Here is a 65,565-nt window from a genome sequence, read left to right as displayed (position 1 = left end):
GGCGTATGTCTAAAAATTGACATTCTGTTGTGTTACCACAAACGGGCGTATGATCAAATATGATCACACCATTTTTTTTACCACATCGTTCACTAATTTCTAGAAATCAAATGCAAACAACGTCTATATCACCATATAACACAACTATTCAGCTATATAATGTGTGAGTTTCATTGACTTACCATTGTGCATTTCGATACTTTCTCCGTTTTTGTGGGACAAAGTAGGAGCGTAAATCAGCATTTTCTCATTCCTGAAGCACGTTGAAGTTTGAAACGCCCCAGACAACTTCCGATTGGTCAGATGCCATTGTGTCGCTATCCGTGACGTAGACTAACATCCGTTGATTGGCTGGGACAAATCCATGTGCTTACACGATCTCATACAAGGGAGGCAGACGCTATTGAAAATGTTCGATTAAGTGATCAAATATGGTGCCTCGCCCTATAAAGGGTTAATGTATTTGTTTCTCTTTCTAATTAAATGAACTGAGCAGTATAGTTTCATACGATTTTTTATACCTATCAGTGAGAGTGTATATATGTATATAAATCATATAATTTTTCCTTTAAAGATTAAAAAAAGATTTTATGCTCTTTAAGCATTTATACAAAATAATTATGTAAAAATACACTGACAGTACAGTACATATCAACTGATTCTATGCATTATTATCATTCTTATACACTGAGAATGAGCTAATAGCATTAAATAGGTCAAACGATTCCTTATCTTATGAGCACTTCTAGTGTTCATCCCTGGTATTAGAGCCTTAATCTGACAAACATATATGACACTTTTAATGTTTTTGGGGCCTCTGAGCATGATAACATTTTTGAAACTACACGTATTTCCTAAGAATTTCTTGTTCTTTATATGTAAAAAGTTTTGATGAGTTAGAATAATGCAATTTAAAGATATATGGAAATAACTCTTCATCTTTTTTACTGTTACTTTCATAAATCACCACATCAACACCATTCAAGATATCCCAAAGCCGTTCACAATTCAGCATCTTCAGTATCTTGGCATCATGTTGACAAAGTTTGGCGTGAACTGTCTGATTCTGCTATGAGTGATATGAATCAGTCATTCTTGAGAGGTGGGACAAAACAGGGTGCAAAATTGAAAAAATTAAAACTTTGTACTCAGACAAAGGAAACTACATTTATGTATCTTATATGTACTAAGCTACTGAGCTATGCTTTGATACAACCTCCCAACTTTTCTCTTTTTTTTTAAAAAATTTGTTTTTTAACTTGGAATGTGTAATATAATTTCAACTTTATCTTTAACAGCTTTCTAGATGTTTTTAACATTTCAAAACACATTCTCATGTTAGTAGACAGATTACACTTTCACATGTGACCAACAATTCCACAACAAATATAAAATATCATAATGAAATATCATCAAAATATTCATCTGACGGAGGTGACAGAACTGACGGAGTTGACACATCTGACGGTGTTGACCAAAACCTGAATTTGTAGTCATTTTAACTATCAAATACATTGAATCAATTAATTACTGTATTAAAACAACCACAACAAACAGTGAGTATGTTATTGTTTATAAAGCTTCTATTCAAGAGTCACATTTAAGTATTTTGATATACTATTGGAACACAAAATCTTACGGTGGTGACATCTGACGGTGTTGACAAATTTGCCATTTCTTTCACAAAACAAATGGAGTTCATGTAGTAGACATTTAGTTTTTTTTTCTGTTGATGCTAGAGGCTAATGGAACCTGCTTCAGGAGAATAAAATGGTTTAAAGATTTCAAATAATTTTCTCAGAAATTGGATGTTTGGTGTTGACATATCATAGTTGTGACACACGAAATATTAACATTAGAATTAAAATATTCTAAAACTATAAAACTTATCAGAGCCTGTGTGACATTGATGTACTCTGCAGAAGAGGACTGTGGCAAGGGGGTCCTTTTAGAGTGATAGCCCCTGATATTCCCTGATTTTATTACATTTTAAGTAATGTCTGACGGTGTTGACAAAAAGTGAGGACACACCTTCGAAACCTTATTAAACACACATGTCTGACTGAAAAACAACCTTGCTTTAATATGAGATATTATTAAGTGTTGCCTTTGATAAAACAAGGTCTTTTTCATCATTAATTTTTTTTTTAATCCATTTTATAGCATATGAATGAATAAACCCTTCTCTGTGGACACACAGTTTTAGATGTAGTGAGAAGACAATAAGTGTCATAGATTTCACATAATAATGAGCAAATGAAATTGAAGGGGATAATTGTGTTAAATACATTCTATTATTAATCCCCATAGCATTTACAATTGAAAATATGTTTTATTTTTAAAACTAATAGCAGTTATAATTGGTGGACATGTTTTGTCCCATGTCTCAAGAATGACTGGAATTTATTCACAGCTATATTTTTTCAAAAATCCACATTCAAATTAAAATAGCCAACTTCCTGTTGGTCGTAGTTAATGGGTGTAAATTAGAAAGTTGTCCAGCTTGATGAGACCAATATACCGACCAAGTTTGATGTCTGTAGCTACAACTAACCCTCCAACTTTTGTCAAAAGGTGGCGCTATAGAGTGCCACCTCCACGCCCATTTATTAGCATTTTCCAGTGTCTAACTATCATTAATATTGATTGAGTTTCATGAAATTCTAAGCATGTTATCTGCCTCAAAAACACAGGAAACAAATGTTAAAGTGTGACACATTGCCACGGCAACAGCATTTGATCTATCAAGGACCCCTTTACAGATTCTTATTGGCTGTGTTTTGATATTATTCTGATGAAGTTTGAAGCAAATTGAGTAAAATTAAGAGGCTGATTTAAAAGCGTTTTGCAAACAACACACTTCCTGCTGCCAGTTGGTGGCGCTATAACTTTGACTCTGTGATCGGCATCAGACGACAAACAAACTGCTCAAGTTTGGTCAAAATCAGGCAAAGTGTGTCAAAGTTATTAGACACTTCCTGTTTCTCATTTCTCGCCATAATTTGTCGCCCCACCACAGCTAAACCGTTCGAGATATCGAAAATCCCCTGGCATTTTTGCATCCCCAATGTCTTGAGATCATGCTGACTAAGTTTGGTGACAATCCCATGGAAATCCTGGGAGGAGTATATCAAATTCCAGAGCATGCACTTTTTAAACAGCCCTAAATATCTCACTTCCTGTTGGGTGGAGCCTATGACATAGAGTACAAAAGTTGTTTGGCTCAGTGAGATCTATATTTGTACCGAGTTTCATATGAATACGTGCAAGTATGTGTGTGCAGTACATCAAGTTTTCTGACTGAGTTCCAGGGGGCGCTGTAGAGGCCCTGAACCACACCCGGGTCCCAGCCTCTGTGGCATCCTAATGGCTGCAGATTCCAACGTGTGTGCACATTTTCAAGAGTTTTTGAGCATGTTAAGGCCCCCAAAAGTGCCCGGAAGTTTAAAAAAAAAAAAAAAGAATCCTTAGAAGAACAATAGGGCCTTCACCCTTTTGGGCTCAGTCCCTAATTAACATACATTGTTAGGAAATGTGTATGTGTAGACTTATGTATGCATATCTGATGTTATATTGTTGGTTTACCTCGATATTTATGCATATTCTGAGAGTTCGTTTCATAGATCTGTAATACACGGTTAAAGGCTACATTTACTGCAAATAAATCAGTGATGCTAGTATGAATCTCTAGGACATTTGTATCATCATATTAGTATTTATAGTCGGGGCATGTTGTTTACGGGATGTATAATGAGTAATCCTTTATGATTGCGTTACGCATGATATCACATTGTATCGTCTGTTCTATTACTACTATTAGTGAAATTACACTTTGTAATTGTCAATTACAATTTTAGTGCTGCTTTATTTATTGTAATATGTTTACAATCATTGTAGCCTATGTTGTTTGGAAAGTTTATTTTATTAATTGCTATTCCTTTATTTCAGAAACCATTCACACACACACACACACACACACACACACACACACACACACACACACACACACACACACACACACACACACACACACACACACACACACACACACACACACACACACGTTGGGTTTACATTCCATAGGCGTAATGGTTTTTATACTGTACAAACCGTACTTTCTATCGCCCTACACCTACCCTACACCTAAACCTAGCCCTCACAGGAGATTGTGCACACTTTTACTTCATCAAAAAAACTCATTGTGCATGATTTATAAGCCTGTTTCCTCATGGGGACCTGAGAAATGTCCCCACAAGGTCAAAATCTACTGGTATTCCTATCCTTGTGGGGACATTTGGTCCCCATAACGTGATGAATACCAGGTACACACACACACACACACACACACACACACACACCCTTTAATGATTGATGTTGTCATAAGTGTCTCTCTTCTTGTGTTCAGATTTCTGTGATCCTACAATGGATCCAAACACAGCAAACCCTAATCTCATTCTCTCTGAGGAGAACAGAAAGGTGAAATATGTGGATAAGGGTCAGCCATATCCAGATCATCCGGAAAGATTTGATACACACTGTCTCTGTGTCAGAGTGAGAATCCTGCAAACAATGCCACAGATGTCACACATGAATTAAATTAATGCTTTCACTTTATATATCTTCAACATATATGCAAATGCACTCATTTAAATGTGTAGGCTCATTTATTTTTGGACAAAATCTGATTTATCTTTTGAACAATGTTTGTTGAACATTTAAACAAGAAATCAGTAGGACAGCAAAATATTTTCTTTTGTATTTATGCTGAATGATGTCCTGCTCCTCATGTCTTTTACAGGTGTGTTTGCCTCTAATCTGAAATCTAAAATTGTATGGTTGGGTATCAACAAAGTAGATTATTTAATCACGACCTCCTTTCTTACAAAATGATTGTTCTTTTAGTTGTTACAATTGAGAAAAAAGAAAAACAATGAAAAAACTTGTTCTGGAGTACTTCTCGAGTTGATTTTAATTGTTGTAATCACTGTGGTACATCCGTTTAGAATGCAATAAAGATTTATTCTCCACTTAGGCTGTGTGTGTATGTGGTTCTTAATGGAAAATATTAAATGTACCATTTAGAACAATACTAAGTTTAAATTTACAAAGGAAATCTAGAAAAACATCTAGTATCAACTATATTCAACACAAATATTTAAATCCATCATATAATGAGTCTTGTTTCAAGCCAGGCTCAAACTCACTCTGGTGAATTGATTAGCCTGCTTTCAGGAATAACCTCAACTTTCTGTTCCAAACCTGCTCTAGAGAAAGTTTTTGTTTCAGGGTTACTTCAGGTACATGTTTCTTCAGAGGTATTTGGTGCTTGTTTTGTTTAACTGTTACTACACTCACTCTAACAGAGAACGTTGTCCAGATTTTTTTTTTTTTTTTACATCAACATGAAGGATGGAAATCGAACGACAAGACAAATACTGTTGGTGTAAACAAATACAAAAAGTACTTTCGAAGAGAAAAACAAGAGCATCTCTCCCTGAAACTTTTCCTCTAATAGGCAACCTGTGTATTGACAATGGCCTTTAATTAAAAAAAGGGAAGTACCGATGGACCAAGTTCATTTCAAATCTTTTCTCTTTCAGTTCCAAAAAGATATTATATCATATGTGAAGTACATATTACGAATTTGTGTTGAGAAATTACCATTTTTGTTCACTGATTTGAAGTTAATAAATTATTAAAAATGCAAACTATTATTGGACTTTTACTACAGCATTTTAAGGCATATCTGTTTAGTAAAATGTCTAATGTTAAAGGACAAGTTCACTTCCAGAACAAAACTGTTCAATATTTTAACTGTACAGATAATTTACTCACCCCCTTGTCATCCAAGATGTTCATGTATTTCTTTCTTCAGTTGTAAAGAAATTGTTTTTTGAGAAAAACACTTCAGGATTTCTCTCCATATAGTGGACTTCTATGGTGCCCCCGAGTCTGACCTTCCAAAATGCAGTTTAAATGCAGCTTCAAAAGGCTCTAAATGATCCCAGCCAAGGAACATGGGTCTTATCTAGAAATGATCAGTTATTTTCTAAAAACACAATTTATATACTTTTTAACCTCAAATGCTCATCTTATCTAGCTCTGCGTAAAATCTGTGTCCGGTTCAAGACAGTAGGTCGAAAAACTGCCGTCTCATTTTCTTCTCCAACTTCAAAATCGCCCTACGTTGCTGCAGAACTATAAATTGTATATAAATCAAACATTTTTTTTTTTTTTAGAAAATAACCAATCGTTTTGCTAGATAAGACCCTTCTTCTCTTTAGATCCCTGAAGCTGCATTTAAACTGCATTTTGGAAGTTTAAATTTGGGGGCACCATAAAAGTCCACTATATGAAAAGAAATCCTGAAAAATGTTCAGTGAATGGGTACTTTGAAGTCATACACCCACAGAGCCACACCTATTCCTTTTGTTTGGAGTGTTTGGTAAGTTCCGTCACAAAATATACGTCATTCAACCCAACCAATCAGGTTGTGACCGTATCACTATGCCTTTAGGTTTTGTATCTTTAGGTTCGCTTTCAAAAATGCCAGTGTGAACACTAAGCGGACCAGGACCAAATGTATCATTTTACTTTTTGGTCCAGACCAAATAAACAAAATGAACCCAACTACAAGTGTGAACACACCCAGAAGGATCCCAGCTTAAGGAACAAGTGGATAGTTTATTTTTAATGGCATCCCAGATTATGTCAGAGGATTGTTCGGAGCATGTTGTTTTGTAAATAAAGTACAGTGTTCACAAAGAAACATTTGAAGCAGTACTAGATCGGACTGCAGCTAAATCGCAAAAGTAAATGAAATTATTTTTTTTATCATGTTGTCAAAACACTCATATGCAGTAGCGAGGGGGGTTGATACTGTTTCCTATCCAATAACGTTAGCCAATCACAACAGTGGCTGATTACTGAAAATGAAGGAATGAGGGTTGAAAATAATTTTTCCACGTGTTTTTTTTTTTGTGCAAAAAACTTTGTAAGATAAGATAATAAATCCTTGTCATGACCACGTTAACTGATGCCCTTGTTAAGACTTCTATACCAGATGTGAACGATTAGCCACAGATTTTTTTAATTGCGAAAGTCTGCGCAATGTGTCTACTACAAGTAAACTGGCATAATACATAATGGTAATACTGTAAAGATAAAAAAATAAAGGATTGCATTTCCTGTAATGACAGAAATATGTTTAACAAAAAAAAAAAAAAAAACGCAGTTAAAGTTATACTGTAAATTCAAGTGTTCCACATCTGCATGACTGTATCGGTAATTGATGACAAAGCCTGTGTGATATTTTTTATCACACTGATTGAAATTAAACGGTCTTCCTCCAGAGTGCAAGTGATTTCTGAAACTTCTGCATTTTGTAAAACTCTTGCACACTGATGAACACTACAGTTGCTTTCCAGAATGAGTTTGCAAATGACATTTGAGGTCTCTTTGATATGTAAAACACTTTTCACACTTGAGACATGTGAAAGGCTTCTCTCCAGTGTGAAGCCTCATATGGATGTTTAGGTTTCCTTTATGTGTGAAACCTTTTCCACACTGCGGACAGGTGAAAGGCCTCTCTCCAGTGTGAGTTCTAATGTGAATCTCAAGGATTGATTTGCTTATGCAAGTCTTTCCACAATGATGGCACATGAAACGCCTCTCTCCGATGTGAATTAGTACATGATTCTTAAGGTCATTCCCATCTGTGAAACTCTTTCCACACTCATTACATTTAAAACCGCTCTCTCTCGAGTGAGTCCTCATGTGCTGATTAAGGTTTACTTTACATCTGAAACTCTTTCCACACTGACCACATACGAATGGCTTCTCTCCAATATGTATTCGGATGTGAGTCTTAAGACATTCTTTTCGTGTGTAGCTCCTCCCACACAGTTTGCAGGTAAAAGGTTTCTCTCCTGTGTGAATTCTCATGTGGGCATTAAGGTTTCCTTTATGTGCAAAACTCTGTCCACAGTGTTGGCATGAATAAGGCTTTTCTCCAGTGTGAACTCTCATGTGGGCATTAAGGTTTTCTTTACGTGTAAAACACTGTCCACAATGTTGGCAGGTGAACGGCTTTTCTCCAGTGTGAATTCTCATGTGGACTTTAATGTTCTGTTTTTGAGTGAAACACTTACCACATTGATGGCAAGTAAAAGAACTGTTAGATATGGTTTTATGCGCTCTTTTTTGTGAGGAAGTCTTTTCATTCTGAGTGGACTTCACTTCAGTCTTGCAATCATGGTGTTTCTTATATTGACCTTTCTCTTCAGTTTCATTCAGCTCTTGATTTTCCAATTTCAGCACCATCAGGTCTAAAAGTGAAAAAAAAAGACAAATACAAGTTAGCACAGGTTTAATGACACAAAGCAACATACATCAAAACCAACCTGAAAGCATTATAGGGATAGTTCCCCCAAAAATAAAAAGGGTCAAAACAAAATAAAACCATTTTAAATGTCTTTTAACACAAAATAAAATAGGTAGCTAATGACTTTTTCCCCACTGACTTAGTGGAGTATGACACAAATTTTATTTTTGGGTAAACTCTCATTTTAAAGCATTAAAGCCAGCATCATGTATGCTAGATCCTATACCCACTAAACTACTGTAATAAGAATGACTTATTATCTCATAATCTCAAAACAATATTCGATATAGCTATTCACTTTCTTTAGGACACATCCAAAAAAACCTTCATTCCAAGAAAGGTGTCAGTTATCAAGAAACCTTATCACTTTAATCAAGATAATTTGTTTATTATAGACCAATTCCAAATGTGCTATTCTTGTCTAAAATATTTGAAAAACAGTTTGCAGAACTGTGTCCAGTTTGCAGAGAAACAGTGCTTCAGGATTTCAGCCCTATCATAGCACAGAAACCTTCCTTATTACGATATTAGCTTTTTAAATATTTATTTTTTCGGCATTTTTGCCTTTATTGTGATAGGACAGATCAGTAATGACAGGAATTAAAGTGGGAGATAGATAGGGGGCGGGTTTGGGAAAGGTTCTCAAGTCGGGATTCGGACACGGGCGCCCGGAGCGCAACGGCGCTGTATGTCGGCACACTGCTCACAAGGCTATCGGCGCCCACGATATTAGCTTTTTGACAGCATTACTACATTTTCTTGGATAGTTTGAGAATTATGTTTGCATTATTGGACAAGCATTAGCATGGTTTAGGTCCAGTGGCGGCTACTGGTCTGTCAAATAGGGGAAGCTCATTTTCAGCCCACATCATAAAATTGTCTATTTATTTAAAAGTAAATTCTGCCCTACGTTCCTTTTCAAGAAAATGGTCTGTGACCCTGTCATACCAACTAGGCGTCTTTTCCAGTGACTTGACCAGTGTCCTTTCAATGGCCAGCAGAGCTAGGCTGCTTAAACGGCCTTGGCCCATTGTGTTTCGGGTGTAGGACTTGAGCCGCTTTAAACAGGAGAAGCTCCTTTCTACACCTGCAGATGTAGCTCCAATTGTTGCCACTAATGAGAACAGTTTGTAAAGCTGAGGCATTGCACTGTCCAACTCCATGTCTTTAAGGAACACCAAGTAATCACACAGCTTTCCCCTGTTACCCTGCAAGTCCTGATCTGAATACAGGACTTGAAGTTCTGACCTCAGTCTCCCTGAATCAAAGTGATGGCCATAACTTTTCAGGACACTTTGGAAGGCCTCCTCTGGAAATACTTGTCTCATGTCATCAAATTTCTCTGGATTGGCTAATTCTAAGAAGAGCATGCTTTCCAAATTTGAAAAACGTCGAGGAATCTGCTCCAAGATGTTATCAAGGATGGCCATGTACAGATTTCTGTATCGCTCTTGGGGATCCTGTAATTGGGTCAGACGGCGCTTTCTCATGGGCTCATCTCGTGGGTCTGATGTGAGATCTGCTGTTTTGGCATAAACGGCTTGGAAAGCCCCCTCTGACCTCTTCTCTTTGACAAATGCAAGAAGAGATTCAATTCTTTTCTTGCAGTAAAGAACATCCATCGCCCTCTGCTGGACAATATCAAAGACCACATCAGTCTCAGAGAAGATTTGTTCATATGTGTACAACATGAACACAAACTCAAAATCCTCCAGTTTCCTCACAAAGCCTTTGGCACAATCCAGTGTATCATCATCCATTGTTGTATCTGCAATGATGTTCTCAAATGTCTGCAGGAGGCCATCATAATTGTTTGCCACAGTGCTCACTATCCGTGATGTGAAATTCCATCGAGTAGGAGCGTTTCTGGGCAACCTTGAACAGCCTGCAGACTCCAGAAAAGATGTCCTCTTTGTGGATTTTGAAAAAAATGTGGCAAATCCAGAGAGTGATGCAAAAAAGATTCTGCACTCAGGCAAGCATTTAGCCCCCTGTGACAGCACCAGATTCAGTCTGTGTGCATAGCAATGCACAAACATTGCACTGGGGGCTATTGCTTTCACTTTGGCCTGCAGACCATTGAGATCTGAAGCCATGACAGCAGCCCCATCATAGGTCTGTGCCACAAGCTTATCCTTAAAATTGTAGCCCTGCATGTTCTCATTTAATATTTCAAAAACGGACTGGGCATCTCGCCCCCCAGAAACATCAAAAAATCCAATAAAGCGCTCCTGAATTTTACCTGCACTATCCACACAGCGAACAATGACAGAGAGTTGGGCACGGCAGGATATATTAGTTGTTTCATCCACCTGCCATCCAAAAAAGGGAGCATCCTGAATTTCATCTGATCTGATCAGAAATGGTGGCTGCAAGAGCAGAGATCAAGTCATTTTGAATAGTATGGGACATACCAGAAAACACAGTTGAGGACTCGAATTGTGTGGACAGGACAGAGTCATATTTAGCTAATGTTTCTGTGAACTCCCTGTAATTCCCCTTGTTGGATGATTCACTACTCTCATCATGTCCCCTAAATGACAGCTCCTGCCGGCCTAGCAAGGATGTCACATCAATAAGGCGGTTTAGGAAGGCCCTGTTTTGTTTGACTGTTTCATTATGTTTAGCCACTTGAATGCGAGCACCTTCATTTATTGCATGCTCAACCCTGATCCTTCCCATGCAACTTAATCTTGCACATGCACTCACATGTTCATTGCTCTTTTCATGTCTTTTATATGCCCTGTCAAAGTTAGACAGATCTCCAAACCCCACCTTTGACCAAACAACACATCCGTGAGATGGTTTCATCAAGAGGCATGGCGAGCAGTACATTTTATTTGTCACAGCACTTCCAGTCAGCCAGCTAACTTTGTCATACCAGGAGAGCTGAAAAGACCTGTTATTTTTCCCTATCTTTTGCACTAAATCAATCTTAGGTGTTGATCTGCCCTGCTGTTTAATTCTAAGTTTTTCCTCGTAAGGAACACTTTCAAATGGCTTCGCCAAAATCAGGTCGACAATATTAGCACTGTCTGCCATCGTGTGCAGTTTCACCCACGACACTAGCCTAGCCTACTATATGAATGAATGAACGATCTAAAAAAAATATTAAACTCTGTAAAAGTGAAAGAAGGAATGTGGTGTATAATTGCGTGAAATGTATGATGAAAATCAAGCAATTTCGCCAAGCAAATATAAAGAAATAGGTTGCAGCAGTTTTTATTTCGACTGAACTTGAGAAATCCACGATGGGACTGAGTGCGAATAGCTTCAGCGATTCCTTATAGTACAAAATCGCTGTCAGTCAAAAGGAGATGCAATCTTTTGACAGACCCTCCAATCATCACGCAGAAGCTCGGAGTCCAGGCCAGCCCACTCCCCATTCACTCCCAGAGACGCTGAGCGTCCGTGGGCGGGACATAATCGCAGCGTTCATCCAATGACCGTCTAGTTTCAAAGCACTGAAAAAAAACGTTCAAAGCAGCCCCATTGAAGTCAATAGACGCTGAACTTCAACGGGGAAATGCACTGTGACGCTACGGGAATGTATGAGAAGAAAATCAAGTCAGCCGACCTGCTATATCTAACTGATTCTGAACGAACTCATCTTTGAGATGAACGTTTTCTAACGCATTTTTAGTCAATAAAATGTTAATACAATAGTACATAATTTGACCATTAAATTTGTGACATTATAGGGGAAGCTGAGCTTCCTTTGCAGTCTTAAAGAAATCGCCACTGTTTAGGTCTCATCTTTCCAACTGCAACTTTGTTTGTGTGAATGAGGACGTTTCATCAAATACGAGTATGGTGTGCCACAAGGCTCAGTATTAGGTCCTCTGCTTTTCTCCTTCTTTACATTTTCCTTAAGGGACATTTTCATTCGTTTTTACGGTTCTGACAATAATACTTTTATATTTCCACACAGCCTAAACAAAAACTACACAGCACTACAAGTTAAGTGTGATATAAAAGATGGGAGGACTAGTGATCTTCTTCTATTGAATTCTTTTCAAAACATTAATTATTTGACCAAATGTCATTGAACATATGATACTGGCTCTCAAAAAAGTATTGTGTTGACACAAATTTGTCATTTGATAATCACATTTTCAATGTTTAAATAACAGCCATCTTTCATCTTAGAAACATTGCAGTGTCCATAGATAAGCTCTAGTTAACTCAAAATGCTGTTGCTAGAGTGCTTACTACATCAGCATGGAATTGTTTCAGCACTAAACTAACTGCTTGTTTTTTTAGGTTTTGTGTCAGGTTTAATACTAATTACACACAGCTATGAATTACAGTTTTATTCTACAAAAATCATTAAAGAAGAAGTACACCTTCAGAGCAAAAATTTACAGATACTTTACTCAGCCCCTTGTTATCCAAGATGTTCATGTCTTTCTTTCTTTAGACAATAAAAAATTATGTTTCTTAAGGAAAACATTTCAGAAATGTTCTCCATATAGTGGACTTCTATGGTGCCCGCGAGTTTGAATTTCCAAAATGCAGTTTAAATGCAGCTTCAAAGGGCTATAAATATTCCCAGCCGAGGAAGAAGGGTCTCATCTAGTGAAAGAAAAGAAGTTTTGAAAACTGCCATCTCATTTTCTCCTTTGACTTCAAAATCGCCTACATCACAGCAGAAGTACCAACCCAGTGTTTACAAAGTACACGTGCAAAGAAGGTCAAACAACCTATATATATATATATATATATATATATATATATATATATATATATATATATATATATATAAAGGTAACACAGATGCATTTGGAAGTTTAATCTCTTGGGCACCATAGAAGTCCACTATATAGAGAACATTCCTCAAATGTTTTCCTCAAAAAACAATTTTTTTTTTCTGTTCAGGTTTTCTGCCTGCAGACAGTTTACCCTTTGGACCAGATGAGCTCCTAGACAGGGGGAAAAAAAAGGGTCCTTATTCTATCTTGTGTGGTGAACTTCATCAGGACTGGTTTCCCATCCCCAGAATATCATGGCTTTGAATATTTACCTGTTGAGATCTAATTCCAGCATGTACAGCTGAATATAAATGAAAGTTTTTAAATCAAAAGATTTGTTTTTAAAATTATTTATTTTTCTTGATTAAAATATAATCTTTAAAGTCTAATGGAAACCTGGAAGTGAGTGGCTTGTGTATGACTCCACAAATAATGTAATGTACTGTAAGGATTGCAGGAAAATGTGCCTTGGAAAAGCACAAATCCAATAGTTGTGTTGTGACTGTTTTTTTTTTAATTACTTTTTTTTTTTTACATAAACTGACAGCTTTAAAGTGGAGACTGTTAAAGGCCATGAAAACAGTCACCTCCAGAGTTTAAAGGAATAGTTCACTTTTAGAACAAAAATTTACAGATAATGTACTCACCCCCTTGTCTTTCGAGATGTTCGTGTCTTTCTTTCTTCAGTCGTAAGAAAATATATTTTTTGAGGAAAACATTTCAGAAGTTCTCTCCATATAGTGGACTTCTATGGTGCCCCCGAATGCAATTTAAATGCAGTTTCAGATGGCTTTAAATGATCCCAGCCAAGGAAAAGGGTCTTATTTAGCAAAATGATCAGTTATTTTAAAAAACAAATTACAATTTATAAACTTTTTAACCTCAATCATCCTACATCGCTGCAGAAGTACCGAACCAGTGTTTACAAAGTGAACATGCAAAGAAGGTCAAACGCCCTTTACAAAAAAAACGTAAAACAGCGATGTAGGACAATTTTGAAGTTGGAGGAGAAAATTAGATGGGAGTTTTTTGACATACCTGTCATGAACCGGAATACACATAGTTCATGCAAAGCTAGACAAGACAAGCATTTGAGATTAAAAAGTATATCAATTTTATTTTTTTTAGAAGATATCTGATTGTTTCACTAGACAAGACCCTTTTTCCTTGGCTGGGATCGTTTAGAGCAGGGGTCTCAAACTCAATTTATCTGGGGGCCGCTGGAGGCAGAGTCTGGGTGAGGCTGGGCCGCATCAGGTTTTCCACAAGAAAAGCTTTGTTAAAAAATTGTCAATCTTCTCAAATCTCTGTATTTTAATTTTTTAACAACATAAGATGGAAAAAATAAATAAATTAAGAATTAATAAGAAAATAAATAAATCAAGTACTTAATAATATTAATAATAATGAAATTAATAATAACAATAATAATAATAATAATTAGATTGCGCTAGTCAGCGACTATATATGGTTTCTTCAATGTTCTATATCTGCTGTATTCAGATTCAAAAGTCTGTATTAACAATTCTTTAACCTTTAACCTTCTGAACATGAATTTTCCTGAACACGAATGAAACATTGAAGAACTGTTCAGAAGAAGACTGTTGTTCTGAACATGGCTTCTCTTGCCTGCTCCTTGCTGCTAGAGACCTGGCAGCTCTTCCTCTTCGAATTATTTATTAATAAACTTGTATTTTCTGAGTCAGTGTCGCAAATATGAATAGGAATCTGCTCACTGGACATGCTTAAATGTATCTTTATGGATTAGGCCTATAGCTAATGAAAGAGTTTTGTTTTCGATTTGAATGATTTCGTTTTAGTAGTGAAGTAATAATTTAAAATCAATGTATTACTCTTACCTTTATGAACAAAAATTAAAAAAAAAAAAGTTTAACATAGCGCTTTTATATTTATGGATTTTAATTTAAATCGTGAAGGCTAGATGGATCTGTCTGCCGTTGCCGCTTGTTCGTTACTTTAAAAAATAAAAACTTGAATTTCACAAACAAAACGTGTTCCAAATATATTTCTAAATTAACTTTATAAACTAAAGAAACGAAAATAAATGCAATTACTTTGCTATTAAAAACAGCAGCTGTGCGATGGGGAAGAGAAAGAGAACTCGGCCAGTAATTCTGATGCGCTGTCGAGGTTGTTAGGAATTATTGCAACGAATGTTTGTTTAATAGCCTATTTAACACTTAGTCCTATTTTTACACTGATTTATTTTAGCGTTTTGTGCTTGTTCACTGACGGAATTTCTAAAATAAACACGCACGTTCCTTAATACTGTTTGAACCTCATTTATTTTGAGTTTCAATATAAAAACACCGTTTTTACATTTTGCTGAGTATTTAGGCTACTGTCTCCTTGTCTGTGTTCCAGTCTGACACGCTCATTTAGTAAAGATTTAAACTTAACACAGACTGTCAGAATGGACTTTTATGCATAAATGGAAATGCTTGTTTGAATTTGTGACATTTACAGATAAGGATATGACCGTAAACTGAAAGTTTTAATGCTACGGATCTGTAAAAGCGCCTCACAGGGCAAGCCATAACGCTATTAGCTTCAAGTTTAAAACAAGGAATTCTCATGTTTTAGGCAGCTTGGATCACGTAACTCTCCTGCAGCATCGTCTGTTTCCTCCACTATTTTTAGATGCATTTTGTCTTTAGAAATGCGTCATTCGGTGCTTTAATTTGACGTGATCCTCTGAAGTTGTACGTGCACTGTGGGCGGACCTGATTAATCGATAATGAGAATTGTTATCGTAGTTGTTGCAGCACTGAGATATTTATATACAATTATATACGTAACGTATATAGGCCTACGTCGTATAATGTCCCGCTGGGCAGCAACTTAAACTTTTTAAAGTGTTGTGAATGCAGCGCGCTGGGACAAATATCTGCGTGTGCCCAATAGAAACGAGGCAGCCAGCCAGGCATTGAAGAAAACACTCCATGGCAACGCTGCTGTAAATTTCACTCATTGAGAAATGTTTCTCTGCTTGCATCAAGCCCTACCGATGTCCCGCCCCTAAAAGCCATATACCCCACCGTGATTGGTAGGTTCGCTCAGCTCCGCACACAACACTGTAAAGTCCCATACACATCAAACTCGCGGGCCGCAGTAACATTAAACTTTCATATTAAGGCGGGGGCCACAAACTATCGTCCTGCGGGCCGCAATTGGCCCGCGGGCCGGGAGTTTGAGACCCCTGGTTTAGAGCCCTTTGAAGCTGCACTTAAACTGCATTTTGGAAGGGGCCATTATAGAAATACATTATATGGAGAAAAATCCTGAAATGTTTTCCTTAAAAAACTAATTATTTTTGACTGAAGAAAGAAAGACATGAACATCTTGGATGACAAGGGGGTGAGTACATCTGTATATTTTTGTTCTGGAAGTGAACTACTCCTCCAACAAAACAAAGACAAGTTTTGGAAAACAGCATTGCTGTCAACAGCTTGGTGTCTATTTAACCATATAAAGCTTCTCTTCAGAAACATTTCTTTCTATGGTGAAAAAAGGAGACGCCTTTTTGATAACCCATGGATATGCAAGTAGGTAATACAGTTGTAATTTGTTGTCTTGTGCTTCTTTACAGATAAATACTAGCTATTTAGATACATCATAATACAAGGTGCATAATACAGTCTGTCTAAAAACAACTAAATGGCACTTTAGGTTCAGCTTCTGTGCCACCTTTGCCATGTAAAGGTTTTGTTGATACTGATTTATTTGCAAAAGGTCATTACTGAGTTTTATTTGACATGAAAGATGATGCATATATTAAAATTTAAAAGGGTGCTTTTAAAAATCCACACACTCCCCTGGAACATAATTTAACTGTTTTGACAATTATTTTAATAATAGCAACTTTACGTATAATTGATATTATCGTACATTTTTAGTACACATCTGTAACATCTGCATTGATTAAGAGGTACTTTACTGATGTGACATGAGGATGAAAAAATGAAAACTAACCTGTTTGCTCCACTTCTTGTTTCACTCTGAATGCTTCTTCAATCCTCATATCTTCACACTCCTCCTTAATAAACGTCATCTTTATAATAGGTTGTCACATGGATCTCAGCTGCTTCGCCAGGAGTTTTTCTGTGTTTGGACAGTTACGTTCAATAGTTAACAATAAGAAAATAAATCTAAACTAAATCTCTGGGTGCATCTCAAACAGCTCACTTCACAATCACTAGTTCATATACTAATGCTAATTAGACAAATCGTATTTAAACATGTCTGTTTTACATTTGGTATTTATTGATTTGTAGATTTGTAGATTGCATTTTTGTGAAAATATCTGCAGTTCATAAAAGTTGTCTTTACACATGTCTGATGTTCTCTGACAAGCAGGTATCGGCATAGCGGCGATTCGAGAGTTTTGAAACTGAATCATTTCACTAAACAAAATGATTCAATTGACTCGAATTGAATCATTGGTTTCGAACAGCTCCGTTTCTCCATCACTACCTTTTCTGTTAATCTTACTCACGTCACGTGTGGATGCGTTTTACTCATAAAAAACAATGTACATTAACGACAGACAACGTATTACAATGTTATATTCAATAATAATTAAACCATTTAACATCACTTGTAAAAAAGTAAAATCAACACTTTAAATATGTAAACACACAAACCTTTCTTCAGCCGAATCACAACTGATGCAGGAGCGTGGCGCGGACATATGACGTCACAACCCCAGACGAAAATAAAAGTCTGTACAGTCTAAAATCACAAAATTGCATATAAATGTATATATTTAATATAATCTATATTTGTTATATATGCTGTCTACTGATGTGCTGCAAATATTTACTTCTAATGAAAGCAGTGAGTGATCCCTGGTGAAAAAAACAGCTAAAACCAGCCTAGGCTGGTTGGCTGGTTTTAGCTGGTCAACCAGCCTGGTTTTAGCTGGTCATAGCTGGTCGCCAGGCTGGTTTTAGAGAGGTTTTGGCCATTTTTCCAGCCTGGCCAGGCTGGGAGACCAGCTAAAACCAGCTACTTCCAGCTAAGACCAGCCAACCAGCCTAGGCTGGTTTTAGCTGTTTTTTTCAGCAGGGATGTAATGTTTGGGAGTTCAGAAACTATTTATGCCGGATATAAATTAGAATAAAACGCAAAAAGTAACAATGTGCTTTACAATAAAACAATGTGTCTAACATTACTGTGTTTTTGTAATATTTACTTGACATATAAACTTCTTTTGTGTCTAAAATTGTTGTAAATTACCCCGGTGGCCAACTACAAGAAACATCTAAACTCTCTGTGATTGCCAACAAGGGTTTTACCACCAAGTACGAAGTCATGTTTTGCTAAGGTGTCAAATACTTATTTCACTTATTAAAATGCAAATCAATTCATAACTTTTTTAAATGCATTTTTCTTGTTATTCTGACTCTCACTGTTCAAATAAACCTACCATTAACATTGGCTGATCATTTCTTTGTCAGTGGGCAAACACAATATCAGCAGTTGATCAAATATTTTTTTTTTCCCTCACTGTAACTGATCATGTGACCATGAAAGACGACAACAATGTTAAATAGAACTAAAAGCAGTGAAGACATAAACATTTTTTTGAAAACTCCTGTTTTATAGGTTCCATAAACTCTTAAAACTGAAGGGTTTACTTAAAACTGAAGGGTTTACTTAAGGGTTATTTTACCCAAAAATAAAAATTCAGTAATTAATTACACACCATCATGTCAAACTGATGAGACCTCTGCTCATCTTCGTAACACAAATTAAGATATTTTTGATGAAATCCAAGAGCTTTCTGGCCCTCCATAGACAGCAAAGAGACTACCACATTTAGGTCCAGAAAGGTAGTAAGGACATCGTTAAAATAGTCCATGCAACATCAGTGGTTCAATAATAATTTTATGACGCTACAAGTTAACTTTTTGTGCACAAAACACAAAAATAACAACTTTATTCAACAATTCTTCTCCTCTGCATCACCCTAGTGCCATACTGGAGTGTCATTACGCACGCACAAGCTTTCCTCCAAACGTAAACAAAGTGAGGCGCACACAAGTTCTACATCAACAACAGAATTGTTGAATGAAGTTGTTTTTTGTAAAAAGTAGCTTAATTAAATTACAATTGAACCAGTGTCACATATTACACTTAAAGTGCATATACACTTAAAATATTACACTTAAAGTACTTTATGTAACCAGTCTCTGGCACTCATCAGTGAATTGGGGTAGTATTCGAAGCTTTTAAATGGGACATATAATGTATGAATTGTCAGAAATGAAAAAGTCAGATTCAGTGTCATATTAAGTGCTTTATTTTTGTAATGAAAATTTCCACAATGACTTTCAGCTGTATCTGTCGGTGTGATGGCAATAGAACTTCATTACAATGATCCAAAATAAATGGTTTTCCATTGTGTAAATATTCAGGTAATTTGTGGAACTGCTCTGTTTCATAAACCTTATACCTCAATGAGGAAAACTACAATTTTATTTCCAAACCAGTCAGCAAAATACATTTCAAGTCTGTTTGATATGCAAAACCTTTTCACACTGAAGGCAGGTGTAAGGCCTCCCTACAGTGTGAGGTATTGAGTGAATGATAATGAAAATGGTCATGTTTGCTTTAAGTGTGAAGCTTATTCCACACTTAGGCCAGAGGAAAGTCCTTGGGACCCACTGCTCTGCACATTTTGTATGTTTCTAAATCCGACAACTTAGTTCAGTTTGTGGATATTTCTCCTATAAGACCTGATGATCTGAATCAGATGCATTAAATGAGGGAGATATTCTAGTGTTAACTTTCAAGTAAACCTCAAGGATTGATTTGTTTATGCAAGTCTTTCCACAGTGATGGCACATGAAAAGCCTCTATCTAATGTGAATTTTCACATGATTCTTCAGCTGATTCCTGTCTCTGAAACCCCTTCCACACTTATGACATTTAACACAATTCTCTTTTGAGTGAATTCTCATGTGGTTATTAAGGGTAAACTTATATCTGAAACTCCTTCCACACTGATCACATTTGAATGGCTTCTCTCCGGTGTGAATTTTTATGTGGGAAATAAGGTTTTTCTTATGTGGAAAACTCTTTCCACACTGAGTGCACATAAAAGGCTGCTCTCCAGTGTGAACTCTCAAATGGACTTTAAGGCTTCCTTTTCGCGTGAAACTTTTTCCACACTGTTGGCAGGTGAAAGGGCTCTCTCCACTGTGAACTCTCATGTGAACTTTCAGATTTCCTTTTAGGTTGAAACTCTTTCCACACTGATCACACGTGAATGGCTTCTCTCCAGTGTGAATTCTCATATGGACTTTAAGGTTTCCTTGTTGATCAAAAGTTTTTCCACAATGTTGGCAGGTGAAAGGGATCTCTTCAGTGTGAATTCTCATGTGAATTTTAAAGTTACCAGATTGATTGAAACTTTTTCCACACTCTTGGCAAGTGTAAGGCTTCATTCCAGAGTGAATTCTCATGTGATCTTTAAGGTTTCCTTTTTTCCTAAATCTTTTCCCACACTCCAGGCATGTGTAAGGCTTCTCACCAGTGTGAATTCTCATGTGGTCTTTAAGGTTTCCTTTTTTGCTAAATCTTTTTCCACACTCCAGGCATATCAAAGAGCTCTCCTCGCTATGAGCTTTCATGTGGAGTATAAAGTTTGGTTTTCTGTTAAAAGATCTTCCACACTGTTGGCAGGTGAAAGGGCTCTCTTCAGTGTGAACTTTCATGTGGACTTTAAGGTGTGCTTTCTGAGTAAAAGTCTTATCACACTGTTGGCAGCCAAAAGGCTTCTCTCCAGTATGAGTTCTCAGATGGACTGTAAGGTTTCCATGTTGATTGAAACGCTTTCCACAATAAGAGCAGATTATTGGAGGCAGAGCTTTTATTCGGTAGGGTCCCCTTTTTTTCTGTGAGCCAGGTATAAAATCATGATGCTTTTCAAACTGATGCTTCTCTTCCATTTCATTCAGTTCCTCTTTCAGTGGCATTAGATCTAAGGTGAAAAGAGACAAATACAAGTAAACCCCAGGTAAAAGGCACAGAGGCAACAGACATCAAAAGCTCCTGAAAGAGTTTTTTTCTGTAATCCCCAAATTTCTTCGCAACATTGTTTCTCAAAAACTATGCTTTCCTTAGGACATCGTTTTCCAATCATGGTCCTAGAGAACACCCAACACTGCACATTTTAGATGTCTCCTAAATCAAATACACCTGATTCAACTCATCAGCTCATTAGTAAAGACTCTGGTGCGTTCACACCGGACGCAAACGAAGCGGCAAGCGCAAGTGATTTACATGTTAAGTCAATGCAAAGACGCGAATAGCCATCCTGCGGCACAAAACGCGCAAATGAGGCGGCGCGAAACGCGTGAATGAAGCGGCGCGCATTGAGCGTTTCAAGCGATTGCCGCGCCATTCGCGCGAAACGCGTGAGTTCAAAAATCTGAACTTTGGCGAAAATCCGCGCCGCGTTAACCAATCAGGAGCTTGCTCTAGTAGTGACGGATGCAGAAATCCAAAACAACAATGGAGGACAAAATCACTGTTGCTGTCTGTGGTTACTCAGAGCTGTACGATACATCTTTGGACTTTTGTAGAAACAGGAATAAAAAGGATCTTGCTAGGAAGAAAGTGAGTAAATAGGTCGGACAATCTGGTTAGTTTTAAAAAACGCTCTTTACTCAATTTGACCTACATATACATACATATTGAGACTACAAGCAAGCTAAAGCTGGCAAATTGAGCTCATTCACCTATTTTACAACTACTTTCCCGCTGACGAGTGGCAGAAGCCCCTCCCATGACGCGAATTCGCGTCTGTTGTGATGAAAATGTCACGCGCAAATGGCGCGAGTAAACTCAAATGTTCAAGCGTTCAACTACGCGCGAATAGCGTTTTTTTTCCCGTGCAAGTCACGTCCGGTGTGAACGCACCTTAAGACCTCAAATGTGTGTCAGACAAGAGATGCATTAAGGAATTGCAGTGTTTGGGGTTCTCCAGGACCAGGATTTGAAAACACCACTACATAAAATTATGGAAGCCCATTTCTGACACATAAGAAAAAAAATTTCCATGCATTAAAAAGCCATAAAGTCATAATAAGGAGAAGTCAATGACTTTAAAATTCATAATAATGTTAAACAAATTTTGACGTAGAATATGCATGTGCTAAGCCTTGTTTATGTGTGGAGGAAAGCAATGCGCATGCATCATGGTACTCTCGATAATCGCGGTATACATGATTTGGAGGAGAAGAATTGTTGAAAAAAGTTATTTTTGTTTTCTTTGTGCACAAAAAGTATTCGCGGAACTTCATAAAATTATGGAACATTCCAGTTGCATTGCTGCCCATGCAGGGTCCAAGTGCACTCATATTTCATCAAAAATATATTTAATTTCTGTAACATATAATTAAGTAATATCACAAGAGCAAGAAAACTGGTTTCACGAATATGAGAACCTGACTGCAAACATGATATCGGCTTTTCAAAGCCTTAAAGGCATCAGGGCTAAAGTGGAAAGAACAAAGACATGGATCTTTAGGAAGTTCTATTCATCCACAGGCATCTTCCTATTCTTATTGCTAGGAAAGGAGTGACTTACATCGATTCTCTTGTTGCCCATCGACTGAAAATTACAACCAAAAGCCGCACAATGTGGCATCGCATCAGTATTTCATTTTACAGAGTTGTGGTGAGTTAAAACTATGAGAAAAAAAAAATGATCCTGCCCCCCTCCCATAGCCCAAAATATGTATAAAGCGAAGTGGATTTTTTAAAATATCGTAAATCTTTAATATGTTTTCTACTACATATTTCACTAAGAGACATCATTTATGTTATATTAAGCCATACAAGTCTTAATACCCCCCTTAATATTCCCTTTAAAATAATACTGATATCAACATCCATCATCGCCATCCATACATCAAAGTAATTGAGATGAATCTCATAATTGTGCAAATCTTTTTCATCCACAGTCTCAATTGTTTTGAGTGTATTTTGTAATAATGGTCACTTTATGTATAATTTTAATGCTATTACTAAGTTGATCACCCACCTCCCGACGGTGTGGTTTATTAAAAAAAAAACAAGTTATTTGTTAGACACTATACATAATTAAGTGTTATGAATGAATGGTTTTCAGTTCAGAAGTAGATAAAGGACCTAATGTTACACAAAACAATTGTTTTGGAAAGGCTACTTCCATACTATTTAAAATGTATACGTAACATGTAAAAATAAACGTCCAGTTTGGAAGTAGAATCTTCTCGGGTGCACTTAAAGGCAACAGTATTTAGAATTATATATATATATATATATATATATATATATATATATTTTTTTTTTTTTTTTTGTATTAATATTTGTCTAGTCATGTGATTTCTAAATGTCTGTCCAGTGTCCACAGGAGACGACCCTCCATGTCAAATAAAACTGCTTTAATTACGTCATTCTTCGAAAACACTATTAATTTCAGTATATGTTGACATTTTAATAAAGAACAAATCACTCGAAAATAAAATTAGAATAAAAACCAACCTGTTTGTTCCTCTGTATATTCTTTTTTCACCCCAAATGCTTCTTCAATCTTAATGTCTTCACACTCTTCTTTAATAAACGCCATCATGGAAATCTTTTGGTTCACCGGGAGTTTTTCGGTGTGTTTGGACACTCTGTTTAAGATAAAAACAATTAATAGAAAGAAATTTAAACTAATTCTGTCTCTCTGTGTGTCTCAATCAGCTCCCTAGTTTATTAGTCAGCGCATTGGTAAGAAATCAGCTTGTCTTAATTGGCCCCATTAGCCAAAAAACCCTCAAAACTAGTATTAATTAAAATCAAAACACTACAGAAAGTTCCTACTGAGTCATTTATAATGTATGTATGCTATTTAATGACTCATAGATTATACTTAATAGATTAAATAATCATCAAAACATAGCTGTTGGTTTATAAAAGCTGTCATGTTTGTTGTTTTCGTTTCATTTACAATGTTTTGAGCAGCAGGTCTTGTCAGCTTGTGGTGATTCGAGCGCTTTGAATCAATTAATCATTTCACGAAACAATTGATTCAAATGACTTGACAAAATAACGTCCATTAACTTTAAATAATGCATTACAATGTCACATTCTACAATAATACATCACGTTCAAACGATAAATTAAAACGATAAGGTTAGAATCAATTTAAATACTTTAAATGCGTATAAACAAACCTCTCTTCAGCCGAATCACAACAGATGCACGAACGCGTCGCAGCATTATGACGTTGGATCATAATAAGAGTCTTATTCCCATGCTGTGTCTGAAATGGCAAAAGTGCATAGAAATGTACTGACAAATAGTGGGATTCAGAGTTGAATTCTTGGTGAAATACGTTTAAATACGTTTTGTCCAATGACATACTGAAAGTAACGTCTAATAAGTGAGATTATGTTTAAAAATTACCCGCTGTCACATTTTCTTCATTACTCTTTGTTTTATTTTTTATTTTTTCCATAAAAAGCCATAGCAAAACTAACATTTTACTATTACTTATTATTGCTTTAAAAACACCAAAGGTAATGTGTTGCAGTGTGATAGTAAATGTGCAGTATTAAATATGAATGTGTGTGTTTTTGATTGTGGTCACTATGAGTTTCCACCTGAGCAGCATCAAATGTCTTTTTTTAAGTCTGTGTAAAGGCAATAATAATAATAAAAAAACTTACTTTGAAAGAAAGATTGTGAACTATGTAGTACTGAATTGTCAGGCCGTTAAACGGTTTTTCAGAATTTTTGTGTTCAGGATTTTTGGGATGGTCCTGAAATCATGTCTCCATGCATGTTTCAATCATTCAAATTTGTCTGGATGTAAACAACACATTTTCTATGGTTTTCTTATGGTATTTACACAGACTTTAAAGGGCTACTCCTCCCCTAAATGAAAATATTGTCATTAATCACTTACCCCCATGTAGTGTTGTTTTTGGCTGCTGGTTTTAATTTGAGTTTTAGTCTAGTCTTTGTGTGAAGCTGTCATTTTAGTTTTTATTAGTTTTAGTCATGTTCATACTCTTTTTAGTCTAGTCAAGTTTTAGTCAACTAGCCTATAAGTCTGAGCACTTTGCCCCGGTTTCACAGACAAGGCTTAAGCCTAGTCCTAGACTAAAACGCAAGTCTGAGCTGTTTCAACTGAAATAAAATTGCACTGACTGATCTTAAAATATATCAGTGCCTTTGTTTTGTCTCAAGATGCACACCAGTAATGTTTTTTTTTTTTTCTAAGCATGTTTATAAAAATGACTTAAATGTCTTAATTGAACTATGGCCTAATCCTGGTTTAGTCTAAGCCCTGTCTGTGAAACTGGGCCTATAGTCTTATTTTAATCAGAATTATCCCTGACTATTTTCATCTAGTTTTAGTCGACAAAAACTGATGACATTTAGTCTAGTTTTAGTCAATGAAAATTGTATTTTATTCTCTCTTTTATTATTATTTCGTTATTAGTTGATTTATTTCATGAAACTGTCCAAAAATCGCTTGGACATCGGAGACGCAAAAGCAACTTTTTTCACCTTTGACCACAAGATGTCATTAGTGTGCAATGTGTTGAAAAGCTTTGAGTAATGTACCTTTTAATGACTTTGAAATAACTATTTAGTACTGAGTTGTGGAGTTAAGACTGTTCAGCATTTTTTGGGTGGGACTGATTTCTTTTTTCTTTTGTATTATCAAATTTGTCTAGGTGGTTACCAACACATTTTTCTGTGGTTTGACAAACTTGGAACACATCTTGAATTGATTTACCCAGACTTTAAGATAGATTAGCAATGGCAAAAAATAAATAACTGTCAAAAAAAACAAGTCAAAATTAGAACAAGCAAAATAATCTGCCAATGGGGTAAGCAAAATAATCTTATTTCAAACAGAAAACAAAATTGTTTTGCTTTGGAGTATGCATGTGTTTTGCAGAGATAGACAAGACAACATTTGTGGTTAAAAAGTGTATAAACTGTACTTTTCTTTCTTTCTTTTTTTTTTTTTTTTTTTTTTTGAAAATAACCGTTCCACCAGATAAGTCCCCTTTTCCTCGGCTGGGGTTGTTTAATTATCTGTAAATTATTGTTCTGGAAGTGAACTTCTCCTTTAAATCTGTACTCCAAGCTTTAATTTTTTGACAGATGTTTTTGTCTTCTGAGAGCTTGAGAACCTCAGAGTTATTTTTTTTTAATTGACGCACAAGGATTAGATGGCAGCATCACTTTATTTTTACACCTAGATGGGTAGATGTCAAATCAGGTTCTTACTTCAGCAATGCTCAAATAGTCACAGCACAAACAATGGCAAAAAAAAAACATATTTAAGTGTTTTTTCCCCCAAGTTTGCTTGTTAGAAGTAATAAAAGATATCTTAATATCCTTTTAAATTTTGTTTTTTTAACATTTTCTTTTGGATTTCTTATTTTTTGGTATTTTTTATTTTTGTGTAAATTTCTAATTTCACATTAAAACCCCTCAACCAACTGCAACTCATACAGAAAACAAATCTGTGTCACTTTGCATACAGATGGTATTCTTTTTTTCCTTTTTCTTTTCACAAGGAATGTATGAAGAACAATGCTGAAATCTTTTTTTGTTTCTCTCTGTCATATGGCTAATATAAGCAAAACTTTTTTCTTTTTTTGCTTAGAAAACTGAAGTACATGTAGGTGATCTGATGGCCAAGTCAAAGCTAGGAGCAGGGATGCCTGAGGTGGAGCCTGGAAGTTGGATAACCAAGGATCTGGGCAAAATCAACAGATCTCGAAAGCCAGGTGGAATCAAAAGAGGGAGCTGGGCCAGGTAGAAAGTCTTTCCACACTGATGTAAGGCGTTACCTGTATCTGAAACTATTTCCACACTGATGACATTTAAAACAGTCTTCATGAGTGAATCTTCATATGGCAATTAAGGTTTACTTTACTTCCGTAACTCTTTCCACATTGAACACATGCAAATGGCTTTTCTCCTGTGTGAGATCTCAAATGAGCCGTAAGGTTTCCTTTTTGTGAAAAGCACTTTCCACACAGTTTGCAGGAATAAGGCTTCTCTCCAGTGTGGCCTCTCATGTGGGTACAAAGAGATTGTTTTTGTGTGAAACTTTTTCCACACTGGTAACATACGAACGGCTTCTCTCCAGTGTGAATGTTCATGTGTTTCTTTAGACTTTCTTTTCGTGAGAAGCTCTTCTCACACAGTTTGCACATGTAAGAGCTCTCTCCAGTGTGCATTTTTAGATGGGAATTGAGAGTTTTTTTATGTGTAAAACACTTTCCACATAGTTTGCAGTTGTAAGGCTTCTCTCCAGTGTGCACTCTCATGTGGCTTTTAAGGCCTCCTTTTCGAATGAAACATTTTCCACACTGTTGGCAGGTGAAAGAGCTCTCTCCAGTGTGAATTCTCATGTGGACTTTAAGGCTTCCTTTCTGAGTGAAACTATTTCCACACTGTTTGCATGTGAAAGGGGATGTTCCAGTGTGAATTCCCATATGGACTGTAAGGCTTACTTTTTGACTGAAACTTTTTCCACACTGTTGGCAGGTGAAAGGCTTCTCGCCAGTGTGAAGTCTCATGTGGACTTTAAGGCTTTCTTTTCTGTTGAAACGTTTTTCACATTGTTGGCAGGTGAAAGGCTTCTCGCCAGTGTGAAGTCTCATGTGGACTTTAAGGCTTTCTTTTCTGTTGAAACTTTTTCCACACTGTTGGCAGGTGAAACGCTTCTTGCCAGCGTGAATTCTCATGTGAACTTTAAGGCTTTCTTTTCTGTTGAAACTTCTTCCACAGTGTTCGCAGTTGATATAACTTCTTCCTGTCTTTTGGGATCTTTTTTGGGAAGAAAACTTATTTTTTAACCTTTGAGTCTGTGAGCAAGTAAAAGAATTTTCTCCAGTTATGAAATCAAGATGTTTCTCATACTGAGTTTTCTCTTCCATTCCATTCAGTACTTCACTGTCTTCTTTCAGCAGCATCAGGTGGGACGTGAAAGAAAAAACACAAATAAAGGTTACTTAAGTTTAAAGGCACAAAGCAACAGACATCACAAATATATCCAGAAAACAGTCTGACTTAGGAGAACTGGTTAATCATAGACTAGGGCTCTTCAACTCTGTTCCTGGAGGGGCACTGTCCTGCAGAGTTTAGTTCAAACACTAATTAACTCTTTCCTCACCAGTGTTTTTTTTTTAAGTCTTCCAGCATTTTTTAAGCGCATTCATAGCACATTGCAACATGACTGTGACATTACTGCGGATCGCATTTAATTTACCACCACCCCAAACAACTCTATCATATGTGACCTTGGACCACAAAGCCAGTCTTAAGTAGCACGGATGTATTTGTAACAATAGAATAATGTCTTAGGGGGTGAGCCCTAAGACATTATTCATTCACATTGTGTTTCAGGACTTCTGTGCTACTCTTCTGTAAAGGTTGACATTTTAATAAGGATCAAATGGCTAAAGGTCAGCTTTGGGAATGAAACCAACCTATTTGTGTCTCAGTATCTTCTTGCTTCATTCTGAATTCTTCTTCAGTCTTCATGTCTTCACTCTCCTCTTTAATAAATGCCATCAGTGTGTTTGGATTCTTTGCCCTGTTTAAGATGAGAATCATTAACAGAAAGTGTGTGGTAATGAACGCACTAGTGAGAGAATCAGTCAGAGTGAAAGTTAACAGCATTAATAATAACAATAATAAACAGGTTAAATTGACTTCTGTTTTTGCATCATTACTTGCCAGTGACCAAATTTGTGTTTACTATAGATTGACTTAAGATATAGGGAGTGAAATAAGAAGCAGCCTTTTTTTTTTGCTCATTTGTGTATGCACAATCACAAAAAACACATTAAAGACATTAAAGACTATTAAACACAAACCTTTCTGCAGTAGAATGACAACAGACCTAGGAGCAGGGTGCAGCATTATGACATCACATCACCAGACCAAAATAAAAGTCCCGTTCTTCTACTTGAATTTCGCTTCTTTCCTCTTCATACCCAATATAATGCATTTTTTCAGAGGTGTAAAGAGTACCTGAAAACCATACTTGAGTAAATGTACAGGTACCTTACAGTGAAAACTACTCCACTACAGGTCACAAGTAGCCAATTCCAAAACAACTTGAGTAAAAGTCTTCTGAGTATCTAAATTTGAAAAGTACTTACATATTTTACTTACACTAAATATAGGTTCAAAAATTAACTAGACAAAGAGACATGCCAGTGTAGCATTGTGGAGAAGGTGGGAAACAGGCAGGGGCAAGGATCTATGTGCAGTGTTTAATGGAAAAACTAGAACAAACAAACAAACAAACCAAAAACACCAGGGTAAACAAGAATAAACAGGCTGGGTTTGGCTGTTTTTTGTCACCAGGGAAACATAACAAGATAACAAACAGGTTACAAATGGGATGTCTTATTGGTGGAGAGTGGCCTGAGACAGCTGTTTGAAGGACATCATGTTCCAACAAATTGCCACTTGTTAGGAAACAGCGGGTATCCCTGTAAACAATGGCTCCTCACACCTTACCTCCGTCCTGAACAGGGTCCACAACTTAATTACAACAGGTAACAGGAATAATGTACAATGTGTGTGGAATAAAAATTCAGAGAAAAACAAATGTGTTGCAATATCATAGTATGCTAATGTACTTCCCATAATAACCTACCACTTGGCATTAAAAATATCGACAGAATTCTATTCGCTTTTATTAATTCACAGAGCTCACAAAATAACATGGGCCGTAGTTGAGCGAGGTTTTGGTCAGCTAAAGAGACGCTTTCACATTTTGCATGGAGAGGTGCGACTGGCATCGGTAAAGGTCTGCAAAGTGATAACAGCCTGTGCAGTGCTTCATAACATCTGTGAAGCCAGACAAATTGCAGACCCTCCTGCGTACAATCAGGCTGATGAAGAACACCCTCCAAAAGGGAGGGATTTGTCCCAAAGTGGGATTCCTTACAGAGCCCAATTTACTAATTTGCATTCCAGGTAAGTTACAGTGAATGCAATTAAAATCATGACCAAACTGAACAGACTGTAAATACAGTAGGGGTGAGCGGGGCACAACCTAACGCGGGGTTAATTGTAACACGTGTGGTTTAAATATTTCCACACATGCTAGCATAACCAAATTTACGGTGTTTACTAGTTGCCATAGCAACACTATGCAGGGAAAAAAAGAGCGCCAGAATTCAAAAGCCTTTTGAAGATATCGCTGAATATTTATTTTACCATAGTAAAAGTACATTTCTGGCTGAAGTAAACTTTTCATTTCAGTTTTTAATATTCATTTAAAATTAGACAAATCTGCTATTATTTTAATCTCCAATTTGTTATTTATCAGTTTAGATAGTTTATTAATGCTTCGCAAACCAGCAGAAGACACTAACCTGTTTTAAACTCCAGTGGCGCAGACGGGGAAAGATGTAACACTGTGGTACAATATGCCCCGCTGTTATTAAACTATGCTATTCTGTGACATTAGCGGTGCAGTTTACACGATTTACTTCTAAGGATTTTGATAAGAAACCACAAGAAACAGGTGAATAAAGGCTGACAATCAATGTTTAATGTTCAGAAGATATTATTTCAAGTAATGTAAAGCATTTTGGCTGGTTTATGTGTGTGGTGTTCTATGAGAGCTGTGTGTGGAGGAGTGGAGTGTTCTTCTGAATGTCTAAATGTGTTTCATCTATCTGTCCACATTGTTTTGAACTACTGTACAGCTGTGTGTTGCGATCAAAGCCGTTCAAAGCATTGTTGCGATGTGTTCATTTTCAAACTCCAAAATTCGATTATTATTTTTTTTTTAAACGTCATTACTTCATTTGAAAAAGTTAACACATGTATTTTACTGACAAAATATTTTAGTTTGTTGTGTATATTTATTTCATTCGATCAGATAACATTTTAAGCTGTCATATGGTCGTGTTACAACGTGCCCCTCAGATGTTACAATGTACCCCACCTACGGGGCATGTTGTCACGTTTCACTTCCTTTCTTTTGAGGTAAATAACGAAAAACGTATACACTGTAAATGTGAAACAAAGCGATATATTTGTACTAGACAAATGTGAAAATAATGTGGATAAATGTTGTACTCTGAACCCCAAGTGGATTTACATAAACCGCGAAATTCAAAAAGTGTTAGGTTGTGCCCCACTCTCCCCTACTACTTTGTGCTGCTTTAGGACATCCATCTCCATTTCAAGTTTTTTGTCCATTAGGGATTGTGTTGGAGCAACATAAGGCGGGAATGAGGTGCTTCAGGCATTTGTTCCCACGTCTGCTTCTTTTCCTGTGCTGTGACACCCAGCCCAAATTTTCCTTTAAGGATGCCCTTGTGTTCTTCCACTAACTGGACTAACAGTAAACACTGCTCCTCTGTCCAGTTGGGCTTTCTCATCCTTTTTTTATTTGACTCCATGTTTGCTACGATCAAATCAACATTCAAACCCCACTTAAATAGACGTAGATGTATTAAATAGATGTGTGTATTAAATGTAATTCTAAAATAAAGGCTTATAATAGACCTTGTTTAAAAGCACTTTTTTACTTATTTTGCTTGCACAACCAATCACAGTCTTCAAAAGGCTGTGTCATAGCTAGCAATGCATAGCTAGTCTCCTCTCTAAGATAAAAGTTTTCCTCGCTCCAGATTGGTCCTGAATCACTCTTAAGCTAAGACTCCTACGTAGGAATTTTTTGTGATGTTTAATTAACAAATTTTGGGAGGAGCTTGCACAGACAATTAACATTAACCCTGCCACTGCTAGCGGCAAAACCACATCCACAGCATTTGCCTCATCACACTCCCCTTTTCTTACCCATGGCCGGCAGCGCCGTCATCTAACCCCAGCGCGAGTATGCCACCACTAACGGCGCAAGCCCCAGCACCCGCCATTCCCTCCCTCCTCACTCCTCGAAGCTTCCCTCAATTCGATTCTTCAAGCCGTTTCTCCCAGGACCCTCCAGTCTTAACTAAGAGCATGGAAATGTTTTGAAAAATTTTACATAGCTTACAATCTCCCATTTCCCGACTTCTCCCTGCTAGCTATTACCTCCTTCATCTCCTATCCTAACACCACCAAAAACCTCCAAGTCGGCTACTTTAAAGGATACTTAAGCGGGATCCAATTTTTTCATAAACTTTTATACGGCTCACCATCGCTCCAAATGACCAATTCTCAGACTGCCCTACTCATTAAAGGCATACAATAAACCCATTCCATCTGCCCAGACACCCGCCAACCTATAATGCTAAAAATATTAACCACATGCATCTCCAATCTCCATAAAGGCTACCAATCCATCCGCACCACCCATATACTAGACGCCAATTTTATCCTTTCTTTGGTTTCCTTAAATGATCTGAGCTAATGGTCTAAGCCATCTCCTATTTCATTACACAAAGCAAAACAGATCAATCAAAGAGAGGCCACTTTGTTTACATCTTCAACCTCCAATTGCCCATTCAGCCTTTTCAAACCCTCCTAGCTTTTCTCCAGCTCAGGAAATCACAATTAAAAAAAAAAACATCCAACCCCCTTTTTACAGATGACTCCAACCATCCCGTCACCTGTTTCTGGTTTCAGAAGCACCTTAAGTCTGTCTTGCTCCTATCTGGTACCCCAGCTGATACCTTAGCCATTCATTTCGAATTGGCGCAGCAACAACAGCAGCCCAAAAAGGCCTCTCCCAGCAGCAAATCCAAGCACTTGTTCGCTGGTCGTCAGAAGCCTTCAAGAACTATATTCGATCAGACCGCTCCCACATCAAAGAAGCCCACCAGACCCTAATCAGCTAACCCATTTATTGCAGTCGATCCCCATCCACCCATACTCTAGACCCTCCACACAGGCCCTCTCCAGCCATCCCACCAGCACTCCTTTTCAGTACGAGCCTCTACCCTTTTCCCTCGTATCCTGCCGCAGCAATAGGTAGTGACATAATTTGAGCCTTACAGCAACCAAGAACAAAAGCAGGGAAATACTGAATTTTTTTTACATTGTTTATTTGATGTTTTTTTCATGTTAGACAGGGTCCGTCAAGCTTAACCCTACCACCCCGTCACGCAAATTATATAGGGAAAACTGTTTTTTATTAATTCTTTTACATTATTAATGTAAAGAAAATCAAATTTCAGATTGAATGCATGCATGCTAGGTGAGAAACTTGACCACATGGGAGATAATTTTGTAAAAAGTGTTTATAAATAAAATGAAATGTTACTTGATTTAATGTTTTATATGATATTCTTATTGTGTGGACTTATTAAATAAATGCCACTTTATTTGTATTTTTTGAGTGAATTTGTTATTTCACTACAAACAGTGAGGCAATTGAAATGTCAAATTCATTTTTCAAGATTAAAAATCTAACAATTAAAATTTTTATTAAATTACAGACTCTCTATTGATGGTTTGCAAAAAAGAGACAATTCATTATTAGGAAAACATAAAATTTTAAAAATATATTTCATGTTTTACTATAATGGCATACATATCGTCCATAATGGGGTGGTACAAAAAAGGTGCCCTTAAATTCGTGCCTGCACACCATCAAGCACTTCATCTGGAGTCTATAAAGGTTACTCACAGTTCAGCTTGCCAGATTGAAAAGGCCACAAGACTACAGTCAAAATGTACTGCTTGGGGACAAATCCGGCAATCAAGGGTTACTGCAAGCAGGTTTCCGGGAGGTTTTTCATGTGGTTGGTGATTCAGGAAGTCAGTCATTGGCAGCAAGAATCATTAAGGACACAAGTCAGACTAGTGCTATGAAACGTGGCCTTGAACTTGAGCCAGATATTTTGAGAAAATATTCTGAGACAGCCAGTGTTAGTGTCCTACCATGTTGCTTTTATTATCAACCCAGAAGCTAGTCCAGATTAATGAGTGCACGATCCATCTGAAACATTCCAATTTGGACTGGTAGAGGTAAAAAGCACATTTCTGACAACATTGCTCAGGTTCCATTTATAAAAATTCAAAAAGGACAAGCCAAATCAAAGAGACCCACAAGTACTACTGGCAAGTCCAAGGTCAGCTTGCAGTTACTGTTATACATTGGTGTGACTTTGTGACTGACACAAAATCAGATTTCGAAATGATGTCTTCATAGCATCAATCAAGCTAGACATGTACTATTATAATGTTTACATGGATGTCTATCTTTCAGTGGTATAAACGGACAGTTATATTATTGCTTTGACTTTTAATGAACAATTAAGATATGCATGTAAACAATATATGAATGTTTAATCGACGCTCCTATACTTTTAAAGAATGATGGTAAAATACAATTCTTCTGGCCCAAGACAAAAAATGACCTGCAGCGCATAATCTTTTGTTTATTGACACATGGAATAATATATCAAAGTAACTAAATTAAAATAAAATTTGAAAATGAAATATCTGGCCAAATATCTTCCGTGTGCTCTGCACCTGTCAGAAAGTTCAGAAAGACGTGTGAGAGTTTGTTGTCAAGTAAGATTTACTTTATTGCTTCACAAATTATTGAACAAAGTTATGTTTGCTTTAAAAGACATTCAAGTGGGATGTTTAAGTATGTCTTCCACGTGATGAAAACTGGCAAAAATGCCAGAGGAATTGCTGAAAATATGTAAACAGTTTTTGTTTTCCTTCTTGATTCAAGTGAAGTCCGTCATGTTTGTAGAGGTTTTGGACTATTTTTCTGTTTTTGAGAAATGGTTTCGAAGTGTTCAGACATAGAATGTTTCTCGTTTGTGAAGTCCAGTGTTTAATCATGCTGTTGCATTGTTTGATTGTGGTTTTGGATGTAGATTCGTCCTTCACTCGTGGTAAAATTGTGCTAATTGCAAAATACAGGATGTGTGAATTAACTTGTGAGATTCTTGAAATGAGAGTTTTCATTCGTTGGACGACAGTGTGTGCAGATGCTCCACTTGTGATGTCGTTGGTTCCTATGTGGAGAATCACTATTGTGTAGTTGTGGAGTCTCTCAAAGAGTTTTATGTGTTGTTGAACGGATCCCACAAGAGTCGTGTCTGGATGAACCCAGCATTGTGCGTTAGGAAAGTAGTGCTCAATATCCAAACAAATTGAATCTGTGAGGAAGCACACCTGTAGACCTGGAAGAGAGAGAGGAAAATGTTTTTAGTTTGTTCAGAATAAATAACTATATTGTATGTTTATTGGTATTGAATTATTAGTTGCTTACCTTTTGGTATGATGAAGGTTCTTTTGCTGATCGTAGTTCTTATTGAGCCTTTATCTGAAGAGACATGGAGAAGGCATGTTAACATGAGAGTATGATAATATTTTGTTTATAAACTTCCTTATGCTCAGACTATTATTCAGTATTGTTATTGTAGCTTTCATATGCACTAACCATCTGCTTGTTCCTCAGGATCTTCTTGTTTTACTCTGATTGTTTCTTCAATTTTTATGTCTTCAGTCTCCTCTTTAATAAATGGCATGTTTACTGTTAAACAGTTTGTCGTGTGGATCTCAGTTGCTTCTCCAGGAGTATTTCTGTTTAGGATGAAAATAATTATTAGAAAGGAAAACTACATAAAACTGGGGTACAGTATCTGCATATATAGTTCTGGTTTATAGCTAATATGTTACATAGATTAGAAGCAACAAACAAAATACCTGAAATATCCAGTTGTTGAAAATCAGAAGCAAAGATCAGGAGACTCTTAACTCAGCTGGTGCTGTTTAGGGCTGCAGTCATAAATTGTGACTAAACCAGTGAAACACTTTACTTTTATACAGATTTGAGTGGGCGGATCTTACAGGTGCAGACAAAGCAAACAAAGCATGTATTGGAACCATCAGACTCTGAAGTTTCAGCAACTCAAAACCAATTAGCATAACTATAGCACTCATTATTAGAGACATCAGAAAATGAGCATTCACACGTTCAGATGCATTCACACTTAACTCAAGTGTTGATTAGCAACAATGGCCATCAATTAGAGTAACGAGGCAGAAGCATCAAGAGCCAATAAAGACAAAAGGTGACAGACTCAATAACCATGATTTTACATTTTTATTCCCTAAAGCAAGATGTTTGAAAATTAAAACAGCATTTGCATTGTGTTGACTTCATAAGCATACAATCTAACTTTTACCTAAATATTTGGTATAAATATTTGCTTTTAATGTCCGACAAAGACATGTTTACAGATGTGTTAATCTATTCAGAAGGCAATTTGAACAGAACATAAGAATGCATTTGTTAAAGAAGAAACATGTTTTACTTGGAAGTATGATGGAGACCCTGTTGAAAAAAAAATTGTGTAGGCTGGTTGGCAGGTTTTAGCTGGTCATAGCTGGTCAGCGGACTGGTTTAAGAATGGTTTTGGCCACTTTCCCAGGCTGATTTTAGCTGGTGGCCTCCCAGCCTGACAGCTAATAAAACCAGCTACTTCCAGCTTAGACCTGCCAACCATCCTAGGCTTTTCTAGCTTTTTTTTTTTTTTTTTTTTTTTTAGCAAAATAGAGAGTTAACTATTTGAGAAATTCCTCATACATAAAGCAAAGTGTCAAGAATTATCAAGACATAACAATACATTAATATTAGTTCCTTAAGATTTATGAAAAATAAGACTCTATTTAGACTACTTAAAAATTAATAAAAATGTAATGTACTTAAAATTGTACACTGTAAACAATGTTGTTTTATTAACTGGTTTGTTTTTAACTTTGATCAGCATTTTGACAAGCCTATAAATCAAATTAATGACATAAAAGGACTATTTTTTTAATTAAGACTAAGCAAGATACTGTAAACAGTACAATATCACAGAAAATATAGCCATCAACAAAACAGCAAATCATTAATTTATTTTCATACATTTTTAGAAATAAATATTTAACCCCAGTTCACTTAAATATTAAAACATTTGCTTGGGTTTTTATAACTTTTATGTATGAAGGATCTTTATTAATATAGAGTTTTCTGCAGGAGTTCTCAACTCTGCCCATCAAGGTCAGCTCCAACTCCAAATCAAACACACCTGAACAAGCTGTATTCAGAATTGCTAGAAAGTTACAGGTAGGTGAGTTTGATCAAGGTCGGAGCTAAACTCTGCAGGAAGTAGAACTCGAGGGCCAGAGTTAAGAACCTCTGAGTTACTGTATAATCACTATTTGTATTCTCCAAAACACTTCCAAATAATAGTTTATTTTCTAATTATGGCCCATCAATACAATTTGTAATTCAAACAAAAAGTTCATTGACAAATATATTAACAATAACACATAAAGAAATGATCTATCTTTTCAACATTATTACTGAAAAAGCAAATTATTTTGGTGAAAGTTAAACTGTAGCCTTATAAAGGTGTTTACATTTTAAAATTAATTTATTTTGCTTTAGGTATGTGGGAATACAAATGTAAAATCATGATTAGTGAGTCTGTCACCTTTTGTCTTTATTGGCTTTAGATGCTTTTGTCCCATTACTTTAATTAGTGTCATTATTCATGCTAATCAACACCTGAGTTAAGTGTGGATGCATTTGGACTTTTCCTGATGTCTCTTATAATGAGTGCTATAGTTATGCTGATTATTTTAGAGCTGCTGAAACGGCAGAGTCTGAATGGGTCCTACAACTTTTTACATGCTTGCTTTGTCTTCACCTGTAAAGACAGCCAAATAAAATCTGTATAAAGTTACAGTGTTTCATTGCTTTAGTCACACTTGATGATTGCAGCACCATCTCAATTTAAGAGTCTCATGGTCTTTTCTTCTGAGTTTCCATTTTGTATGTAGTTTATCCTCAAAACGTTTCTATATGGATACTTACAAAAACTGTGATGGATTATAGAGTTTGTTTCTTATAGAGAAGTTACTGCATTTTTATCTAACATTAACACAATTGATTGCAAGTGTAGTAGCCTAATATAATAATTTTAAAAAAGTCATGTCTTAAATTTGTTAGAAATCCTTTGTCTAATATACCAAATATTACATATTTTAAGGAGAAACAGCATTCACTCTTAATAATGGTAAATTAGTAACAGTCATATTTTCTTTGTATTGAAAGAAACTGAACAAGTACATCTTTAATCAGGGGTTTATATTACTTTCTACTGCAAATATATATATATAAATCTAAAAGCTTATCTAAAATTTTATATATAATAGAACATGTCCACTGAAATCAAGATCTAAGATAGACTATAACGTTGCTTTTTATCTACTCCTTACAGAAGACATACAGTATTTCACAAAAGTGAGTACACCCCTCATATTTCAACAACCATTTTAGTAGATCTTCACAAGGGACAATCGTATAGAAATGAAACTTGGATATATTTTAGAGTAGTCATTGTGCAGCTTGTACAGTATAGCAGTATATATTTACTGTCCGCTGAAAATTACTCAACATACAGCCATTATTGTCAAAATAGCTGGCAATAAAAGTGAGTACACCCAAAGTGAACTTGTCCAAAGTGTCAATATTTTGTGTTAGCACCATTGTTATCTGGCACTGCCTTAATCATCCTGGGCATGAAATTGACTAGAGCTGCACAGGTTGTTGCTGGGTTCCTCTTCCACTCCTTTATAATGACATCACAGAGCTGCTGGACATTAGACACATGATGATTCTCCACCTTACACTTGAGGATACCCCACAGGCTCTTAATAGGGTTCAGTCTGTGTAAAGTCTGTTTTCTTTAAGAGAAATTCTTCAGATTTCTCTTTCTGGTCTGGGTATAAAAGCGAAGTGGCATTATAGCCATTTGGGATTCTGTAACCAGAAAACCCCCACACTGCTGTCAGGATTTAGTTGTGTTTCTGTCATGTTTCCTATTCAAATGGTTTAGTCCTTGTCTCCCCCTTTTTGGTTCAGTCATGCCTATATTTGTATTTCCCCCTCGTCATCCTGTTATCTCGTTTGTAACCACACCCTGTTTGTTGTGTATATAAGTCTGTGTCAGTTCACACCCCAGTGTCCGTCGATACACGTTACTTCTGTTTGTTTTGACTCCATGTTTATCGTTGTTTTCTTTAATAAATATCAGTGTTATTTTATTCCGGTTCCTGCCTCATCATCTCACTCCTCAACCTGCTAAAACTGTGACAACTGCGTGTGTAAATCTCTGGAGCTCTGCACTCACATACTGCGGACTCTGCGGTCAGGTATGCATTACTTTTTTATTTTTAATAAATGTGTAATTGTAATTGTACATGTGCACATACACTTGCTAAGTTTATTCTTTAAAACACATGATTGCTTTGCTATAAGTGTTCTTCAAATACTAGGTAAAAGGTTGTAGATGCTATGCATTCTAGACCATGTGTCTTGTGTAAAATCAGAACAACTAACATTGGAATTACTTAGCAATTTCAAGTTGCATGTGTGACTATGTTGAATTTGTTTGTGTCTTGCATGGAACACTCTGCTATTTTTACTGTATAGCTGAAAAATACACTTTCTGTTATGTGCTACCAGGTGCGGCCTACTTAAAGGTCTTATAATCACCCTGCATCTAAGGAAGATCAGAACTGGCGAGTTTGTGTCTGTGAGTTCACCGCTGGTCAAGTGAATTTCTATGTGATACCGGGTCCTTAATCAACAAATAGTTGAAAGTATGGGTTATTCAAAATTATTAAATATCTAAATTAATACAGAATCAATATTTGTGATCTGTTTTTAATTAGAAATACCTGCTAAATGTAAAATTCACTTGAAATTGGAGTCAGATTAAACATGGCGCTAGACTAAAATTAAAAACTAAATCCTGATAGATTAAGTGGATTTACATGCATTATACCTTCGCCCACCAATTGTATTCTGTCGTTGGGCCAATTTGGGTGGTTCCTTACATGATTCAGTTGTTGTTTAAATATACTACACTTCGTTTCAAGATGCACTGTTCTTTTTGTTGCAGCAAATGATTTTGCAGCTCTCTAAGACAAAAGTGCCAATAACCATGCAAACTACATTCATGCTGTGTGTAAAAAAAAAAAAACTGTTAAAAATAACCCAACACAGCCACTAACATACTTTTTTGGAAAATCAATTCACTTTGATTCTAGTCTCAGGTAATTTTCTTACATCTTCTTGAATTGGCCATATACACTCTCGTCAAGTGGTTGGAGTTTATGACTACAGTGAGGGGGCAATGTTAGCATCACAATTCCATTGTTCTTGCAGAAGTCGATTGCTGTAATAGACAAGTGTGAGCAATGGTTATCAAGTAGAAGTAGCAACTTCTCAGGGCTAACCTTGGTGTAGTTTGCAAAGTGCTTTAGAGCAGTGGTTCTCAATCCTGGTCCTGGGGGACCCCTGCTCTGCACATTTTGCATGTCTCCCTTATTTAACACACCTGATTGAGATCATCAGCTCATTAGGAGAGAGATCCATGAACTGAACTAACAAGCTGAAGATCTCAATCAGGTGTGTTAAATAAAAGACAAGCAAAACGTGCAGAGCAGGGGTCCTACAGGACTAGGATTGAATACCACTGCTTTAGAAAGATAACAAAATCCTCCTCCTGCATTCAACCTGACTTATTTCAATGCTTCCTACTGGCCCATCTTGTACAAAGTGGTCTACATAATGAAGACGTGGGAACACAAACATTGGAGGAATTGTGTTGCCAATGGCATTAACAGCAAATGTGAGAGTGACCAGTTTGACCCCTTTCTCTTGATGTAATTTCTCCAACCTATTTGGAGCCATGATTTGCAATCACACTGACCAGAGTTTGCACAATTGTAATGCCTGTTTCATCAACATTCCAAATGTCATTGGCAAATAAGTTGTGTTGCTTCATTATTTCATCAAATTTTCTGATAAACATTGCCACTTTGTGTTTATTAAAACCAGTGACCCATGGTATGCTTGTGGCCACAGGGGTCCTAACTGGAAGAGTTGGATTTCATTTCATGTAAGCTGAAAATCTGCTACTGCCCTTTTAGATTCATCCCATGCCTTTGCCCCCATATTTCACAGCAAGCTAATACTTAATATAAGTTCTCTCACCTGTAATTTAAATCACATAAAAAATAGTTCCTTTATTTACCTATCTGTATGTTTCTCTTTGGCACCGCTATAAATTAATAATTGTCTCCTAACTTTCTCAAATCTTATCCCTAATTCTACTCTTTATCCTACTTACGTGGATACAGTCCATAAAATGCATCAGCTGCCCTCATTAGATTTCCATGTTTGAAGGATGGGACAGTGACATCTCTTTTATTTCACTTCTGGCTTTCCTTATGTCACCTACAGCAGGTGGTAGAAACAAATGCCCAAGATGAGGATTGGGGAGGCAATGTACTCTATGTCATGACTCTGGACTGCGGGTTTTCCCTCCTCCACCGGAGGTCGCTGTCCTATTCCCTCCACACTCCATGCCTCATCTCACACACCTGTCACTCTGATCACACAGCTGTTCCCCATCACACACAGACTATATTAGTCTTCACTCACCCACCACTCGTTGAGTTTGCATTGTTTGGATTGTTTTCAGTTTGGTCTGTGTTTGAGTCTGTCTTGCTTTTGTCTTGAGTACCAGTCGTGTTGTGCCGTGTTGGCCCTTTGGTTTTGTTTGTTTTGTTATTGTTTATAATAAATTCACTCTTCCCTGCATTTTGGACCCTGACCTCCTCCTTCCCACGTGACAGAATGCAAACTCCTACAGTGGGTCCAGCGGGGGAGATTTCTTTCGAGGCAGCGTCGGCCGCTCGTTTCAGGACCATCTATGCTTGCCTGGCGGCGATGGACGCCCATAGCGCCGAGGCTGCGCGGAAGCGCCCCTACTTTGCGGCGAGGGTAGAGACGCTCTTCCGCGGGAAGGCGGCGGCGACCGCTATCTCCATTCCTGACGCGGCGGCGACCGCTATCTCTGTTCCTGAAGCGGCATTGAACGCTATCTCTGTTCCCGAAGCGGTGGCGTCCGCTATCTCCGTTCCTGACGCGACAGTGACCGCTGTCTCTGTTCCCGAAGCGGTGGCGACCGCTATCTCTATTCCTGACGCGGCATTGTACGCTATCTCTGTTCCCGAAGCGGCGGCGTCCGCTATCTCCGTTCCTGACGCACAAGTGACCGATGTCTCTGTTCCTGACGCAGCGATGACCGCGCTCCCTGTTCCTGACGAGGCGGTGACCGCGCTCTTTGTTCCGGACGCGGCCGTGACCGCCCTCTCTGTTCCTGACGCGGAGCTGACCGCGCTCTCTGTTCCTGACGCGGCCGTGACCGCCCTCTCTGTTCCTGACGCGGCGGTGACCGCGCTCTCTGTTCCTGACGCGGAGCTGACCGCGCTCTCTGTTCCGGACGCGGCCGTGACCGCCCTCTCTGTTCCTGACGCGGAGCTGACCGCGCTCTCTGTTCCTGACGCGGCCGTGACCGCCCTCTCTGTTCTGGACGCGGCCGTGACCGCGCTCTCTGTTCCGGACGCGGCCGTGACCGCGCTCTCTGTTCCGGACGCGGAGCTGACCGCGCTCTCTGTTCCGGACGCAGCCGTGACCGCCCTCTCTGTTCCTGACGAGGCGGTGACCGCGCTCTCTGTTCCGGACGCGGCCATGACCGCCCTCTCTGTTCCTGACGAGGCGGTGACCGCGCTCTCTGTTCCGGACGCGGCCGTGACCGCCCTCTCTGTTCCTGACGAGGCGGTGACCGCGCTCTCTGTTCCTAACGCGGAGCTGACCGCGCTCTCTGTTCCTGACGAGGCGGTGACCGCGCTCTCTATTCCTGACGCGGCGGTGACCGCCCTCTCGGTTCCTGACACAGAGCTGACCGCGCTCTCTGTTCCTGACGAGGCGGTGACCGCCCTCTCGGTTCCTGACGCGGCGGTGACCGCCCTCTCGGTTCCTGACACAGAGCTGACCGCGCTCTCTGTTCCTGACGAGGCGGTGACCGCGTTCTCTGTTCCTGACGCGGCAGTGACCGCGCTCTCTGTTCATGACGCGGCCGTGACCGCCCTCTCTGTTCCTGACACGGAGGTGACCGCGTTCTCTGTTCCGGACGCGGCCATGACCACGCTCTCTGTTCCGGACGCGGCGGTGACCGCGCTCTCTGTTCCGGACGCGGCGGTGACCGCGGACGTTCCACTGGCGGCGAGGCCAGCTCGCGTTCCTCTGGCTGCGGTGCCCGCGGACGTTCCACTGGCGGCGAGGCCAGCTCGCGTGACTCCGCTGCACGGGCCTGGCCCGCCATCCCTCCCCCTGATTCGCCTTCCCCCGTTCCTCCTCCCTCCAGACTTGTGGAACGTCTGGGAGCCGTTCCGTGGGGAGGGGGTACTGTCATGACTCTGGACTGCGGGTTTTCCCTCCTCCACCGGAGGTCGCTGTCCTATTCCCTCCACACTCCATGCCTCATCTCACACACCTGTCACTCTGATCACACAGCTGTTCCCCATCACACACAGACCATATTAGTCTCCACTCACCCACCACTCGTTGAGTTTGCATTGTTTGGATTGTTTTCAGTTTGGTGTGTGTTTGAGTCTGTCTTGCTTTTGTCTTGAGTTCCAGTCGTGTTGTGCCGTGTTGGCCCTTTGGTTTTGTTTGTTTTGTTATTGTTTATAATAAATTCACTCTTCCCTGCATTTTGGACCCTGACCTCCTCCTTCCCACGTGACACTCTACTGTGCAGTTTCACAATTTTTGCATAAAAATGTTATTGAGCTGTTATGGGTCATGTATTAGGTTTCATGTTTCTAGTGTTTTTACCTCGTTTTAGTCTTGTCACAGTCTAACTCAGGGCAACCTTAGGCACGTGTGCCACTATTAGCACGCTGAGGGGAAATCAATGGCACGCCAATTACATTCAGATGAATGTTATATTTGGTGCAAAATTAATATTTGTTTTTCCAGAAATGCTGTGATCGGATTAGCATAGAAAATAACCTAATAATCTTTAATTAAGTTTACGTATTGAATTAGTTATAGCTTTCACTGTGGTGTAGACGGCATGTGTCATTGAGTGTGAAGTTTGCGCTTACTGTGGTGCTGAACTCAAGCTCCACTTTACAATGGCGCGCAAAAGAAGGCAAAAATTGACGTTTGTTCATTTCAGCCATCTTGGAAAGAAGGATATGGTTTTGTTTTTCAAAAAGATCATGCAGTTTCCAATTTATGTTTAAAAAATGTTGTGTGCCGCACCAGTGTTAAGCGCCACTTTGAAACTAAACACAAGAAATTCTTTAAAGATCAGGCATGATGTTTATGAAAAGCAAGCCAGCACTCTCCATCTTTTTGTTAGACCTAAAAATAATCCTACTGAAGGAAGTTACTGAATTGCTCATTGCATTGTGAAACACGGAAAGCCGTTTACTGACAGAGGTTTTATTTGATGGCTGGCCAAACAAAGACTCTATCAAATCTAGAATTAAAGATATCCCCGTGTCAGCTAGAACTGTTCAGTGACGAGTAGAAGAAACACAGGAAAACGTCAATGAGCGTCAAACAGCTGGACTGAAAAATGCAAGGGTATTTAGCGTTGTGCTTGATCAGAGTGTGGAGATAAAAGACATACCACATTTAGCAGTCCACAATACTGTGATTCGAATGTTAGAGAGGAACTCTGTTGCCTAAAACCAATGACTGACACAACAAAACGTGAAGACATTGGCAAAGCCTTCATTGAGCATTTTGGGGGGGTTGATGTTGGGAAAATCTTTGCAGTGACGACAGATGGAGGTCCCACTATGGTCGGCCAGCAGAAAAGAGCTGTCAAATAATGAAATGACACTGCATAATACACCAAGAAAACCAATGTCAAATTCAATGTCAAATTCAGATCTTAATAAAGTTATGGCTACAGTTGTGAAGACTGTCAATTTCATAGTTAAGCGATCGTCCCTCACACACAAATCTTCAACGAATTTGATGAATGTCTAATAGAGTGGATCGATACACAAGGAATGAACATACAGCTAACTGACTTCAATAGTTCAGCGCTGTGGACGACCAAATTCACAGTACTGTGCAAAGAGTTGAAAACCAAAGCATCGACAATCAGGGATCTTGCATTTTCACATGCTGGACATCATTGTCAGAGAAATTCTGCTGTCTCAAAAGAGTTTCTTTGGCAACTCAATTAATCTCCTGAACAATTGTACAATTGAACAATTGTAATATAATTATATTTTGATATAATTAAACCTAATTTTAAATGTTAATGTTGATATGGCACAGAAACTGCCAAGAAAAAATAAAATGGCACATCATGTCAAAAAGTTGCCGACCCCTGGTCTAACCGAACATGTTGAGAAAAAACTGAAGGCCTCAACCACAGCTCCTCACAGTTGGCTCAGTGAAGAACACCATTCATGGTTTCTGCATTGTGCTGGATAGACAACTCATTCCATGTCAGGCAAAGTCCTCCCTTGTGAACTTTAAAACATTTTGTCATTAGCCTGTCATATCCCCACTGCTTAAAAGGCAGTGTGTACTTTGTACCGTTTTTGAAAGTCTTAAGACTGGCTGAGTCTTAACTTTTATAAAGAATATCTCTTGGGTTTGAGACTTGAATCTTTGCAACTTTATGGATATTATGTATGCACGGACAGCTTGTAACACTCATATACAGTATGACCCCTATAAAGAAAGTGATCTGTGAAAGTATCTGTGTTGTTAACAATTAAATACTTCCTGACATGTACATGGCTTCTTAAAATGTGATCACTAGAAAGCTAACAATTGCACACATTTCTTATATTTTATCCTGTTTTTAAAAATATTTTTTACTGTCTTTTTTAGTTACTGAACCACAAATCTGTCCTGGAAATATTCAGCAGAGGAAGCAACAATGACAGATGCAGACGCAAGTATGGTGTGGACCGGAACACTATCGTGTGGACAAATATGCAGACGTTCTTGAAAAACAGGAGAAGGGACAGAAATTGCAATTATTAAAAAAAAACAATTATGGCCAATGAGAACATTGCAAACAAAATACAAACCCTGTAAACTGATAGGAAGTTGCTTCCAATTAAAAAATAGTTAATTTCCATGAAAAAAGAAAGGAATTTGAAACCTTAACTAAGAAAAATATTAAGATATGGTTTACTTCCATTAACCTCTTTTTACTTGTTTAGGTCTTAATTGGTAGTGTTGCGCATGGTTTGTTTTTGCATTAAAAAAAAGTTTTCATTCATAAATGTGAGTATGTTTTGTGCTGGCAAAGATTGCCAGTATTGACCAATTATGTGACAATGAAGATTCTGGAAATGTAAACAATGTGTGAATGGCTTTCACTCATTTAAGGACCAGTAAAATCAATGATTGTTTAGTAAAGAGTCTACAAATGTTAGTAACACAGTTAATGTTGAAGTAGTGTTGTAGCCTGTGTATGACCACATCTATGTTTGTTAATAAAAGCTATGCAGATGGATCCGCCCGCTTCATGTCTCTGTCGGCAAGGGGGCAAAATGTTGAGAATAAAGTTAACTGTGGGTCAAATCAGGTCTGAGGACTGGTTTGTCACAATAAATCTAAAGGACGCAGAAACACATATCGATCCTTCCACAACTCAGGAAGTTCCTCTGGAGTTCTTTGTGACTCCAGGACATTTATGTAAACTAGATTAACAACTGGCTGATTCTAGCTCATTTGGACCAGATGGCAGCTTGGCATTGAGATGTCATCCTTGACCATTTAAAGGAATTGGGGTGAAGCCTGAAGGCCAAGAAAAATGTGCCTTCTCAATACGGAGAACCATTATCTAGACGTGGTATGAGATTCAACAATAATGCAGGCATGTCTCCTGCTTGTATTGATTCAATCGTCAAAAACAAGATAAAGCTAGGCCAGTCACTCACTGTAGAACAGTTTTAGAGATGGTTAGATCTAAAGGCAGTTGCGTCCAATGTGATACCTTTTGGCCTGCTGTATGAGACCTTTTCAGTGCTAGTCCAGTAGTGGAGACTTCTTCCACTGGTTGTGCTGGGTGACGATGGACTGGATTCCACAGCCTTGAACTGTAATATACTGATCTTCTGAAACAGCAAAAGTGTCCTATATTGGAACAAGCAAATGAGGCCTTGAAGTAGGTGCAGAAAAACAATCTGAAACACAGTTGAAAGTACCTTCAAATTAAGTTTTGCTTTACAGAGCTAAGATAGTTCACCCAAAAATGAAAAATCTTTAATTACCTAACCCCATGTCATTCCTAACCAATAAAACCATTCATCTTCAAAACACAAATTAAGATATTTTTGATGAAATCCAAGAGCTTTCTGATCCACCATGGACAGCAAGAGTCCTACCACGGTCAAAGCACAGAAACGTAGTAAGGACATCATTAAAATAGTCCATGTGACATCAGTGATTCAACCTTAATTTTATCAAGCTATGAGAATACTTGTATGCAAAGAAAACAAAAATAACAACTCCACATCACCCCAGCACTATTATGGAGAATACCTAGAAGCATGCACTGTGCACGTAAACAAGGCACAGTGCATGCCTGTTCTACAGCAGCAGCACCACGCTCATGCGTTGCGATACCTTCCATAATAATGCTGGGGTGACGTGGGGAAGAATTGTTGGATAAAGTAATTTTGTCATTTTTAATTTTGTCATCATAAATACTCTTAGCTTCATAAAATTATGATAAAAATAATTACAATACAACTTTGACAAAGTTATTCTTGCCACAAATAGATTGTCCAAAGTTAACAAGTCCAAATTAACAATATGTTTATCTGTTAATTATTACACTAAAGATAAATCTTATATTGCAGTGCAATGTTAATTCTGTCGAAGTGCATTTATTAAAAATGCCATTTACATTATGACACAATCTCTCAAGAACAAAAACAAAATGACTTTTTAAGAAAAAAAAAAAAGATTTTTTACATTACACTGACCACAATTTAATGATCTTACTCCATGTGCAGCAAATGTGCAGGTGATTTTTTTTATTGCTCAGTTTGTTTAAACTCTTGGATAATGAGTTTGCAAATGACGTTTCAGGTCTCTATGATATGTGAAACTCATTTTTGCGCAGTGGTTGAGCTGTTACTTTATTTGGAAATATTTTCATTTAAAAATAGAGTAAAATCAGGCAGTAGAGATATAGTCAGGCAACGTAAGTCACTTGATATTTTCTTGTGATAGAACTGTTGTATTAAATCAATATTACATTTGCTTACTCCCTTAACAATTGTTTAAATTAGTCACTGTCCTTTTTGCGTTCTGTGGGTGCACAGACAATGATCTATAAGAGAGCGCGCATATGAATCTCTCTTTCACTTTAAATAAGAAGGACTCAAATGCACGTGCAAATGATACATTCCAATGTGTATTAATACCCGCGCCAAAATTCAAGTTCTGCTCTGTGTTCTCTGCTAAATACCTGACTGTGAATGATGTCAGCGGCGTCACTGTTGTCACTGAGGAGCTGCAGCTGCGGCCGGGATGATTTTTGGTGTGCCAGCAGAACAACAACAACAAAAATGCGCAATACGTTTCTTTTCCCTTCATTTTCTCTAATTGATGGAAATCCGTCATAGACTTGTTGCAGGTAACGGAAATCCTTCGTAGCGACGGAGAACTTTTAATCCCTGCATTAAGGTTTCCTTTTTCATTAAAACCTTTTCCACACTGTTGGCAAGTGTAAGACTTTTCTCCATCCTGCGGCAGTTTCTCGGCATCCCTCCTCCACCCCAACTCCCCACTTCTAATCTGTTTTATCCATACTAGGGATAGGGGGAGTTCTTTGTGTTTGGCCTGTATTCTGGGCCCGGAGCCCTCCCCCAGGACAGCACGCCAAAATATGCTTTCTACATGCTCAAGCAGATTAGATGTAAGGGCAAACTCGTGAACTTGTATTAAAATGTAAGAAAAGACTTTCGCTCTGCACTCCCAACTACCAGCGATCTGTCACATCACATTTAAAAGCGTCAAAATGGCATTTATTTGAATTTTATGATAGAATGGACTAGGGTTGTGTGATAGGACGATTTTTGATCGCAGACGTTTAAAATGTCCCTGAAAATTAAAGCACTGTTTGTTTTATTTGTATATTATGTGTATTTGTTACATGTAGCCTATCTTTGGTCTTATTTTTAAATAATGCCAAAGATTTTTATCTTCGACTACTTTGGCGTAAACATCTTGCAATCTTTTTTTTTTTTTTAATTTTGTTACCTTGTAAGGCTTTGGCTTTAAAATAGGGAAATTAGTTTGGCTGTACTGGTCAGACAACTTGCAAAATAGTAAAACCAGCATGACAAAGAATTGTGATAAAACCGTGAATCGTGCTATTTCTGAGAAAAAAAGAAGAAGCAAAAAGCGTGATATGATATTATTGCCATATCGCCCACCCTTAGAATGGACAAAATTTGAAAGCTAGGCACACAGCACTTTGCGATTAAAAAAACCCTTTCAAAATAGCAATTTCTCTACAGTTGGACTAGTGTTGGGCGATATGCTCAATTTTCACATCGCCCTATCGTCAGACTGAGAGATCGCCGATACACGATACTATCGTGCTAATTTAATTAATTATCTATGTACTAAATTCCTTATTCGTTTTGTAAAGGTAGACTTTTCTATTGGCATATGTAGTGTTTTTATAGAAGAGAAGACAGAGAGACACGGAGCTATCAGGTATGCCGTCTTTACTGTTCGTTAACTTCCTCAATCTGCCACTGAACAATCACAGCGCATGCGCATAAAGAACATAGCGTAACACAGTGCGCTAATATACCACATTCCTTCCTTCTTAGATTTGAACCTAACTGAACCTAAGCTTAATTTAGGTATAGCTTTGAACACATGTATCGTTTAATATTAACACAAACTTTTGAACTTATGTGTTCTTCTTAACAGTCTTTAATTAGTAACTCAGACCTAAAGATTAAGTCTTTGTGGCGCCTTTCTTTGCCTTTTGGGATAACGCTGTTCAGGGTGTGCTTCAGAAGACTGATCCGGTTGAACTTCTGGATCAGATGTTCCCGCTCTCTGAACTGGCAGATCATCAAAGAGGTCCTCACGGATCCCTTCACTTTGCTGTCCTGAAGACCTTGACGGTAGCATGTGGTCCACATGTACTTTAATTTGTCGATGTCCCACTTGTACACAGTAAGTCAAAGGTCCTCTGCGCTGCAGAATCATGCCTGGGATCCAGAGCTTCTTAGGATGTCTGAAGTCTCGCACTAACACCCTCTCTCCCAAACTGAATGCGCGGAGTGATTTTGACTTTTTATCATGCACTTTCTGCTGTTGAAGCTGGTGCTTGGATACCACATCCGACACATCTGGCTTGAGTAATGAAAGACGAGTGCGTGGTTGCCGTTTCAGGAACAACTCTGCTGGTGTGCGTTCCGTGACTGTGTGTGGAGTATTTCTGTATGTGAACAAGAAACGGGCTAGCTGCTGACTGGGAGATACTGACTGAGACTGCATACGAGTCCATGCCTTTTTAAAGGTTTGCACAGCCCGTTCGGCTGCACCATTTGAAGCCGGATGGTATGGTGGTGACAGGACATGGCGAACTCCGTTTCCCCTAAGGAACTCTTCAAACTCAGGTGCAGTAAACTGAGGACCGTTGTCCGAAACAAGGACTTTCGGCAGACCATAAGATGCGAACAGATTCCTGAGAAGGTTGGCAGTCTTTTCAGCGGTCATCAGTTTTGTAGGTAAGACTTCAATCCATTTTGAATGGACATCTATCACCACCATGAAATGCTGCTTGTTGATCTCCGCATAATCCACATGTATTCTCTCCCATGGTGCTGTGGCCCATGACCATGGATGGAGAGGAGCTGTTGGGGGTCTATTTAGTGTGGTTTCACAGGATAAGCACTGACTGACAAATGCCTGAATCTCATGATCTAGACCAGGCCACCAAAGGAAACTTCTCGCCAGAGCTTTCATTCGAGTGATTCCTGGATGACCCTCATGTAAGTCTGAGAGCAATCTTCTCCTGTACTTAGGTGGAATGACCACACGTGATCCCCATAGAACACATCCTTGGTCTGTGGACAACTGATCTTTCCTTTCATAAAAAGGTTTAAGATTTGGATTAGGTACAAACTTAGGCCACCCAGTCAGTGTGAGATCCAAGACCTTTGACAGGATAGGATCACGTCTGGTCTCTTCTGCAATCTCTTTAGCTGAGACTGGTAGTTCCTCCACATGAGAGATCAGAAACACTCCTTCATGCTCTTCCTCGGAAGGACCAGGTTTGCACGGAAGACGGGATAATGCGTCTGCATTTGCATGGTCACAGGAGCGACGGTACTGTATCTCATAGTCATAGGCCAAAAGAAGTAACGCCCACCGTTGCATTCTTAATGCAGCCAGAGTTGGAACAGCGGATGTTGGGCCAAGTATAGCCAAAAGTGGTTTGTGATCTGTCAGTAACACAAACTTCCTTCCATATAGATACTTATGGAATTTCTTTACGCCAAAAATTATGCTCAGGGCTTCTTTTTCTATTTGAGCATAATTCCGCTCGCTCGATGTCAAGGTCCGTGATGCAAATGCAATCGGTTTCTCTTCTCCTGAGGGTAGGATATGTGAAATGACTGCACCCACACCGTATGGAGAGGCATCACAGGCAAGTCGGAGAGGTTTTCCTGGATCATAATGTGCAAGACATTTACTGTTCAAGAGCTGTTGTTTGCAAGCTTTAAACGCCTCTTCACAACTTGGTGACCAATTCCATTTGGTGTCTGCTTGCAAAAGCTGATGCAAAGGATGCAGTAATGTTGAAAGATTGGCCACAAACTTTCCATAATAATTAAGTAATCCTAAGAAGGACCTTAATTCTGAGACATTTCGTGGAGCTGGTGCCTTAGTGATTGCTTCAACTTTGTCTTCCGTAGGATGAAGACCGTGCTCATCTATCCTGTAACCCAAGTATTCCACTGAATCTTGGAGAAAAGCACACTTAGCAAGTTTCATCCTCAGTCCATACTTCTCTAGCCTGGCCATTACCTGATCCAGTACTGCAAGATGTGCTTCCTCAGTAGGTGCTGACACCAATATGTCATCCATAAAGCAAACCACGTTATCTATGCCTTGGAGTATCTGATCCATTGTGTGCTGAAAAATAGCTGGAGCTGTTGAAACACCATAGGCCAGGCGGTGGTAACAAAAAAGACCCTTGTGGGTGTTAATTGTCAGGTACTGCTCTGACTCATGAACTAGAGGTAACTGTTGGTATGCGAATGACAAATCAAGTTTGCTGAACACTTTACCTCCCGCCAGGGTGGCGAACAGATCCTCCGTATTTGGCAATGGATATTCTTCTGGTAGTATACAGCGATTAATTGTGACTTTATAATCACCGCACACTCTGACAGAACCATCTTTTTTTGGGACTACCACTATTGGTGCTGCCCAATCACTTCGTTCCACTTGAGTGATGATTCCATGTTTTTGTAGCCGCTCTAACTCCTTCTCCACTGCCTCCCTCAGAGCATATGGGACAGGTCGCGGCTTATGAAATATTGGTTTACTATCTCGCTCCACTCGGATTCTTGCCTGGAAATCTCTGATCTTTCCATAGCCCTCTTTGAAAAGATCCTTATGGTTATCCAGAACAGCTTTGAGAGATAGCTGAGTTGCGGTCTCTTGTTTTAGGCTGAAAATCTTACCCCAGTCAAGTTTAATCTTCTGCAGCCAATTTCGTCCCAGTAATGGAGTTTTGTCACCCTTGACTACCATCAGTGGCAGTGTCCACTCATTTCCATTGTACTGGACTGGCACTTGGATTTCTCCCAACACTGGAATTGTATCTCCAGTATATGATGAGAGATGAATCTCCACTGGCTGCAAGGGGCAGTCACTCAGGAGCTCCTTGTATACCGATTCTGGAATTAGAGATACAGAAGCACCAGTGTCAATTTGCATGGTTACTGTATTCCCTGAGAGGTCCAGTTGCAGAAATAGTCCATCTTTCTGTCCTTGAGCAGTGTAAACTGTGAAAAGTTCAAATGCATCCTCAGAAGCACTTGATTGCTCAGTTGTAGCTGTCACTAACTGGGCTTTACCAGCTCGTTTACTGCTTTTGCAGACCTTTTTCAAATGGCCTGTTTTACCACATGCATGACACACTGCTGTGCGGAAATGGCATTCCTGTGGCTGATGACCCTCTCTACCACAGCGATGGCAAGTCACTTTTCGTCGAGCTAAAAAGTTCTGTGCTGATCTACCTGATGCAGTGAAACTTGAATGAGAAGACCCTCTCTGCAGTTTGTCTTTCTGTTTTCCTCTTGAATAGCTGGCAACACCGTGAACACCAACACTGGAATGGTCAGCACGTTCTGTCAACTCCTTCGTATCCTTGTATGCCAGTTCCAGGCCAAGAGCTATTTCACAAGCTTGTTTGAAAGTCAAATCTTTCTCAGATAAGAGACGTTTACGGTAAGCTTCGCCTGCCATACCACAGACAAACTGATCCCTCAAAGCATCGTTGAGGAATTGGCCAAACTCACATGTGCTAGCAAGTCTTTTCAAATCAACAATATAGTCTGTTAATGTTTCACCTTCTTTTTGATATCGTCTGTGAAATCGGAAGCGTTCAGCGATCAGTATTGGTTTTGGCTTAAAATGCAGCGACAATGTTTCAGTCATTTCTTTATATGTCAGATCGGTCACTTTCCTTGGTTGACTCAAATTCTTCAGTAGTCCATACTCTGCGGGACCCAAGACACTCAGAAACACATCTGCTTTCTTTTCTGCTGCAATGTCATTTGCTGCAAGCCATCTTTCAAATCGCTCTAAGTAAGTTTCAAAATCCTCTTTCTTACTTTCAAATTCAGGAACTCTGCCAATCATTGCCATGTTGATGTCACTTTTGTTTTGTTTTTTTACCTCCGTGCAATCAGATATTTATTTTCTGTATATTTTCTCTCATTTCTGTCTTCTTGTACTTGCAATTTCTTTACGAAGTACCCGCGCTGGTCACTAGATGTCGCTCTTCCGCTTTTCAGGAGCTGCAGCCTAGCTTCTCTCCGCCATCACGCTGTACGACCCGTTGTAGACTTTCAGTGTCTAGTTATTGGAAAACTGGCGAACAATTTCTGTAGTATTGCAAACTCACTTGCACACAAACTACTATCACTTTGCTTTGCTGTGCTGTGGAATCAATGTCCTCGTCGCCACTGTAGTGTTTTTATAGAAGAGAAGACAGAGAGACACGGAGCTATCAGGTATGCCGTCTTTACTGTTCGTTAACTTCCTCAATCTGCCACTGAACAATCACAGCGCATGCGCATAAAGAACATAGCGTAACACAGTGCGCTAATATACCACAGCATATGATTAAGTTGTGCGTGTACAGAGCGCTGACTGTAATTCTGCCGGAGTTGTTCAAGTTACTTTCGGTTTCATTCTCTGCTATCGTCAGTGAGTGAGTTGTAAATGTGCGTGCCAGAATGTAAATTATTTAACCTTTCTTTACCCGTCATATTGCGATAATGTTACCGCTGTATATCTGACCGTTGTCATCAGGTGATGTTTTAGTTCAGTTCATATTGAATGCGGAGAAGTGATGTGCGTGTAATACACGTGCATATGTTTAGCACCATCTGATCGCATCATAATTCTAATTAACGCCTATAGACGTTACTGAGATCAATGTTTATGTTTACTGTATACAGACTGATTATGATACATCGTAATTAATTCAGCCTGAACCACGTTTTACTACCTCTGTTATCCTAATGACTGCAATGCTAATATAATAACACTCCCTTTAGAATCAGTTAATCTACCACCGTACTGCATGATGAATATCTCCCATTTTAACTGCACGAGGTGTGTTAAGGTGCCGTGGCGTCTCTATGCGTGTGTTTATACCACGTCAAGTTTCTGAAGCATCCTAGAACAGACTCTCTGCGCTGCATTGCTAAAGTTAAGTTCTTTGTTGACGGATAATAATAATAATCGTCTAATATCGTCAAATAAGGCATCAGCAACAGGCGATATCTCTGACTATCGACGATACACGATACTATCGTCTATCGGCACAACCCTAAGTTGGACATTATAAAGCCATCCAAACATTCTTTAAGTACCGGGGCCTGATACTAATGCCTTTTGAGAAACACTTTGGATGAAGCGCAACAAGAAAAGAATGCAGTTGGACATTATAACACTTAGAATATAATGAGTGTATCAAATCAGTTCAGCTTTGAGAATGAAAACCAACCTGTTTTTTCTGTTCACTCTGAATGCTTCTTCAATATTCATGTCTTCACTCATCTCTTTAATAAACACTATCTTTATAAATGTGTCATATGAATTGCAGTGGTTTCATCAGGAGTTTTCACTTTGTCCTGCTCAAGATGAGAATAATTAAAAGAAAGAAAATTAAAATTTTAACTACATCTCTGGGTTAATCTCAGTCAGCTCCCTAATTGATCGGCACAACTGGTTTGTTAGTGATAGTTAAATGGCCTTTAATGAACTAATTAGCCCAAAAAAAAAAAAAAACACTCAAACTACAACAAAAAATTATTAACCAAATTAACCAAAAGTTGTAATCACACGTTTGTTTCCACATTTGCGTTACATTTCAAATGAGCACTTCATTCCTCTGTGATGGTCATTTCTACTGACACTGCGAATAATCTGTGGGGCCAGGTAAGAATTCTGATTAATTGCGGGTGGATGAGATAAATCATTAATGAAGGAAATATTTTATATTCTTTAAAATATTCACTGAGACTTTTTTTTTTTTTCTATTTTAGCCGTTTGTTAAAAAAACAACACTGAAATCAGTTGTAAATAATTTTTAACCAATTTATTATGAAAATTACTGCTCCACTTCACATACAGTTAAAATTAAAACGATACCCAACCCTAGTAATAATTTACCTATAGTTCACTATAAAACTGTCAAAATGGGTTGTACTGATTTAAACACTTAAAAAAAAATTCAAATAATAACATACAACATGTTATCAAGAAACAACATTAAAAATAAAATAAAAAAAGTAAAAGAAAAAGGTAGAAAGACAAATGACAACAGACAAAACAGTTGCCAAGGGGAACTTACTTTTGTAAGTAATGATTTGCTGGATAAAATCTGTGAATGAGCTTATAAGAAACTTCTTTAATCTTATTTCTAGGATGGTGTTTCTGTAGTAACAACCACACTTTCCTCCAGCAAATCAATTTTCCATTCAATAAAGAGACCCAATGAGACAAAACAATTTGTCGCCTTAGGAGGTACAGTAACAATTTGTTGCCTTAGAATTATAAGGTTCTAGCTGACATTTTTGTTGAAAAATTTAGATATTCACATATTCTTATTCTGTGACAACTTATTTACATTATGTGATGTTTCTTTTCAAAGCTGTGTACATTTTGGGCATTTTTGAGAAAACTAAAAGGGTTGTATCTACAGAAGTTTATGGAATGCAAAAAACTTTGAAGCTCAATATCAACTGATGTTGATCAAAAATGTGACCCTGGACCACAAAACCAGTCTTAAGTCGCGGGGGTATATTTGTCGCATTAGCCAAAAATACACTGTATGGGTCAAAATTATAGATTTTTCTTTTGTGCCAAAAATCATTAGGAAATTAAGTAAAGATCATGTTCCATGAAGATTTTTTGTAAAATTCCTACTGTAAATATATCAAAAAGTAATTTTTGATTAGTAATATGCATTGTTAAGAACCTAATTTGGACAACTTTAAAGGTGGTTTTCTCAGTATTTTGATTTTTTTCCACCCTCAGATTCCTGATTTTCAAATAGATGTATCTCGGCCAAATATTGCCCTATCATAATAAACCATACATCAATAGAAAGCTTATTTATTGAGCTTTCATATGATGTATACATCTCAGTTTTGTAAAATTTAACCTTATGACTGGTTTTGTGGTCCAGGGTCACAAATGCTAGGAATGCAGATGGAACCTTAGAATTACCAAAGCCGCATTATTTTTTTTTTAAACTTTGTTTGGGAGAATTTATCAATAACTCTAAATTGCATACAAGTACCTGAAGTGACTGAACCAAAAACAATGGCAAATTCTTCTTGGGTAACTGGTATTTTGTAATAAGAAAGGAATTCATCATGAGAAAAAAAAGTGTTTCTTCTCTAATATATGACTAACTAATTTCACATCATTATGTTCTTAAAAAAGAGATCTGTGCTTGTAAAGAATGAAATAGGAATGTGCGGGGAAAAAATATGCTTAAATTAAATACCAAGACAGGAGCACTTGTTTGTGGAAGGTAGATAAATTATTTAGCTGGAATTTTATCTATATTATAATTACACATCAAAACAAAACTAAGACCAACATTATTTGAAAAACAAAAAAAAAAAAAAAAAACAACAATGAGGAATAACGTTCCAGACAGAAGTGGGGTTTAAAACATAAAAAGTAGTTAAATCCACAAACCTTCAGTCAGCCGAATCACAAACACGGGAGCGCGGCGCAGTTGTATGACGTCATGCTGCCAGAACAAAATAAAGTTCTTAGAAATTCACTAGCCCTGCTTCCCAGTGTGTTTCCCAAAGTATAATATGTTGAAAAGAATATGCCAAAGTCCCTAAATACTCTATTATTTAAGACAGATTTTAAGTGTGGATCCGTGCACACTCCACTGGCTAACTGTCCACAATCCAATGTGTTTACTTTTGGCAAAGGATTCGGTTCAGAACTACAGCAAACAAATAAAAAGCGTTAAAAACTACAAACATGGCGGATGTGCGCGACTGCCGGTTAAACAGAGAGGTAGAAAAAGGGGCTTGAGTTACTACTAATAATAAACATTTAACCTGGTGAAATATTTATTTAATATTATCTGTTTAATATTTCACCTGCAACAACGTTAACTTTTACAAACATCCGTTTGGCCATTTACTTTTAAATGCATCATTTTGCGAAAAACATATGAGCAGAGTTCTCCACAGAAAGACCCACCGCTGGCAGATCGACGTGGTACTTCTTTTCTCTCCAATACGGTAGGAAGTTAAATCAACTGAAATGTGGAGGATGTTTACAGTGACAACATGAATGACTGACCAGTTTACATTGACATTGTGGATGTAACTACACGCGATAGCGCGGTATATTAAACAAGGTAAGAAGTCAATAAGTTAAATCAAATTACATGTGGAGGATATTAACTGTGACAACATTATTTACTGACCAGTTTACATTGACAGTGTTCGTGTAACTACACGCGTTAGCGTGGTCTGTTAAAGAAGCTGATAGTACGTCCCAAAGCTTGTATTTTCTTCTACTAGATACTCAAAAGTGTATACTTCATCTTCACTAAAAGAGTACATACTTTAAAAGCGTACTATGCAGGATGCAGCAGACTGTCAAATAAGAAGATTCAATAAAAGAAATGAGTTGCATATCTTCAATGTTATTACTGAGCTTACTTTTTTCAAAAGCTGCTGGCTTATGCATACATGTCAATATAATCAAGAATAAGGTCAATCTTGATCTTCATATTACAAAGGACTGTAAAGAACTGTTAAGAACTTTTAATTAGTGCTTAGGGTTCACTGATTGAGTTTTATCAGATAGCAAAATTCTCCTCATTTACCAGTATTAATAGTAAATGGTGTTCAGTTTCTAAAAAAAAAAAAAGCAACAACCACTAACATCCATAACATGCATACAAAATGTATACATGTTATTATATTATTTAAATTAAAAAATTACCTAGAATTTCCAGTTATACCTGTAGTAAGCTCAGAAGTGAAGACCAAGATGGGTGACCAGTAAAGGATTCTTAATTAAGAATGTTGCATTGCAGTCATCCAGTCTGACTAAGGCTGTGCTGCATTGTGGCTTTATATAGATTTTTAGGAGGACGTCCTTACAGGTGAAGACAAAGCACTGAGCTCACAAACCTAATGGAGTATGTAAAGGATTTACGCATTTATGGGAACTGTTCAGTTTCACAAGCTCTAATTCAATCAGCATAACTATAGCACTCATTATGAGAGACATCAGGAAAAATCTAAATGCATTTACACTTAACCCAGGTATAGATTAGCTTGAACAATGACTCAAAAAAAGAAAAGAAAAAAATAAATAAATGAGGAAGCACCAGAAAAAAATTATTCTAAAATTTAAAGACATTTTTCCTTCTGCTGACTTTCTAAGGCTATGATTTGATTTTGACTGATGTAATTGTGTCTTTTGCAGTAATGCTATTGAAATGACTTAAATGACATAAATAATGTCCAATCACAAATACATTTGCGATGAAGGATTTTGAATATGTTAACAAATTGATTAATGTGCCTTTTGTTACAAAATAACTAATGTGTGTTATTTGGAAGTATTTTAGAGAGTATAAATAGTAACTATACAGTAAACTGTGTGTTAAATTTAGCAAATTTCTATCTACATACAGCCAAATATATCTAGAGACAACCTCTTGAGGTAAATATTTATAAAGACTTATGAAGAATAATAAAGTCATTGAGATTATTTCTTTATTTTCTTTGACATGTTTGTATATGTACTGCACTTATTGGTTGATTTTATTGGATACATGGCTATATGTAAGTGTATATATGTTTGACTTCAGATTATTTCTAATATTTAATTAATCTGTTATTTGTATAAATCATGTTCATGTTTAAAAGGGATATTCCTGTATGTTTTACATCAGGGGTGTTTAATCTCCCGCTGTCCTGCACAGTTTAGCTCCAACTTGCCACTACAAACCTGTCTGGAAGCCTCTAGTATGCCTAGAAAGGCCATAATTTGCTGGTTCAGGTGTGTTTAACTGGGGTTGGACCTGAATTTTGCAGGACAGCTCTCTAGGAGCAGGAATGGACACCCCTGCTTTGTATATAATCTTCTTTGCTTTAGGTGTGTGTAAAAACAAATGTGAAATCATGGTCTGCAACTTCATGTTAATCATTACTTGAGTTAAGTGTGCTATAGTTATGCTGATTGGATTAGAGCTGAGAATCTGGGAAAATTCCTTTAACTGCGTACATTCTTTGCATACTTTGTCTTCTAAGGATAGCCTCTAAAATCTATATAAAACTACAGTGTTTCACTGCTTCGGTCATTTTTGCTACATGTGTAATTGGATATTGTAGGGATTCTGTCTTAAAACTTTAATTTCACTAATATCATAATGTTTATGTGCACTTTTTTCTCTACCACTGCGATGGAAATACTTCTACAATTTGAGTGTATCTAATAAAATGGTTGCATCTTCTATCTGGAAACTGAACACCATTCACTCTTAACAGTGGTAGATGAGGAGTAACACCTAAGTATGCTGTCATATTGTTTTGCCCATTGATGACAGTGAACATACATCTTTACTCAGTGAACCATTTTTTCTTATGTTTAAAAAAAGCTTATATACATTACCACTGAAATAAATAAGATCAAAGACAAAGCCCATGTTTCCTTTCAGTACTTGTTACATTTCAATGTGTATCTCTTAATCCATAGAGGGGTTTTATGGGAAGTAAACTTTAGTTTGTAAACAAATTTCCAATAAACAACATCTCAAATTTAATTCAAAGCAAATTAATTAATTAATTTTGATCCACAATTAATGTAATCCTTGGGACTGGGAATACACAAATGCTTTTAGTTAATCTTAAATTAAGTGCAGTTCACACTTGCTAAAACAAAAGATCAGTGGTGTTAGTAGTTTTGAGAATCTGTGATCCATCTCTTACAGATTTACGTGACACAGTATCATAAAGATGGCGTTTATTAAAGAGGAGAGTGAAGACGTGAAGATCGAAGAAGTAATCATAGTGAAACAAGAAGATACAGAGGAACAAACAGGTTGGTTCTCATTCTCAAAGTCATTTGATCCTTAATAAAATGTCAGCCTCTACAGAAACAAAATATACAGAAGCAGGGTCTGAAATTTACAACAGCCAACCCTCCAAATGCAGGTAAAAATCAGCTGTGGCGGGTCACGCTATCAAATCACTAGCCATTTTGGTGGGTTACTTTTTGTAAATCGTTCAAAAAGTTAAAGTCAGCTAGTAGAAGTTATGAATAGCAGGTAACTAAAAAAAAAAAAAATGTGTTGGTTCATGTCAACTGTTTAAAGTCTTTCAGACGAATACAGTCAGTTACATTAAAAATGTTCTGGCTCCTCCAATCTTTATAATGGCAGTGAATGGCTGTTGATAGTCTAATAAAGGAAAGGAAGTAAAGGATGTGACTTGTGACAAGTATGGTGACCCATGCCCATGCAAGTGAACACACACCCAGAGCAGTGGGCAGCCAATGCTGTGGCGCCCGGGGAGCCATTGGGGGTTCGGTGCCTTGCTCATAGGTCTCACCTCAGTCATGGTATCGAGGGTGGAGAGAGCACTGGTTATTCACTCCCTCCACCGACAATGCCTGCCCGACCTGATACTCAAACTTGCAACCTTCGGGTTACAAGTCCGATTCTCTAACCATTAGACCATGGCTGCCCCATAAAATGCATCCAACCATCATAGAGGCGCATGCACATACATGAGAGAGTGGCGTTCCAGCACGGAATGACAGTTAGTGTAAATGTTCTTACAAAAAAGCATTGTTTCACATTAGGAGGCCTTTATTACTAGTTGATAAACAGGTGAAAAATATTTATCTTGCAATTTGTGATACAGGTGTAGGTTGGAAACCACAAAAGATGGGCAAATGCATTAAAATGACCCCGAGTCATTTTTTTCTGTTTGTACTATGGTCACCACATCTTAAGACAGGGGTTCAGCTTTACCCCTAATCAAATACACCTGAACAAGTTAATCAAGGTCTTTAGGATCACTAGAAAGGTACAGGCCAGGTGAGTTTAATCAAGGTTGTGGAGAACATCTGTGTCCAAAATAAATTATGTTTGGAATGTGAAAGTAGTTTGTCCCATTCTCACATAATTTGCACTGTATGATATTTCCTCTAGAAGCACATGGATAAAACACTAGAAATTATGTTCTCCGTCTTTTCCATAATATTGGTTAAACTAGCAAACATGTGTCAAGAGTGGATTATTTGACTATCGACAGCTGCGTTTCCATTACCCTTTAAATCGGGTACGCAAAAACTCCCATATATTGCAAAGAAACGCAAAAACTCCCATATATCGCAAAAAAGTTTTTACGCTGACGTGAGGTGGTTTTTCAGGCAATTCGAAAAATTTATATTTCTCAAAACAGCAACGTAAATGTTTTTTTTTCACATTTACAGCTCACATTTGATTAAATATAGGCAAAATCCCACAAAAATCCATTGACGTGACTTATTGCGAGAGGAAAAAATTACGCATAACTTTGGTTAATGGAAACGCTGTCATTTCAAAATATTTTTTAATCAACACTTATAAAATAGTGCCAAAGTTTTGCGCAAATCTGTAATGGAAATGCAGCTAGTGTTGCACAAGTATTATTTCTGCAAATTTTAACAAGACAATTTAAAGGGATAGTTCACCCAAAAATGAAAATTTGATGTTTATCTGGTTACCCCCAGGGCATCCAAGATGTAGGTGGCTTTGTTTCCTCAGAAAAATACAAACGAAGATTTTTAATGAAAACCGGTGCAGTCTGCCATCCTTATCATGGGCTTGGATGGGCACCAAACCTTTAAAAGTAAACAAAAACATGCACAGACAAATCCAAATTACACCCTGCATGCTCGTGATGATACATTGATGTCTTAAGACACGAAACGATCGGTTTTTGTGAGAAACTGAACAGTATTTATATCATTTTTTACCTTTGATACACAGCCACGTCCATCTGTCATGAGCACGAGTTTGGCATCAGTCTCGTCACATGTGCACGCGCTCTAACGTAGAATACGCAAACGCCGTAAGGGGAAATCAGGGAAAAGTCCCGGATGAGTTTGCGCAAGCAAACGCAATCTTTTAGCTTTAAATCGGTTTAAACAATCAGGATATGAATGAGTGTCGTATTCATGCAACAGATCACTTCCGGCGTTTGCGTATTCTACGCCAGAAGCGCGTGCACATGTGACGTGACTGATGCCAAACTCGTGCTCATGACAGATGGACGTGGCTGTGTATCAAAGGTAAAAAATGATATAAATGCTGTTCAGTTTCTCACAAAAACCGATCGTTTCGTGTCTTAAGACATCAATGTATCATCACGAGCCGCAGGGTGTAATTTGGATTTGTCTGTGCATGTTTTTGTTTACTTTTAAAGGTTTGGTGCCCATTCACGTCCATGATAAGGATGGCAAACTGCACCGGTTTTCATTAAAATTCTTCGTTTGTGTTTTTCTGAGGAAATAAAGTCACCTACATCTTGGATGTATTGGGGGTAAGCAGATAAACATCAAATTTTCATTTTTGGGTGAACTATCCCTTTAACTAAAACTTGTTTTGTTTGTGAAAATATATTTCTAAACATAGCATATGCTCAGTATTTCTGGGCTTCCATGTTGTTTATATGCCCAAAACAGTAAAAATGTCAATTAAGTTACCTGTCAACTGTGTTACCCAGCAAACATGGATGGTATTTTATGCACACATTTTTACAGATCACCTTTATTTATGAAGCATTTTATACAATATAGATTGTCAAATTCTAAATGTACCCCTACATTTTATACATTTCTTTTATTGATATTTCCTGAGGTTCCTTGAGCACAAGAGTGTATCCACTGCTCAAGTATTTTAATGGACATCCTTATAAGCCTCTGCCCCCTATGCACTGTTCTCTTTTTTCCCCCCAATGTGATGCCCCTTGATATATGATCTAGTTTTATGTTGGTTTTAATGCTTTGGATGTGTAACTGTTTTGATGTCTGTTGTTTCTGCCTTTACATTGGTGTTAATTTGCATTTCTCTCTTTTTGTCTTAGATCTCGTGGTGTTGAAAAAGGAGAGTGAAGTACTGAATGAAATGGAAGAGAAAGATGAATATGAGAATCATGATGATTTCATACCTAGAGAAAAAACCTTTAGTTGCTCACAGACTGAAAAGTCTTCTTCACGAAGGAGGGCTCCACACACTGGAACTAAAAGTTGCTTCACCTGCCAACAGTGTGAAATGTCTTTCAGTCACCATAAAAAGCTTAAAATCCACATGAGAAATCACATGGAAGAGAAGCTTCGTACCTGCCAACAGTGTGGAAAGCGGTTCGCTTATAAAGTAAGCCTTAAAAGGCACATGAGAATTCACACTGGAGAAAAGCCTTATATATGCCCTCAGTGTGGAAGGAGTTTTACTCAACCTGGAAACCTTAAAGTCCACATGAGCGTTCACACAGGACAGAAGCCTTTTACCTGCCAAGAGTGTGGAAAGAGTTTCAACCGAAAAGGGAACCTCAACTGCCACATGAGAGTTCACACTGGGGATAGCCTTTTCACCTGCCAACAATGTGGAACAAGTTTCACTCAAAAAACGACCTTCTACAGGCACATTAGGATTCACACCAGAGAGAAGCCTTACACCTGCCAGCAATGTGGGAAAAGTTTTGATCAACATGAAAACTTTCAAGTCCACTTGAGACTTCACTCCGGAGAGAAACCCTACACATGCCTTCATTGTGGAAAGAGTTTCATTCAAAAAGGACACTTTAAAGACCACGTGAGAATTCACTCTGGGGAGAGACGCTACATATGCCCTCAGTGTGATAAGAGTTTTAATCAAAAACGACACCTTGAAGAGCACATAAGAATTCATACAGGAGAGAAGCCTTTCACCTGCGAACAATGTGGAAAAAGTTTCAACCGGAAAGGAATCCTTAACAGGCACATGAGAGTTCACACTGATGAGAAGCCATTTAAATGTGGTCACTGTGGAATGAGTTTTAAATATAAAGTAGGCCTGAAGTACCACATGAGTATTCACATATGAGAGAACTGTTATGTTTATATGTCATCAGTTTCGAATTTGTTTCACTGAAAGGAAACTTTATGTTTGTGAGACTGTATAATTTGCTGATTACTGTTACAGTCATAAATCGACTCACAATTAATATCCATTGATTAGGCAATGTATTGATTAGTCAAATGAAAAATAAATAAGATACAATTCCACAGACTCACAAGTTTTTCTGAACTTACAAAACTTAACATAGGTCTTCAACCCGCCTCCTGGCACGTCCTGATATTGCTAAATTAGATGTGTTCCTGGGTCAGCATATTTTGTTGACCCTGGAACATCATTTTAATCCAAAAATTAAATTTTGACCATATTCCTACAACTAAACCTAACCTTACCCATGAGTAATCCCTAAAACCAGAGGATATGATAGACGAATGACTCTGATATACAAATACAAAACACTGAATGTAAGCCTAAACTTTACAAAAACATAAAACTGTTTTTTCAAATCTGATTGGTTAATCACAATGTTGTTCCAGGGTCAACAAAGATGTTGATCCAGGAACATGTCACGCTTGGTAAAATCAGGTTATGCCTGTTCGCACTGTTCCTGGGGACCCACTTTAGAGTAGGGATGTCCCGATCAGGTTTTTTTGCCCTCGAGTCCGAGTCATTT

General features: G+C 37.8%; 3 protein-coding genes across 5 annotated transcripts; 1 reads left to right on the top strand and 2 right to left on the bottom strand.

Annotated features, from left to right (window-relative positions):
* Positions 1 to 6,452: 6,452 nt before the first annotated feature.
* On the bottom strand, positions 6,453 to 8,322 carry LOC141332870 (uncharacterized). Its single transcript, XM_073837832.1, has one exon. It carries the CDS (start codon positions 8,320 to 8,322, stop codon positions 7,411 to 7,413), a length of 912 nt encoding a protein of 303 aa, XP_073693933.1. The 3' UTR covers positions 6,453 to 7,410.
* An 11,133-nt stretch (positions 8,323 to 19,455) lies between these two features.
* On the bottom strand, positions 19,456 to 35,636 carry LOC141333856 (uncharacterized). 3 transcript variants are annotated; one of them, XM_073839009.1, is made up of 3 exons: positions 28,659 to 28,753; positions 27,093 to 28,126; positions 19,456 to 20,897 (listed from the first exon to the last, which is right to left on the bottom strand). In XM_073839009.1, exons 1-3 carry the CDS (start codon positions 28,741 to 28,743, stop codon positions 20,016 to 20,018), a joined length of 2,001 nt encoding a protein of 666 aa, XP_073695110.1. In that variant the 5' UTR covers positions 28,744 to 28,753; the 3' UTR covers positions 19,456 to 20,015. The 3 variants fall into 3 exon arrangements, with proteins under 3 accessions (XP_073695110.1, XP_073695109.1, XP_073695111.1); XM_073839008.1 differs by lacking the exons at positions 27,093 to 28,126; positions 28,659 to 28,753 and adding exons at positions 23,692 to 23,825; positions 24,369 to 24,399 and having other exon boundaries at positions 19,456 to 21,142; XM_073839010.1 differs by lacking the exons at positions 19,456 to 20,897; positions 28,659 to 28,753 and adding an exon at positions 35,552 to 35,636 and having other exon boundaries at positions 26,424 to 28,147.
* A 22,449-nt stretch (positions 35,637 to 58,085) lies between these two features.
* On the top strand, positions 58,086 to 65,074 carry LOC141333864 (uncharacterized). Its single transcript, XM_073839021.1, has 3 exons — positions 58,086 to 58,187; positions 60,780 to 60,889; positions 63,922 to 65,074. The coding sequence occupies exons 2-3, from the start codon at positions 60,805 to 60,807 to the stop codon at positions 64,917 to 64,919; spliced, it is 1,083 nt and encodes a 360-aa protein (XP_073695122.1). The 5' UTR covers positions 58,086 to 58,187; positions 60,780 to 60,804; the 3' UTR covers positions 64,920 to 65,074.
* Positions 65,075 to 65,565: the final 491 nt, after the last annotated feature.

The sequence above is a fragment of the Garra rufa genome, chromosome 4 (genome assembly GCF_049309525.1).
Source record: "Garra rufa chromosome 4, GarRuf1.0, whole genome shotgun sequence".
Lineage (NCBI taxonomy): Eukaryota > Metazoa > Chordata > Actinopteri > Cypriniformes > Cyprinidae > Garra > Garra rufa.
The sequence above is the reverse complement of the archived record's forward strand: the minus strand, read 5'-3'. Positions and strand labels throughout refer to the sequence as shown.

What these genes read in the sequence shown, in the direction of transcription:
- LOC141333856 (XM_073839009.1), bottom strand. Translation starts at nt 28,743, where the DNA reads ATGGCATTTATTAAAGAGGAGAGTGAAGACATGAAGACTGAAGAAGAA. An exon ending in AGATACTGAGACACAAATAG is followed by an intron (nt 28,127 to 28,658) that starts GTTGGTTTCATT and finishes TGCTGAAAGAAG; the next exon opens with ACAGTGAAGTACTGAATGGA. An exon ending in GAAAGAGTTACGGAAGTAAA is followed by an intron (nt 20,898 to 27,092) that starts GTAAACCTTAAT and finishes ACTTTTACTCAG; the next exon opens with AAAGCACACCTTAAAGTCCA.
- LOC141332870 (XM_073837832.1), bottom strand. Translation starts at nt 8,322, where the DNA reads ATGGTGCTGAAATTGGAAAATCAAGAGCTGAATGAAACTGAAGAGAAA.
- LOC141333864 (XM_073839021.1), top strand. Translation starts at nt 60,805, where the DNA reads ATGGCGTTTATTAAAGAGGAGAGTGAAGACGTGAAGATCGAAGAAGTA. An exon ending in AGATACAGAGGAACAAACAG is followed by an intron (nt 60,890 to 63,921) that starts GTTGGTTCTCAT and finishes TTTTTGTCTTAG; the next exon opens with ATCTCGTGGTGTTGAAAAAG.